Below are 58788 nucleotides of genomic sequence, written 5' to 3' on the forward strand. Positions count from 1 at the left end.
TCTCACAGTCTTTCCCTTTGCACAGATGCATGATATTTCCTGGTTTATATCAGGAAATCTATTTCCTGGTTTTAATTCAGTCCCTCGGTAGACAGGGAGTGAATCACTATGTGCAGATCGCGGCACAACCGCCTGGGGGTGGAGCTGTGGCGGGGTATGCAGAGGGCAAGCACAGGCACAGGTTTGCTCTTGTCTCTGTTGCAACGCAAATGAAGGAGTGATACTGACTACTTCAAGAAACCTAGAGTGTCACGTCACTGATTTAAGAAAGAAGGGGTGAGTATGTTTTAAGGGTTATACGGCCTATAATTGATTTACAGAAGATCTAGTGACTTGTTGGTATCTTGCTTGTCCTTTGGCCTTCATATCTATTCTGTATCTTGTTTGCTCTTATGCTTCTGTTTAACATTTTGCTTTAAAAAACAGGCATTGCAACAAAAAATAGAATATTCATTAGTTCCTGAAGCATCTGTAGCATTCTAAACTTTTGAATCCGTAAGCCTATTTAAAAAACCATGAGGTTTTGTTTCCTGTGATTTGCAAGCTTTAAACTGAAAACTGGAAGATCTGAATGATCACTGAAGCTAAACAGTGACATATCAAGAAACAGCTATGGAAGGCCACTGATTAACTCATAACTAAGTAAAAGCTGAGCCAGCTGGGCTGTCAACTGAAATTTTAATGTTGGTGTACCAAGGGGTGGTGATTCATGTCCTCTTTGAGTCTAAAGCCTTTCAAAGAAGCTAGGGGAATAACTGAAGTTTCATGTTGTTGATGACATTAAAAAAAATGACATTTACATTCCATCAGAACATGCTGCAATGCACAAACAGCTCCACTAAAACTACAGAAGACACATCAGTCTTTTGAGATCATATGAAGTCCTTAAGCCCAAAATGTCTGCTTAACAGTCCAGTGTGCTAGAGGCTTTACCCCTGTAGCCTGTAGTACTGTATAAATTAGGGAAAATTACAGTTATTCTGGTACAACAACATTATAAAAAAATTAGCTGACACTAACTTCCATGGGCAGGTTTCTTAATGGAGACCAGTGTTTATTCATGTCAAATCTAGGGAATTCCACTATCAATGGAAATTTTATCATTGGAACTGTGCATAAAATACCAGGCCAAGTAAGTGTGACTATGTATGTTTCCACTTTGACTTTGGACCATGGCTTGCTACCCTGAGAGACACAGGTTACAGTCTTGGCATCAAGGACAGGAGAGGCAGGTAAAATTTCTTAGGGGGTAACAGGGTCCTTGATGAAATGCTACCTCATGGCCAAGAATAGCTGCTATATTTGCTTCAGCTGAAATTGGCTGCATCTGTCTTGACAAAGCATTTCTATTTTTCCAGCAAGCAAAATTCTGCTGGAACAAGAGAAGTCTCTGCTGCCAGGATTACACGTAGACCCTGCAATGGTTGAGTGCAAATCAAATTTAAAAGAAAAAGCCTTTTAGGACTTGGACTGTGGAAATAAGGGAAGACTGTGTTACTTGCTGTCAGGACTGCCATTAGAAAAGGGTGCTAAAAATAGCAGACACAAGAAATCGGCAGGAGAGTGGCAGTCTATGAACAAAGCAACAGCACTGTAGCACAAAGCTGCTGAAGCTGTAACCAAACTCATTGTCAATGCTGCATTAGGTTTGGGAGCTGAAACAGGGACTTTCCTCCAAATTTCATAAACTGCCTATGACTCAACCTAGAATCGTGTTAATCAAGCAGCTGTTCTGCTTCAGTAAGGAGCTGGTGCATAATTCAAATCACTGTATTTCCTTTGGATTGTTTCTTCCCAAAAGTGGAAGAGCCCTGAGCAAGAAGTAGTATAGTAGTAAAATTTATTTTCTGTGGTTCTAGAAACACTTCCACTTACTATTCCACTTCCTTTCAGCATCATATGTTTTATTCCAGCCTTTCAGCATATTTTCTGTCTTTGCTGTTTGACTTGAAGTTTCAAACCTGCTTTGAGGTTGCAGTCTAGTACTGACAATTGAATGTATTTTGTGTACTTATGTCAGTCTGGTTTTATTAAAGTTCTACACTTTCAAATAGAGTGCCTGGAAAAATAGCTTCAAAGAAAAAACTAAGTTCAGGCTCAGGATCTTTTATTTGTTCTCTTTTTAAGAAGTGTTGTGGAATGAAGTAGAACAGTTGAATAGCACGGTTTTTGCTAGCACCTGACTACACACAATAGTTGTCAGTCCTCTCTCACAACCATGCATGACTCTAAGGTACCTTTCCCCAGGCAATCTGCTTTTATGCCCTTTTATCTGAGTACTTCATTTGTGCAGTTTTCCTCAAAAGAAGTGTTATCATACCTTTCTGTGAATGAATCCTTCAAATCTGATTCAGCTAACCTGAGGTACCCATTAAAGCAGCAATCCTACAACTATCAGCAGAACTCTAGCAAGTAGATATGATTTGAGATGGGGCTTTTGTGTTGATTAATTGCGGAATAGAAGACTGGATATTATCTAGCTAAGATACTGTAGTGGTCTTTGTGACAAGTGGCTGAATGCCATTCTAAATTCACTATAGTCACATACACTGCTTTTTGCAGGGCAAAGAAATACTGATTGCCTTTAATTGAATAGGAGATGGTGATTTAAGCTTGTGAGCCTTTTATATTGCACTTTTTATTTTTGTACTCATCTCTTCCCCATCCAGCGTATTAACAGGGGGAACCTGAAGTAGTGCTTCTCTGAGCAGACTATTATTACACATCAGGAGCTGTAAACTGCAAGGGACTTCATTGGCCTTCCTGCTTACTAGACCAAAACTGCCAAAATCACTCTTAGGAACAGGAGGATGGAAGCACAGCCTTGGGGTGGTAGTTTCAAGATTAGGTTGGGTATGATTTCCAGGTCTGAGAAACACGAAGGTCCTGGGGCAGTAAATGACCCAGTGTGAGCTTTGAAACTGTGTTTGGATCTGGTCACAGAAATGACCAAAGTCATTTTGGGTCACTGGAGAGCATGGAAAACTGAGCGGAGAGAAACCTAATGAGGTTCAACAAGGGCCAGTGCAGGGTCCTGCACCTGGGGAGGAATATTCCCAAGTACCAGCACAGGCTGAGGGCCAATCTACTAGAGAGCAGCTTGGCAGAGAAGGGCCTGGGAGTGTTGGTGGGTGAAAGCTGACCACAAGCTGGCAGTGCCCTTGCAGCCAGGAGGGCCAGTGATATCCTGGGGTACATTGGGAAGAGTGTGGCCAGCAGGCTGAGGGAGGTGATCCTGCTCCTCTACTCCACCCTACAGAGGCCACATCAGGAGTGCGGTGTCCAGTTCTGGGCTCCTCAGTACAAGAGAGACAAGGAGCTCCTGGAGAGGGTCCAGTGGAGGCCACAAAGATGATTTGGGGTCTGGAGAATCTTTTAGGAGGTGCGACTGTGGGAGCTGGGCATGCTTAGTCTGGAGAAGGCTGAGAGGGGATCTCATTAATGCACAGAAGTATCTCACAGGTGAGTTCAAGAGGATGGTGTCAAACTCTCTTCAGTGATGCCCAGTGACAGCGTGAGGAGCAATGGCCATAAGCTAAAACCCAAGAACGTAAGGGAGAACTTCTTTCCATGGCAGAACACTGGAACAGGCTGCCCAGGCAGGTCGTGGAGCCTCCTTGTCTGGAGACCTTCAAAACCCACCTGGACGCATTCTTGTGTCACCTGCTCGAGGTGACCCTGCCTTCGCAGGGTGTTGGACTTGATCACCAGAGAGTTGGAAAGGACCTAACAATTCTGTGACTCTGTGTGAGATGTGCCTCGTCAGGAGATGGGGCTGCGGTGTGACCCGGAACCTTCAGAAGAAGCCCAACACACACAGGAAGCGAAAGGCTCGCAGGGGAAGGAGCGCGATTAACCTCATGAAACATTAATTACGAGGTGCGAGCGCAGCCCGCGTGCCGCCATAGGCGCCGCCTCAGCCCCACCCCGCCCGCTGCAGGGGGAGGCGCCTGCGCGCGCCGGGGCCAGCGGCCTGCGCCGGGCACGCGCCACAGCGCCCGCGCGGGCGGCGCCGCGGTGACGTCACCGCAGCGTGGGGCGGGCGCGCGGCCGGCGGCGATGGCGGCGGCGCCGGGCGGGCGCGTCCCGCGGGTGTGCGGGCGGTGCTGATCGCCGCGGTGCGTCCGGTAGGTAAGGGACGGAGCGGAGAATGCAGTGACGCGATCCCTTCCCGCGCCCGTGCGTGTCGGGGAGAGGGACTGCTCCCGGCGGGGCTGTGGGGAGCCGGGACTGCCTCGGTTCGCTGTAAAGCTGAAGTGGCCGAGGTTGCTTGGTCCTGTGTCCTTCCAGTGTTCGGGAGTGTTGGGTTTATAGCGGGGGACGGGGGGACACCGCCCGTGTTTTGTACTTTAATTACTTGCAGATGTCCAGAAAGTATCTCGGTAATTCTCTTTGCAGAAGCCTTGTTCGCACGGGTGCAGAATCTCGCTTTAATTGTGAGGGCTGACCGGAGTTACCCTCATGAAGGTAACTCATGAAGGACACGTTCTCTCTGTGTCACAGTGGGAAGCATAATAGCTCATATTGGCCTCTACGGTTTTCTCTTTTTTTCTGTGGAAGATATTTCCAGCCACTTGCAATGTGTGAGAGAAAAGGACAGCCTGTGTATCTCAGTTCTCAAAGCAGAGTCAGGGAGCCTTAACTTGCCGTGTGGCAGATTTGGTGTAACACGTACCCTGGTAGTGGTTCCTCGGACAGAAGGATACAGGAGAGCTTTGCAGTTGCATGTCCTGCTTTTGACAAACAGAGCCTGGGTTGTATCTTTCCTTATTATTGCGACCTTATTATTGTAAACAAGAAAATCCTTAACTCATCACTTTGTCATGGTGCCACCTGCTCTGCCAAGATCCTGTGCCAGGATCCTCTCCTAGCAGGATCTGGATTGCTGTTGCACACACAGGAAGTTCACATGGCAGTCTGCTGGATTGTAGGTTTCATTTTCGTTGGACTGTACAATAGTAAATGCAAAATGATTGTTCCATTTGGTCTTTATTTTCTCCTTTTAAAAATGAAATCAATAAAATTTGCCTGCACAGGCAAAAGTGAATTTATGGTGGTATCCCTTGAGAAGGTCAAAGGGCAAAATAGTTACGCAGTGTTGGCACGTGATGTACTCGGAATTGTGTTTTAGATACTGGTCTTAGGTGGGTCAGTTAATACCCATCTAGTCCAAATCTCCAAAAGATAAGCCAGATGTTGCAAAATGGACCACGCTATTGTTTAATCATTGCACAAGATAAACCCTTTGGGAACAGGCCACAGATCTCGGGGTTTTGGTTTTGTGTTGCTTTGGAGTTTTTTCTGGTGGTGGGTTTTTTTTTTTTTTAAGTCATAACGTTGCTTGCTGTTGTCACACAATAATGTGGCTAGACCCCTCATCCTTGACTTTTTCCCTGTCTGCTTGTCATCACCACACAGCTTGCATGCCACCTTGTTTCTCCAGAATATGCCAGAAATATTACTTAGTAGTTTCAGTTGGGCCCTGAATTTTGGTCCCTTTGTTAAAGGATTGATTTGCTAAAGAAGTTGCAGTGTAGCTGAGTATACTCACAAGCTTTATTTCTTATTAATGTTGTGCTTTTAATTCTAGTTTTGCAAAATCCTGTAATTACTTGTGGAGTTCACGGTCTGTATGTGTTGGAGGAAGAAATGTCTTAACTTTATGTAAGATAAAGGTAGAAAGGGCAAGGTCACCCACTGTAGCTTGTCTGCCATGGGGATAGCATGCTGCTGCTGGCATTGTTTACCAGTGTGGCATCTCAGTGCTTTAAGCAAGCCTTTTAATTTCATGTTTCAAAACTCCAGCAGATTTATTGGAAAGATGTTTGCATCATTTCTTGTGCTATTTATAGTTGTACCTTGGAGGGTTTCAGTCCATGTTGTGTCACTTTGTTTCACTTTATTAAAATTTTTGGGTTTTTTTTTTCCGAAGGGATCCCTCCTTTGGAGTTGCCTGATCAGTAAGTTCTTTACAAACACTCCAGCTGTGGGCACACAGAGCTGACAGACTTCAGCTGGAGGAGGGAAGATGACATCCTTGGCTGCAACTCAGAAGGAAATGCGTAAACTGACCTTGGACACACCACAAAAAGAAATCTGTGAGCTGCCCTTGGATACATCCCAGCAGACAATCAGTAACCCGGTAACTCCTCTGTCATGTCAGCAGTGTCTCCCTTGGGAAATGGGACTTGCCTGTTTTATGTCAGTGGTGCTGTTTTGCACAGTGAGGGATGGTACTGAGAGCTCTGCATCACTCAGGTGTTTGAGGGAGAATGGCACATGTGACATGAAGTGTTTAGAAGATGTTTAGAAATTGTGCTGTAAAGAAGTGGACAGGACTTGCACAAGAGGCCAGATGTTCTGTCAGCCTTGGAGGATAATCCTGTTTCATGTACAGCTTATGTAGATGTCTGACATTTTAGCAGAATGTGCTGGAAAGTGAAAGTATGATAAGAAGTGTTTTCACTCCTAATTCCCTGTAAACACTGGTGGTGCCTGGCAGCTCTCATGAAATGTCTGTTTTGTGGTGCCTGAACAACTAAACTTGGAATCTTTTTTCATAGTTCATATCTCAGTTCATAATGAATTATGTTTTCTACAGAAGACTTGAGCTGACATGATTCAGCAGTTGCAAAGACTGGATTTGACAGAATTTTGTTTGCCTAGCTCAGAGTCTGGAAACTTTCTCTGGAAAAGCATTCTTATGGTCTGTGACAGCAGCCTGAGTTTGGCTTAGCCTAAAGGCATAACCTGAAGCTGTGTTTTCTGTTGTGTCTTAGAAAATGTAGTTCATTTGAACCTGCAGGAAATAGTTTTTTTACCATTCTGTGCTAGACCCCTTTAAAAATACTAAAATCTGTGAAGTATTTATGGGGAATGTCAGTAACACAGACCTGCACAGGACTTCCTTATCTATTGAAACTTTGCACTGTCACACTCTTGGGCCCTCAGTGAGTCTGATTGTTTATTCCCAGTGTGTGGTCACTGCTTGCAAAGTGAATAGAGTTAGGGGTGAGGGGGGGAATAGTTTCAACCTCCTTCACAAGAACCCAGCTGGAACAGGAAGGAAAGCTCTGTGATTTACTAGAAGCAGGAAGGACTGAAGTGCAAAAGGAAAGGGAGGATGAAAGTTGGTCGATGGAGATCTTGGTGGGAGAGAAGATGTGAAGAGGATTAGGAGATGTTTAGGACAAAGGAGTAGTGTCAGAGAGAGACTAAGCGTCCAGCAAAATTGGGTGTCTGCAGGGGGACTGATCAGTATGATGGGTGAGAGACTTAGCAGGTGAATTCAACTAGAGCTAGGGGTCAAGAGCCTGTTGTGAGAAAAAGAATGAGTACTTGGGGTTGGGATATGGAAGCAGAGTTGGGAAGGATTGTGCTGATGACTTGGGGGCAGCCTCCAGACAAGGCAGTGAGCAACCTGCTCTATGTGACCTTGCTTTGAGCAAGGCGTTTCATTAGAGAGACCAGAGGTGTCTTCCAACCTCAGCCCTTCTGTAGCAGGGCAGGCTATGAAAATGTCATTGTTTCAGTACATTGTTCCATTAGCAGCAAAACTTCATAGCCTTTATTACAGGTTTGAGTCTGAGATGTATTTCTTCATTACTGTACTGTTCTCAAGCATGCAGAAAATCTCCTTTCCTCCTTTATGCCCTTTATTCCACCCATCTGACAAGAAATGATATAATTTCCCATCTGGTGGGGCAGCAGGCTGGATAAAAGCTTTTATGACAGTCCTTTCCTCTGTAAGTCAGTAATATTTCCTCTTGTTTTATGAAAACTGGCATTTTGTTTTAGGAGGAACATCACCTTTGAGACCTCTCAAACTCAGTTGACATTGACCAGTTGGCTTTAGAGCTAAGTTTTGGAGGTCTGGAAGAAAAACAGGATGATGGTAGATCATGTCATATGACAAGCACTATTTTTAATAAATGAGGAAAAAACAGCAGAAGAGGATCTTGAGACATGAGGAAATCATAGGCACATTCTGTGATTACAAAGTCTTGTTAAGTCTGTAGTATTGCACCCAGAAAATGCTCTCTTGTGGTCTTTTAGGCATCTGAGCTGCTGAAGTGTTGATGGGCCACCTTTTCTTTTAAATAAATGCATTCTTCTGAATATAAAGAAGTGCTTTTGCACAGTTCCTTTTCAGGAGTGTAGAACTTTGCTTCACTAAAGTGGCCAAGAACCAGTATCCCTGACCTGTGTGTGCTTCTTTGGTTTATCTTTGGAGACTAAACCAGTAATTTACTACTTTATTGCAATAGAGCTACTGCCCCTCAGGAGCAGAGTGTAAAAATGAGAACAATCAAGATACACTTTTTCTTTTTTATTATTATTGATCTTACTGTTTGAATAAAAATTATCTTCTGGTGTGCAGCTTGTATTTTAAGGAACCAAGACACTACCAGTAAGCAAAGAGATTTCACTTTTCTTTCACTTTTAACACCTTATTTCACATTTTGGTCCTCTTCTACTGCACCTGCTAAAACCAATAAAAATGATGAGACTTAAAACAACCTGACAATTTGCTTTAGAAGCAAGTTCTATTTTTTTTCCCAATGCAGAAGATGACTCTGAATTAGGTTTTATGCAGTGGGTGGGCAGCTGAGAAGAAAAGTGGAGAGTGAGCAGAAAAGGATGTGTATCTACTGGCAGAAATAATCAACATTGGATTTAGACAGTATCTGTTGTTCCTTTCTCCTCACAGATTAACAAAAATAAGTGTTAGCAAACATATCCTTTTCATATCTGCCTGTTTCATGGAATGATCTATATATTTTAAAAATAAAAATCTCAACTTATCATTTTATGGTCCAATATTGCATTCAGGAGTAGTAATTCCAATGTGTTTGTTATTTTTGTTGTTAAATTACTGGAACTCTTGTTTGCAATTGATATTTAATTTCAAAGGTATCCTAAAATCTTAAAAACTACCAACACCAACCTTGTCAAAATTTCCAGTCTTTTAACCAGAGTAAAAGCAACATTTTCTACCATTTACTTCCTTTTTCAGTCTGAAGCATATCACACATGTGATGAGATGTAGACTTAGTGCTTTGCTTTTGGGCCAAGCAGCTGGGAACTTCAGTTTAATATTAAGGTGCTTCTCATCCCTTCCTGAAACGCTGGGTGATCAGGGTAGGCCTTCTGTGAGCATGTCTGAGTCTTTGCCAATGAGCTGTGCGGGGGTATTTGGGGCTTTTATCGTAATTGACATATCTCTCCCTATGGCTTAACAGCTCTCACCGTGCTGCCATTTCAGTTCGGTGTAACATCCATATGTTGCCTTCTCCAGCTGTTGATAAGGAAGAGAAGATAGTGAGGCTTTGATCCAGACTCCATACTGTAGACACCATAAAATCCAAGACTCCTGAACAGGCCTGTTTCAGTGCACTGTGCAGTTCTTAGGATGAGGTATTTTGTTGTGTTTGTGTGGGTTTTACTAAGAAGACACTCTGTGACATAGTCTCTTCTTAGCACTGTTTTCCCTAATGGAGCTAGAACAAGCAAAAAGGCAGCTCCTGTAGTCTGGGGAGTTGTGGAAGTTGCTCCTGGTACCAGCAAGGATCTGATAGTAGTCAGCCCTTGGGAATGACCTAATTTGAAATGAATTCTCTTTATGCACTATGAATAGCAAGGCAGTAAAATATTATGACTCTTCATTTGAGAGCTAAGAATGGAGGAGGGAAATTTTAGTTTTAATTTTATTTGAAAACTTGGGTTTGGTAGGGGAAAGTATGCCAGATTTTCTCTTTCTGTTGTGCTTTCTTTTATTTTAAAAAACTAGTTGTGTTTCTTTTAATGTTGTAGAGCATCATATAATTAAGAATTAGAATGCTAATTTTTAAACTATTTTGGGGTTATTTGCCTCCATCACAAAATGATATTGGAATATCTTTTTCTTCCCTCGTCTAGATCATTCCATATGTTGGGACAATACATGGTGGCCTTGTTCCTGGAGAGCTGATTGTGATACATGGGATTGTTCCTGATGATGCAGACAGGTAGAGGCTGTGTTGTCATGTTTTGCAGGGTCACCATGTGATCCAGAATGTAATGGATGAAATGTTTCCAGGCCTCCTGCTTAGGATGGCACACAAAGGCTTGATCTAAATCTCTGTGAGGGCATCAGATTGAATCAGTCTTAAAGGGTAATCTGAGACTTAACAGAATTGATAACTGAATGTGTTGTGGGTAGGAATTAAGTTAAACTGCGATAAGGAGGTATGGGCTAGTGCTTGTGCCCAGTAAGGGGGTTCTGTTCCCTGACCTGATCCAAGGTTTATTTCATATATTCTGCTGCAGGTGATGGGAGGGAAGGTGGTGAACACAGTAAGTGAGGAGTTTACATGATGTGATGATGACCATTAAATAAACTTAAACATTTATATTCACTGCAGTAGATCATGGGAGAACCTTTCACAGCTATGTAGGAAGAGAGGAGGACAAATGTTTGGGGATTTTTTCTTATCCAATAACATTCATTGTGTCTGTCTGTTCTGAGGCTCCACAGTAAAACACAAATGTACTGAGCCTTTGGGTGAGTTCTTGAGAGACTGAGCTGAGTGTGGTTTGTGTTATTTTTCTGATCAGGTTCCAGGTGGATTTACAGTGTGGCAGCAGCATAAAGCCTCGAGCTGATGTGGCGTTCCATTTCAACCCGCGCTTCAGAAGGTCTGGCTGCATTGTTTGCAACACACTGGAGAGGGAGAAGTGGGGCTGGGAGGAGATCACTTATGAGATGCCCTTTGAAAAAGGAAAGTCATTTGAGATTGTCATCATGATTTTAAAGGATAAATTCCAGGTGAGTCTGGGTTGATTCTTTATCTGCAGCCATTGCCAGGCCGATAAAGTAGATTGAAATAATTGAAATAATTTGCATAATTGAAATAAATATTGGAGGTCTGGGTGTCTCTGTTACCTAGGTATAGTCTAACTACAGAAAAGTTTAGAGCTTTTCTTTAAAGAGGTGATAATTAAGTCAGACCTTTAATTTTGTATTGCTTCCCTCCAAATTGGATGAGTAGGCAAGGAACTTCCTGCCATAGCTAATGGCTACTCCACCCTTCCCTGTGTATGTGCAAAGGGCTAATCTTGGGATAAACCTGTTCTGTGACTAGTGTAGGACAGTCCTCTTGGAGGGGGCATGTGAGGTGTATTTGTCTTGCTTTGTCAGACTGCAGTAATAGATTCTGCTGCATTGTTGGTAATACCACATTGGTAATTGATCAGGTGTGAGAAACAGAGGTGTGAAATGTAAATTTTAGTGTAGGCAAATGAATCTCCCTCATAGGGATGGAAAGAGAGACTGAATCATGGATGACCTAAACCTAGTTGATCTGATATTTCTAGGACACTCCTAGGAGTGTTTTGTACCAAATTGTTTGTGTAACAAACCAGTGTAAACCAGAGATGTGTGCATTTGATACAATTTGATACATGGCTGGTGTAATGTGTGTTTAATACAGTCTTTCTGTTGTGTTTCCTGTCTCTTTAGGTGACTGTAAACAAAAAGCATTTGCTGCTCTACAACCACAGAATTAGCCTTGAAAAAATAGATACTCTTGGAATATATGGCAAAGTGCAGATCAAAACCATAGAGTTTGTTTCTAAGGTAAGTTGTGTACATAGCTGACTTGTTTGATTCATTTCCTCTGTTCTGCAAAACTGCATAGTGGGTTTTATGGTGCAAGGGAAGGAAGGAGAAGCAGCTACACAGTCCAGTGTTAGTAGGGAGATTTTGGTTTCCCCACATTTCAGCATGTGACTCTCATGAGGATTTCTGTCTTCCTGTTTTAGTCTTGCAGTTAGGGGCAAGAAAGTGACCAAAGTTTGCAGCTTACAAAGTTAACAGGACAGATGGTATAAGAATTGATTGGATACTTAGTCTTGGAGTGGATTAGACTTTTCAGATATTGCAGGGGGTCCAGAAGGAACTCGTGCGTATTCAGTGCCTCTAAGTGACAAGTTTAGCCATGGCTGTAACTTGTATTTTGGCTTTGAAGTGCCAAGGTCAGCCACAGCTGGAACTCCTTGCGCACAGCCCTGTTTTTCCTGCTTAACTGACTAATTTGTTGAATGAAGTCAGAAGTATTTATCTATAGGGATGAAAAGAGGTATTCTTTCTCAGACTTTGTAGCTTGACTTGCACGAGGACCAAAGTGCAGTGAATTCCGAGTGAAGGCTGTGCTGTGCCTCCTCTCAGCTGCCACCTCTGCTACTGATAGGGAATTAACAGGGAGTTTTTCCCTGTGCAGAAGGAGAGATCATTTTGTTCTGGAGGAGTTAGACTTTTAGAACAGAAACTGAAGGTGATAAATTCCAGGAAGATACATGAGGTCAATGCCTTTTCCCTTTTCTGCCGCTCACTAAGGTAGCCTGCCTCCTCCTGTGAAATATTCCTTGTCACTTCGGTGCAATCTTCACTACATTGTGAGCTAAGCTTTTGACTCATGATGCCAAATATCAGGTCTAACTCAGGGCAGCAGTCTAATAATTGTTTTGGTAGGAGGCGAAGCTAAACATAATGAAGTCTAAGCTTTAAACATAGGTCTGCTATGTTTAAAGATCATGTGCAGAGCTGGTAAGCAGATTTTTTTGAGTCCCATCACTTGGTCTTGGGCATGTTGCCATAACAATATTCCTGCAAAAGCTCTCTGTATCCTGATCTTGGAGGACTGACTCCAAGAAGAGCTTGAGGGCACAGGCAGGTGCTTTAAGTTGGTTTCTGACCCAAGGAGAAAACATACACTTGGTTTAATCTGTGGCTGCTGATGCTGTATGCTTTGTGGAAGAAAGGAATGGAGAAAGGTGATTCTTTCCTTTTAGTCTTTGCTTTTCATGCACTTTTCTGAAGAGGAGGTTGGAGGTTTGTATTGGAATAAACAACCTGAAGACACGATCTTCTAGAGCTAAGCTGGAACTGTCTCTGCCATGGCCATGTTGCTTGTCTGTCCTTCCCCATGAGAAGGGACAAGGATGCAGAGGGCTGCTTAGAATCCCAAGAACCCCACTGTGTGGACTTGCCATACTGGTATTTCTGCCGCAGTGAGGAAAACTCCACAGGTACCCTGAGATCCTGAGGGCTTGAAAGTGCTCTGACTGTTAAATAAAGATTAAAATTGTAATGAGGTGATTATCAGAAATATTGATTTGGCTTCAGTGGTTGACCCTCAGAACTTTTCTGTAGTTTGTAGGGATTTGGCTAGCTTTGTCAATGACATAGCCCTGGATTTCCATCTTAACAGCTCACCATTCAAAGCATGATGATCCTTATATTGTTCGAAACCAACTTTATGCTAAAGTTCTATGACATTAGCAATGACACCTAAATATCTCTCTTTCTGCAGTCTTTACAAGGCTCTCAGCCATCGTCTCTAGGAGTAACAAAGATAAGTACAGAAAATGTACGTATGTTTGTAAAAGGTTGAGTGAATCTTCCTGTTGTCTGATAAGCTAGATAATGTTCTTTTCTTCTCTTGCAGGGGGAAATGCCAAATGGTTCACAATTGGTAAGTGTTTCCTATAGATTTGTGGCAATTTGGAATTAAAAAAAATCAAAAATCCTTCGGTTATTCATGAAAAGACATGCACAAAAGACAAGAAGGAAGAAAGATCATCAGTGAGGTTTTGTAGAGGGTTATTCTCTTCTCTGTTGCTAGTACAAATGAGACTTTTGTTAAATCATTTACAAATCCCAAAAGATAAACACACCATCCACAACCATAAACAAAGACATTAAAAGAAATGAAAAGTGGAGTATCTGAAGTTTTAAAGGACCAAGTCAGATTTGAATTTTTTTTCACATAGACATGGGTGTTGTTTTCTCTGCCTTATGGAATACCTGCAAAGTGAAAGTATTCTGCAGTCGTGTTAACATGTGTGGAACCTGTCTGCCACATCTTCCTCTTGCTGACAGATCCCTGTGTACACTTTAGGTAGCTGGATGCAAGCATTGCTCCTTAGGGGTAGAACTTGCACCCAGCTAACATGGAGTATAGATGCAATGAGTGCTCATCTTTTTGCAAAAACCTGGGCAGGTGGACTGTATCCACACTGGCACAAGGACTGCACTCAAACTGAAAAGGAGTTGAAGCCAGGAATATATACAAATAGAATTTGTGGAGAAGGTGAAGTTGCATTGAGCGCCATAATTTTAGATTCTTTGTCACTTGACCGCCTGCCTTCTTCAAACAAAACAACATGCAACATTGTAGTTTGCAAATGGTGGACTTCAGCAAAAATGTAAAAGTGAAGCTTCTCCATTCCCTTCTTTTCCCTGTTAAAAATAACTTCTAACACAATGAAAAATGAAACAAAAAAAAAGGACAAATAAAACATTTGCACTGGCTATCATTATGAGCTGCTGCCAGGAGGACAGAACACAGTGACTCTGCTTCTAGTACTTATGTGACCACGGGACAACGACACACCTTAGCATGAGTCTTACTCTTTAAAGCAAAACTGATACTTCCAGAGATGAGAAGTCATGTATAAGTCTGAATAATTATGTGATGTGAATTTAAACTATTACAGGGAGTTTCATGATTACTTTTTTCTTCTTTTTTTTTTTTTTCTTTCCCCTTCTTCCCCTCCTTCCACCATTAGAGGTGGCAGAAGTAGTTGTAAATAACGTTTGTTTTGAACCCAAGGTGGTAGTCTAAATTAAAACTCAATACATTGATGCATTTATCTCAATCTAAGTTTCCACTATAGTATTAGGATCTCGCAATATGCTGGTAGGAACAACTTTAGCTGTAAGTGCAGATTTGCAATTTTAGGCCAAAATTTCTTCCTTTCATAGTAAAGCTCAGCTTGTATAAAAAAAAGTGAAAAAAGTAAATCACAGTCAAAATTTTTACTGGGGGTGTGCTTCCAGGGTGTTCCTTATGTTGGGAAACTTGATACTGCACTTCGTCCAGGATGCACAATTGCCATTAAAGGAGAAGTGAATAAAACCCCGAAGAGGTATGTGTTACTGATGGTTTTTTTCTGTTATTTAACTGAGGTGCTCTTGAGAATGAGTAGGCTTTTCCATTGCCTCTGTATATCCTTACTCACTTGCAACTTTGCATCTGGAATCATCTGAAACTACAGTGCAGTTTCCTCAGGAACCAGCAGGATTACGGCTTTAGAGAGGACTTAAAAGAGCAGCTCCATTGTGAATAGTAAAGGTAAAACCTGAGTGTGTTACCTACTCAATCTGTGTCATTCACAAATTTGTGTGTTTGTTTAGGACTCTCCATTCTGCAGGAGGTGTGAGCAAATGTACTGTACAGAGACAGCTTTTATTCTAGAGAGATCCAAGAGTAAGGATCTGGCAGAAATAGGTGAAACACAAGTGAGGCGAGTTGCTGGTGTGCTCAAATGCTGCATGTTAAAATAATTTCTCTGGCAAACCTCCTTGGTATAAACATGAGGGTGCCTGACAATAGCTGAGTGATTAAGAAGGATGGAGCACCTCTCCTAAGAGGAAAGGCTAAGATAATTGGGATTGTTCAGCCTGGGAAAAAAAAGTGCTTCAAGAAGACCTAATTCCGGCTTTCCAGTACATGAAAAGTGCCTATAAGAAACATGGAGAGAGACTATTTAGAAGAGCATGTAGTGACAGACAAGGGGGAATGAAAGAGAGTAGGTTTAGCTTAGACATGAGGAAGAAATACATTACTGTGAGGGTGGTGAGACATTGGAACAGGGTTTGCAGAGAAATTGTGGATGTCCCATGTCTGGCAGTGTTCAAGGCCAGGTTGGATGAGGCCCTGAGCAACCAGATCTGATGAAAAGTGTCCCTGCTCACGGCAGGGGGGTTGGAATGAGATGAGATTTAAGGTCCCTCCCAACCCAGGCCATTCTGTGATTCCATGGAAGCTGTTAGGGGAGTATGAGCAATAATTTTGATAGCAAATTAGGAACAAGGGGTTGCAAAGAAAACATTTTCCAAACATGAAATAAAGCTTGGGGAGGAGGGGAGCACAACACAGTCAAAATGGAGCTCAGCAAATGTCTGAACAAATGCCCTTTACTTCAAGGGTGGTTTTGGCTCTGCAGAAACATGCCTAAAAATGAAGCAATTAATAAGAAATGAAAATGATGAGAAGCATGTTTTCACGTTTTGTGTGTGTGTGTGTGCTGCACTCCCGCTTCCTCGGGGCATGTTTCTTCCCTCCAGTTGAACAGCATTCAGAGTTCATACTAGAATCTGAGGTCTGGAATCCTTATCCACAAAGTTTGGATGGACTTCAGATTTAATAGGATAATTAATACTTAGGGAGTAGCATTTCTTTTCCTTGTTTTGGCTTGAAAAATTGATTAGCACTTTTCAAGTGCTAAATGTGCTCAGATGCATATAAGCACAAAGAGGCTTTTGGCTGTTAAAGCATGCAGGCTGTCTGCTTTTTATGTTTATGCTTTTCAGCCTATATATTTATGTAGAGTTTATAAGTTATTTCATTTCTCTTGCTCACTTCACATAGCTGTAGATGTTTCTTTTTCTTGGTGAAAAAGAGAACTTCACAGCTTGGAAATGTTGCAATATTTCCTATCTGGAAAGAATAATTCTCCAAAGAGGGCAACAGTCTGACAGCTGGAGCTAATTTGGGTGGGGAGGAAATACTTCTTTTTTCAAATGCACTAAGGTCTTTGCCATAGGTTGAAGCATTCATTTGAATTTGAATGACTGTTCCCTCTGATCACCCTTCTCCAGAGCTCCCCTTTAGGAACCCTGTTAGGTGGGCATGTCTGTGATGGCAGCGTAATTCACTCAGCCTGGGCAGAGCTTTGCTGCCTACAAAATAACATTTTGTATGCATGGTGTCCCAGCAGTCTTAAATGTATGGAGACAATCCTTGAACTTTTCCTTAGAGTCCAACCAGTTTGTTGGCAGGAAGAATGTGATGTCTTTTGGTAAAACAAAGCCTTGCACTCTCCGTTGCCTGAGTGAAAGAGGGGGGGGAGCAGGCAGTTCCGTGTGTTCCAGTGAGAATGCTGCTTCCTAGTGCAGCAGGGGAGCAGCTCTTGGCTCAATAGCTTCTTGCTGAGACATGTACAGAAAGCTGTGAGTGAGGAAGTGGATCTAGGAGGGTCATGTCCCACATTTGCTGCCTCCAGCAAAGGTTTCTGTGCAGAGGAGACAAGTGCATGCTGGCTGGCTGCCTGCTTGGTTCTTCAGGTGAATCACAGCCCTGGCTCCCAAACAGCCTGAGTATTGGCTAAGGACTTGGTAAGTGGCATTGACTGCTGTTGTCATGTCTGTAAACCCTTGGTGCAGTAAACTTTAAAAAATATCTTCCAGCTTTGCAATAAATCTGAGACCAAGTGACTCAAAGGACATTGCTTTACATCTGAATCCCCGAATGAAAAATAAAGTTTTTGTAAGAAACTCCTACCTTCATGACAGCTGGGGAGAAGAAGAAAAGGAAGTTGCTAACTTCCCTTTCAGTCCAGGGATGTACTTTGAGGTAAGATTAACTGAAAGAGCATCAAACTGAAAAATCTGCCAAATGGATTAACATTGGTGCTTAAATGTCCTATTACTGATACAGATTTAAATAAAATTGCTATTCCTGCATTTCATGTCTTGAAAATACGTAGGATTAAATGGGACCACAGAGAGCAGAGGTTTGTCTTTATTTAGTAACAGTTTTCTTTTTAAGTAGTTGCAAAAATTCAACCTGTGCTAAGAGCAGATTTAAATTATATTGAGTTGGACTTGATGGTCCTTATGGGTCCCTTTGCAATTTAAGTTATGCTGTGATTCTGTGGATTTTATTGATGCCCCATTTTTGTTTTTAAATGTTGCTTTTGCATGAAACAGTCTCTGTAACAGATACACATCTTGACCAAGTCTGTGCTAGGTCATCCGATTGTTTTTCACTTCTTACCTGAGCTTAAATCTTAACTGTTTCTCTTTTTGCTTTCCAGCTGATTATTTTCTGTGATGCCTACCAGTTCAAAGTTGCTATTAATGGTGTTCACACTCTGGAGTACAAGCATCGTTTTAAACAGCTTGAAAAGATCAACATAGTGGAAATCACAGGAGATGTTCACTTGTTGGATGTGAGGAGCTGGTAGTTCTTTTCAATCCCTACTAAAAGAATTTAACCTCTTCTGATGACAGTGCCTCCTTGTCAAGTACAAACAGGTGCTGACTCATGCTGAGCCTGCCTTTAATCTATCTAGGCTTTTGCATTTGCCTCTCTGAGTTAGGCAAGTACCAGAAATGCTAACTGCAAATTGAAATCCTTCTCTAGTTTCCTGGCAAGCTAAGTTAGTGTTTGCTCAGATAAATCTCCTGTGTTATTGAACCTAGCAATATGAAAATGCTGCATCATACTGTGTCTAACAATTGCACTCTGTATATTTAAGTTAAACTACCATTTGGCATTCCTTGATACCATCCGTTCAATATTGTGAAGTAGAAATGAGACTGGAATAGGGTCCAAAGATACAGTTATCCACCTCCAAAGGGATGTTTATAATTTATTTAAGAGAGAACTGTAGATTGTAATTTTTTTTTTGTGTGTCTTAATTTATCTTAGCACCTATAACCTTTACAGTGAGACTGAATTAAGCAAACAGTTGACCCCTTACTTCTGGCAAAGGGCAGGAAGTTTGATCTTACCTCTTAGCCTGCTGCTGCAATAGCACCATCTCTCACACCTATGGTTATGTCACCTCTTGCTTACAAGGACCCAAGATTTCTAGCTTTTAGTTTTCCAAAGTGAAACATGGGAAGGTGATTTAGCTGGTTTCAATTACAAGAACTTTTGGAAACTTGTTTGATCTGAAATGGCTCCTAACTGGGTTAAGAATCCTTAGGGTCTGAAGTAGATGTTTGTGGGTTTCATTTTTAAGACAGGTCTGAATCCAGGTAGTCTAGGTAGGGTTTCAGCTGAGATGGCATTCAACTACTCAGTAGTAGACTAGAAAATGAATCCTTTTTCAGTCTTGTTAAAATACTGTCTATGTGAAATGAACTGTCCCAATTCAGTTTTCTGTACAAATGTCCGTCTTTTTATAATCTTTTTAAAAATAAGTTACTACTGGTTGTCACTACATGCCTGAAGGATGCCCCTGTATATCTTAAGACTGCTAATACTGAAGCAATTTCAGGAATAAGATGTACACTAAAAGACTTTAAATGAGCAGATTTAATGTATAAAAAGCATCAATAAAAACATGTGAACTCTGCTTTTCTCCAAGTGTCGCTAAGTAGCTGTGATCCCTTTTTGGCCTATTGTCTTGTTTTATTATTGTCTTACCAGTATTTCCAAGTTGGCAGTGACCCTGATTGGAGAACCATTTCCACATCAAGGAATTAGTGATCCACAGAGCAGTTAACCTGAGCAGGCACTGGGGCTGGGCTGGCCTTCAGGACAGTGCTGTGCTGTGCTGTAACAAACTTCTTGGCTGCAGGATAAACTCACTGGAAAAGAGGAGCTGGCAGGCAGCTCCTCATGGCAATAACACCACTTATGTGTCCCTGCCTTTAAGTAACAGTTCAGCAGCTGTTCCCATGGGAATGTTCTTTTGTTTGACAGCAGACACAATTAACAGTTTTAAGAAAATCCTGTAAGAGCTTGATGTGGTAATCTTTCCATATATGGGATCTACATGGCATGCTGCACCCTGGACAGAGGCTCATTCCCAGCACCCAGTGGGATGTAAGATTATCCTCTGTATAGTGTCAGTTCTACCCCATTGCATTTTAAATCCTATTTTACAGATTCTACCCCACTGCATTTTAAATCCTATTTTACAGAGTCTGAGTGCCTTTCTTAGTACCAGTGTAATGAACCAGCACCTCGTGGTGCAAAAGTAGTAGTAATTTTTTGGTAAATTCATTATCATAGCAAGCAATTTATTCTTGAACTTCAGCTAATCCGTAGCAGTCTTTAAAGACTCTGAGATGGATTTAGTTCCTACCTGAATCACAGTTTCTTGGAGAGAACTTCTTCTTCAGTATCTTCAGTGGGTATACTTTTCACTTCCCTACAGCTGACAGAAAAAAACCAGATTCTCAGGATTGCAGTGCCTTGGTTCAGGAGGACCATGCCTGGAGCATGACAGCCCCTCCACTGGGACAGTAACTGTGTATCCCAAGGACAGCGGAATTCAGTGAGTCTCATATGTTGTCACTCAGGATTTGTTTAGAGCCTGTTCCACTTTCCCACTGTTAAGAAAAGAGCAGTTAAGGAAAAGTCATAAGGAAAGTCCCCAGTCCATCCAGAAATGATAAAGCCAGATTATTAAAATATTTTATTAAAAACTTAAAATCTTGTCTCTGATAAAAACTGTTATGACAGTTTGCCTGTAACACGTGGATGTGTACAGCTAACATAATTCAGACAAAATTTGAAAACAAAGGGCATAAACTTAGAAGTAGCTTTGGAGTGGTTCTCCCAAAATGACTTCCAGTTGTTGAATTGTCTTCTGACACTGCTGTTCAACTTCTTCGCATTCATCTAGAAAAAGAAATAAGCAAGAATTAAGTAGAGCAATGATTACAAGGCTACCTGAGGAAGGCTTCATCCCTTATCAAGGCTAGAACCATCCTCAAACACCATATATGAAATTATTATTCAGAAATATTTTGTCACTGACCTTCATCACTTATCAAGGCTAGAACCATCCTCAAACACCATATATGAAATTATTATTCAGAAATATTTTGTCACGACCTAGGCAAACTCTTTCTACGAACACTGATCTAAAACTTGCACGTGGGGGAGATGTGCACAGGCTACAACACTGAAGAAACCACTGTACTTTAACCAAATTTCATGAGTGTGTTTGACATAATCCATTTTAGTTTGCATTTTGCACAGTATAAGCTACCATATACAAATTCATAAGATTTATAGCAGTTATAAAAATGAGCCAGTCTGAATCTTTGAAATAAGTCACCCTTCACTAATGCCAGTTGAGAACATTACCTTCCATAAGCTCAGCTAAGAATGGAATAGATTCTGGTAGCAGGACCAGGTAGTTCTCCTTCAGTTTTTGTGCAACTTCTATCAGAGCAAGCAGGGCAGCAAATCGGACCTAAACCAAAACAATTACATAAGGAAACAAACATTACAGTATAGTTCCCTGTTTTCCCCCATCCCTGCCTTCTTTCCATTCACTATAAGGTTATAAGCTTTCATTACTGAAGGGAACTAGTTTTAAACTAATTTAAATACCAACATCTGGGTTAACATAATAAAAATAAAAACCAGGTTGCAAGACGCAGTTAATGCTGCTACAAGTTATTTGATATTATGGACTTTAACTTCCCGTCACAATGCCACTTCCACTTATCAAGGCTTAGCTCAGCACTATGAAAAACCAAGTACACTCCCTTAATATCCATAAGCTGTCAAGAGGAGAATCTTGACAAAACTCTGTATATGAAACAGGTCTGAAAGCTGCTAACTGTCTTCCAGTTACTCCTCTAAAGTGGCCCTGCCTTCATACACAAACAATTATCTCATTCCAGCAGATATCAAATCTTCAAAAAGCCCAAACCTCACATTATGAAAGACATGGAATATTTACTGCTTACACTGAGTGCAGAAGAGCATGTTGCACCCATCTCTACAAGTTGGGAGTACTGAGGTACAGCACCAGTATTTTAATTTAGGCAAGTATTTCAGCAATGACTTGGTTAATTAACTTCTGATTTTGGGGACACTGTTCCCATTTTCTAGCACGACAAAGAAAACCAGTTCGAATTCTGATAGCTTCCAACCTTAGGAGAACTGTGCCTTGTTTTCAGCAGGATCTGGTAGTTCAGTGGTTTCCAAAGAGAATCATCTGCCATTGCCACCGAAAACTGAGCTATGCAGGGTATCAGGTGTGCTGTCACTCTTTCCTGGAACTTCTCATCTCCTCCAAGCACATTTTCTAGCTGTGGAAGTAAAACAGATCCAGGCTCAGATAAACCCATCCAAAAACACCTCTAGCTTTGGTTTTCATGTACTGAAGAATTAAGTCAAAGCTCATCAGTGGGAGTGCACTGGTCTGCAAGAGCTCCTTAACATGCATGAACCTTATAGAATGAAGATATTAAAAATAAGGATAAAAAATAATCAGTAATTCAGAGCCTTAGGCAAAGAAATCAGTACTGTCTGTGACCCAAAGACAATGAACTAACCCCCTCTTTTTTTCTGTTAAGGGGGAGGACTGATGCCTGATTTTTTTTTTTTTTTAACTATGGAAAAAAACCCCAGCTGTGAATTGTTTTTATGGATTTGTCAATACCTGATCAACCAGAGGCTGCATCAAGGTCTCTGCTCTTTCTTTACTCAGGAACTTCTGGGTGTCAAACAGGAAGAGCTTGTGCAGACAGTCCATGGTGAACTGCAACAATAGACAGCTCTTTTCTGTGTTATTGTCAGAGTCAAAGAAAGCTTCATCTACACACCAGCCAAGGAGAAAAAAAAATATCATCAATAGAATGAAAATACAAAACTTCCCCTTGCAGGACCAGAAACATTGCTAGTCTGTTAATGTAGCTAAGGAATGCACTACATAGCAATTAATGTACTCATCACTCAGAACAATAAAGTGGATGTGATACATTATCTGGCTTTACGCTACTGCCCCAGCAGGTCTGCTACTGATGGAAATAGAATAGCCACCGGCTACAGGAGAGGTGCTTAGCCACACCTGTGGACATGGAGAATTTCTTCAGGTTACTACAATTGGGATGGGCAAATAGTTTCCTATAGAAAATAATAACACCTATTTTTGCCCAAGAAAGCAAATATACTCTCTTATGTGCTACCTGGTGTATTCAGAAGAGTCTGAATACGCCAGGTAGCATGAAAGAGAAGTCAATGAATGAAAAAGAAAAAAGTAAAAAGAGAAACATGTCTCCCTCTTTCTACTCAATTTCATCCTCAGGGAACTCACTGGGACTGCCACTGAAAATTTTCACGTGTTCTCAATGTTGTAATAGCAGCCCCATGCCCATGGATGAAAAATGTCCTTTGGTTCCATCAGAGAAAGATTTCTCATTTACCAGAGGAAGAAAAAAGAGAGAAATTAATTACGTGTGCTGTGAAATAAATCCTGTAAGACTAAAATTTCCGCAATTAAAATTAACCTCTCAGCAGTCAAGACTCAGCCTCTGTGTAGCCAGTATCTGACAACTCACCAGTTTTAGAAATGTTGACCTGGTTCAGTGTCTCAGCAAATGGCTTCACTAAATGCCCAGCAAAGAGGGTGAAGAGGCCCTTGAGCTTGTCTGCAATGCAGTCTGCTATTCGGTGGAATGTCAGCAGCCTGTCTCTTAGGGCAGCCTCTGTTTTGGACCAATCAAAAAGCTGAAAGTGAAAGGCAGATGAGCTGTTTCCTGTGTCTGTGCACTGGAAAACACAAACATGCTGATGCAGATGAATTACATTTAGACTTCTTACCTTGAAGAAGAGGGGCCTGAAAGAAGCCTCAGAGAGTTTCATAACCATACTGATTAGACAGTCAATAATGTAAGCCTCGATCTTACCAACTTCCTCTAAATCATCCTAAAAAAATCAGAAAACATTCTTAGTTTGAAATTTGAGCTTTCAAAGCACATTTTAATTTTGTCTAGTTCAGACTAAATACTTAACTGCCATGTTTTCTACCACAAAACCAGTTTGGAACAGAATATCTGATACCCAGAATTTCAGAGCACGTATAAAATGGAAGCTACTAATCTTTTTCTAAACAAGTGATAGAACTGGCCTGTAGAGAGGTGCAGCTGCTGCTCACCCTCCCAAATCAAGCTACCTCAGCATGCTCCATTCGGAAGTCCAAGACTTTCATGAAAAATGCTGTCAGTTCAGGCTGATGGGAGACCAGGTGCTCCTTCTCCATGCCAGCAATGTGCTCCTTCAAAATGTTCATAAGGGGACCCAGGCAGTTCTGCCAAAACAAAAGCAAAGCAATGGTACTCACAGTACCTGAGAAACATAACTAGGGAACTGGATTTATGTACTTCATGCACTTACTCATGGAAATACTGTTGATAAAATAAATAAGCTTTTTCCCAGTACTTTTGGGGGCTTAAGTTAGTAGGATTCCTGAAAAGCATTTTGTCTACCCTCTGCCATACTGGAGAGAATTCTGACTCACTCATGTTCCTAGCACATAAATGAAGTCCTTTATGAATGGGATGATCTCCCAAACATTCATCACGTAACACACAAAGGACATTAAACTGCTGGACCTCTTCCAGATCTACCTTTCCTGAATCACTGCAGCAGTACAAAAACCCCAGAGATTTTAATATAAAGACTACGGTAGATTTGGCTGGGATGGAGTTAATTTTTTTCAGAGCAGCTCACACAGTGCTGTGTTTTAGATCTGTGACCAAAACAATGCTGATTACACACTGGTGTTTTAGCTATTGCCAAACAGTCCTTGTGAGACTTCCTTTGTTTCTCACTCTGCTGCCACAGTGAGTGGGCTTGGTGGTGGCCTTGCCAAGGCGCTGGGAGAGGACACAGCTGAACCAAACTTTGGCCTGCTTGTTTCTTTTTTTCTTCTCCTTCTTTATCAGAGCACTGAAGGATGAAAAAAGCCATTACCTTGCGGGTGTGCAGCACTTCACTGTAACACTTGGTCACTGCAGGCAGGAGTATTCGGGGGGCCAGCCTTGTTGCTAGGATGGTTTTCAGTGCTGCTACACGGACACTTATCTGGGAAGAAGGACCGAACTCGGCCACAATCTTTTCCAAGCGGACAACCTGTGAGGAATTCCAACAAAAGTCAGGCTTGCTTAGCAACTTAAGAACTTATTTTATAGCAGTTGTCTGCTGCAAATGTCCGACAGAATTGTTGCTGTTTGCACCACTTGGAACACCTTATGTTAAGCTGTCTGTGTACAAAGCCTCGCTGTCTTCAGGAGACAAACACTGATAAATGCCCATGTCAGCAGCGGAAGGTTAGAATGACTCCAAGAGTGTCAGATACACACTTGAAGAGACTGTGGATTTACAGAATGATCTTTCATGACTCATCTCCCTTTCCAAAGAGGCAAAATACAACCTATCTGAGGGAGGAGAAGGAGATGCTCTTAGGTTCTGTATCTGAGTTACCTGCATAAGAAAGTGAGCAGAAGAGTAGTGTTATGAGCTTTCACATAGTTGGCACACACTCCTACTTCAGTTTCAGAGAAAAAAAGTAAGCTCTACAGCTTATTCTGTGATCTGGGCAGGTCCTGTCCCCCCCTTATACACCTGAAAGAGTCACAGAGCTCACCTGCAACAAGCACTCCAAAAGGTAAGGACTAAGGAAGTGTGGCAGTGTTTCTGCAACCTTTAGCAGAGCAGTGACCGCACTCAGCAGGTAAATCTCATTGGAGACCAGCTCCTTCTTACTTTTTAAAGTCTTCAAGACTGCTGGCATCAGCCTGTGAATAACAAACATAAACAGAGAAAGGTGAAGTAACTGACCACTTGGAGGTACGTTTCCAATCAAATAAATCCATCTGTTAAACCTGCAGGGACAATTTTCACAAGAATTTTTACATGTGTACTTGAGAAAACTCAGTATTCTGGGCTCATTGCCGTATTTTATTTTGAAGCTAATGGAGGATATTAGATTTAGAATCACAGAATGGGTTGGTCAGAAGAAATCTTTTAAAGATCATCTAGATCAACGCTTTTCACTTTATCATGTTACTCAAAGTCCTGTCTTTAGTTTAAAAATTTAATGGCAATAAGAGACTTACATTTGTAAAGAAATGAAACAGTCTAACAAGGAACAAGTTAGATACTTGGATTCTTCTTGAATAGGGAGAATAAAATAATGTAGCATGAAGGGTTTTCAACTGTACTCCTTCTCATGTTTTTAAATGCAATCTGTTCTACAGAAAAAATACAGACTATGGTCTGATTTTTCTAAAGCCGTAAAGATTGCCTCTCTAGTGACAGCAGCTGACTCCTTAAAGAATTCTACTGTGCATTATAAAAGTCTTGCAATTTCCCCCACTAGTTTCTTAGTTCTTAGACCACAAAGCACCTTCAAGCACAAGAAATACTTTAAATTTTGTCTACACAATACACACACACAGCGGCAGACTGCCATCTGGCCTTCATCAGCATTTTGGCAACGCACTTTGGTATAACTAATTCCCGGTGCAGTTGCTTCTGTTAAGAAGAACCCAACAGTACCTTGGAAGCTGAGGTATCGCTTGGGCTTTCAGTGTACAGGTGACCTCAGCTATACAGAGCAAAGCACTTCCCATCACATTTTTTTCCTCCTTCTCTGAAGAAATGAGATCAATGGCAGTTTTCAGTACGGGCACAAATGGCGCTGGATTTTCTGTGCCAAAACCTTTGCAGAGCAGCTTGAGGCTGAACAAAGCAGTCTGCCTGTTGATGGCTTGCTCCTCCTCTTCCTCCTTTCTTCTACACTTGACAATGGCAATAAGCTCCGGAACCAGCTCTAAGAGCTGCAGGATCTGAGAGGACAGGAGAACACACACATCAGACATACAGTTGGAAACTCAGGACCTGCAAGGTAGCTGTGGGCAGGTAGCCTTCGTGTCGCTGCTCAAGAGCCCTTGCCTTGAGGCTTGGCACCGGTACTTGGCATCTTTGGCATCTTGGCATTGTTGGCATCTTTACACGGGGTCAAGCACTTGCACATCAATCCCTCTCTGGGCACTTTTGCTAAAGGACCTGGGTTTAACCCTTTGGCTCACCTGGCTCTTCTGCCACTTGGTGCGCTGCTGCACCTTGTTGTTCAGCAGGTCCATGGCCTTGCGCCTCACCGACGGCAGCTGGTTCACCATCAGGCCCCCAATTACAGGGATGAAGGTTTCTGTGGGCAGTAAGGCATTGACCTACAAGAAAACAAACAAAGCAACACCACAGATGCTTTTGCATGCACTGTGACATGGTAGCCTCCTGATAAGACTCTCTGCAACTTCCCTCATGGGTTTCAGGATCAAAGAAGAGAGGACAAGCCACCAATGCTGTATCTGAGGCATGCAAAACAACAAAGCAGGTTTCAGCTTGTCTGTGTTCACTGGCTGCCAAGCAGCCATTGTCCCCTAGCTCTGAGATTTCCTCAGCACATCCTTTTGTCTGCTCTCCTGAGCTATCCCTCTTTACCCAAAATAATTCTGCCAATGTCCTCTGCATGTACATCATAAAAACTGGAATATGCTTTACAAGTTAAAAAAAAAAAATCCAAGCTGTAAAAAGAAGAATGTTCTGACTTATGCAACAAGATAGCCACTTAAATTCTACAAAAAGTATTTCTAATCAGAAAAGAATAGTAAGATGAAAAGTGTAAGGATTTAATTTCATGTAGAAATACGCGACAGCATTAGTTAAGTCATATTATGAGTTAACAGAAATGCTGCCAAGAGTCATTTTTCCCCACCAGACATAGTGAAATGACTGCTTACAGCCAGCAGAACATTAAACTAAAGGAAACAAGCATTCCTGATTTTTGTTCTGCTTGTTTTAAGAAGCTGTTAGCTGTACGTATTCAAGTTGTTAGCTGAGTTTAAACACTGACGTACCAGGCTGCAGACCATCCAATGAAATATATAGTACTGATGCAACAAGAAACCCTACAAAGTTTATAATCATATGAACAAACAAGAGCAGCAATGTCCCAGTGCTGACATGGGGGCTAGTGAGACAAACCTTATCCAGCATATCATAGCACTTGCTAAGCAGAACCCTCCAGAATTTGGCAGTTGGCTTGTCCACATTTCCTTCCACTGAAGATGCCACAGTGTTTATATATTGAAGAACATCTTCTAACAGCCTAGACAGAAATGAAGTAACTTTTAGTAAGTAACAAGGGGACTAAAGAAGTCCATTGTTATTACTGGAAAGCATTAAATTTCACAAGACAACAAAAATACAAGGAAATGAAAAAGAAAAAAGTTAATAATGAGCATTCATGGAACACAGCATTTAAAATACATCTTACACTCTTTTTCTCTTGGAACAAACATAAACGTTAGGCCTCTGCAAAAGAAACCCTCAATTTCATATCACTGGCTTTTATACCACAACGGCTACAACCGTGATCTTTGATCGTTGGTACTTATACCAATACAGAGGCACCTGTGAACCATGATTATTTTTTTTTCTACTAATAAACCAGTATATTTTGCTAAAAATCTGGAATTCCTTTAGTGATTCAGACACGAATAGCATGACAGCTAAGGCCAAGCATGTAAATAACCTCTACCAAAACACAGGAAAAGAGTGGATATTGAATAGAGGAATCTTTCAGAAATGAAAATCTCCACATTCAATTAAAAGAAAAAAGCAAAACAAAACCAAAATCAAGAAACTTGCACATAATAAATACTGCTTGTTGCAGAGGACATTAAAAAAGTATCATAAGAGTAAAAGATATTCTAATGGCAGTACACTTAAAGATATTCCTGGGTTGCAGTAAAAGCTAAAAATAGGAGTAGGGCATATTTAAAGCATACCTCTGTTCCAACTCCTGCAGCTCTTCTGTTTCTTCATATTCAACTATCTGGTTTAAAAAGCAAGAATGAAAATATGAAACTTACCTCCCCTCATTAACCTAAAATGCCAGAATACACAAATTTGGTGTTTTTTTTAATCAAATGTACACTAACATGGTAATTATGGGTCCCCTACATTTGTACTTAAGCCATAATTCTAGAAGGAAATCTGAGAACCTTGGGCAATGCAGTCACATTAGCAAATACATTTCATGCTGGTGGATGATTTTCGGCTGAAAAACTGGGATTACCAGATAGAGTCAGAGCTTGAAATTCGTAACATTTTGTCTTTTCAGTTAACAGCATGAATCCCCCACTGAATTTGGAGTTACAAAAGCTGGGAGTGAAATGCCAAGCTCCATAAAGCCAGTGGGAATTCACTGGGACCAGAATTTTACTTGGGTACCTATGCATCAGTCACATAAATGAAGTCTATCTGGAAAGGCCTTATTAAAAAATAAATAACATTACTAAGAGGTTTCAAAACTGTGTCAATAAAGGTGTCAGCAAGATACACTGGACAGTGCCACTCCTTTGAATACAAGGTTATACTAAAAAGTAGATTACACCTCAGCTATTACGGTATGGCCCAGTCATTTACTGTGATCAGTCTAGAAGCAAACTGCCATTATTACCTTTTTCACAAAACTCTGAGAGGACAGAAGTTGTGACATGAAGGAGACGGACAAGAACTTAAAATGCCGGAGTTGTTTGTCAGAGTGAGACTCCACGTTAAAGAGCTGCCCTTCCTGATTTTTTGGCTTTGTCTTGCATGTTCTCAACTTTTTTGTCCCAGGATCATCTGTTGAAAACATTGACAAAACAAATTTGCATCCAAGAAAAAAAAAAAGACCCTTCATTTCTGATCAAAGAAACAAAGTAAAATTACAGCTGTTCAAAGCCCCATCCAGCCTGGCCTTGAACATTGCCAGGGATGGGGCATCCACCACCTTTCTGCGAAACCTGGTCCAGTGCTTCACCACTCTCAAAGTAAGAAGTTTCTTCATTTTATCTAGTCTTAATCTATCCTCTTTTAGTTTAAAACCACTACCCCTAGCCTCTTCTGTTAGGAAGGTTTACATGCATTTGCTGGTTCTGTTTTGTGGTTACCTTCTTTGTTCTCTGGCAGCTCTGTCAGGTACTGGATTATTTTCATCACACTGTGGAACTGTGAACGTACATTAAACTCGCAGCAGATGGAAATCCAAAATTCAGTGTCTGCTTCCAGAACAGCATCCTGTCAATGGTTCAGAAAAAGCAAAGAAATATTTCAAGGATTAAGAAAAAATATTTCTATCAATGATAATAAAAATACTCAAAAACTCCTCAGTGAGCTTGTGAAAATGCTGTGCTGAGCTGGACACTGCCAGGATTAACACCAGTGGTAAAAGCAGCAAGCTCTTGGAGAGAACATAGCTCCAGAGGGTGTAGGGAGAGAGAAGAGAATTAACTGGTGCAGCAAAGACTAAACGTTCCTTTAATAATTCTTTCTGTTTTTCTCATAAACTATGTTTTCACGTAGTCTCAGGGTCTGCCTACCCAAAAAACTTAATAGGGTTTTCATCTTGGTCTGTAGAGAAAGACCAGTATCATGTTTCACAAACACAACTGAAGAAAAAAATCCCAACTTCATTACTATTGAAGCACTACATAAGTAGATTATCAGCTCTTCAGATCAAAGATTGCTGTACAATATGATCTGATTTATTGTTCAAGCTCCAGGACATAACACGGTTAAATGTACAGTACAAGTCATAGTCAACATCACTGTCAGGTTCTGCTGTAGCAAAATCCAGAGCTCACTACCTTTTCCATCATAAGCTGGGGCTTACTGAGACCCTTCTTGAAGGCAAGACCATGAACAAGGGATCAGGCTCTCAAGGAAAAAGCTGACCCCCTCAGCCTGCTAACCTTGTCTGTGCTTGATGTTGCTGTCACAGTTTTGGTGACATACTGCTCAAAGAGCAGCACCAGGAGAACCCAGAGGAATTTGTCTCCTCCCACTGTAGTGATGAGCTGGGACAGGATGGGCAGGCGCCGGTGCTCCGGCACGTGGGGCAGGGCATCCACAAACACACGAATGATCTTGATCACCACCTCCTGCACGCTCCCCGAGGACTCTGACAGGTCACTGTCCTCAGCCTGGGCACACAGACAGCAGTTGAGACAGGTTAATGCACAGGGGTACAAGGTCTTTCTGGCAACTTCAGAAAATAAAGAGAAAGCACTACGTGCCAGACCAACTGGATTGCCAAAAGCATAATCTCAAGGAAAATGTAAGTGTTCCCAAAAAAAGTTTTTAATCATATAGTTCCTTTTCAGTGTTAAAAGAAGATGCTTCAAATAAAATTTAAAAAAGGGAAAAAATAGAAAAAAAAAAGAGAGAAACTCTACTTAGCATCAGCTGAAACAAACAGGACATTTTCAAGGAAAAGCAAAGCCACATCCTTCAGAAAACGTCGCCTGAGTTAGGGTCTTAGATTCAAGGGCCTAGGAAAATCAACATGCATGGGCTACATTGTCTCAAGTAACACTAGTCTCTTCCCACATGTAGTAATTGTCACAGAAACTTGTGTGGGCTGCTAGGAAAGGTTTTAAAGAAAAAAACTGAGAAATCAATTTGTCTCTCTTTTTATATAACAGGGAACTACAAGAGGCCGAAAAATGTGTAGACATAAAATTAAAAATAGTCTGGGAAACCCTCAGCCCACTATTGAAGACATTCTTTTCCCCAGTTCATTTTTATATGACATTTATACCTCATGTTTCATGTTTAAGTCTAATTATGATCAAGAATTAAGATTTCTTAGGTGCAAGTGAAATCTGAAAGAAGATTTCATTGATCTTCAACAAAAGATCATTTTGTTGATTTGAAAAACGAAGATCTATTTTTGTTTTGGTTTAGAGCCATTTACCTAAGAGGTCCAGACAAAACCAAGAAAAGTCCCACAAACACCAGCTGGAAGAATAAATGCACTTCCACTTCTTTAGGACCATGTCTACTATTCCTATGACCATGACATATAATAGGACTAATAACCAGATTCTTCCTTCCAGTGGTTCCTCTATTGAACTTGTCTGCTATTTTTATGATGAAAAACTTTAACTTAAAGTATGTTTCAGGTCGTCTCCACATTTAGTTGTGATAATTTTGGCTAAACCATTTATAAAGTGCAGGAACTCAAAAGACTGAAAAGAAGCAGCAGTCCGATGAACTTGGTCAGAGACAGAGAAGTCTGAATTAAATTATATTACATACAATTTAATGTCTATCAAAATAATCCTAGAGTAGGTGACAACTTATTCCACCACCAATATTCTAAATAATATACTTAATTAATAGTCTTTCCATTAAATAGACAAATGTACCTGTATAAGAGCAGGAATAACCATCTGCACCGTCTTGTTAATTACTTGGAAAGTGTAGGTATCATCCAGACGCAAGACGTTTGCTCCCATGAATGTAAAAATGGGCATAATGTTGTGAAGAACTTTATCCTGGAAAAGAACAGATGAAATTAGTTCATACTGCTGTGCATATTATACCTTAAGGCGTTTTTCATTCCCACAAATGACACTAGATTCCTATAGAAACACCCCAAAAAAGCAAAGGAGAATCATGATTATCTTTCAAAACCTCCCTGAGCGAGTTCTAAATGCATATTGTCCCTTAATGCTACTTACTGTGTGATTGGTAGAGTTCTAAACATTATTTAGAAACCAAGACACACATCTGAGCAAGTAATTAGAGAGTGGAAATTGAAAGTTTAGTGTGATAAAGCACTTTGTATCCTTCCACTCAGTGCCAGGTGAATACAAGTAAAAGCAGCTATGAGGAGATCTGCAGAAGCACAAATGTGGTTGTGGCACAGATTCCAGTGATTTTCCCACCCACCTCTTCTTGTATCTGTAAAACACCCGCAATATCCACAGTCAGGCAGTATAAACCAACCATGCTCATTTCAAGTTTTGGCTTTTTGGGGGCCTATACTATAATCATGTAACCAATTTTATGAAGGCTGGATTAGAGGTGTCACATAGCTCAAAAGTTAGTTTCCTAGATTTTGCAAGGACTTAGAGGAATAAATTATGGGCATATTTTTCATTTAGTTTTAGTGACTGGAAGAAGTGTTTTAGAATTTAAAAGTGAGATGAGGTGAATAGTAAAAATGTTTCTTTCTATTCTGACTTTGAAAATTTTGTAAGAGCCAATAATAATGTAAATTAAATGCCTGGTTCTATAGCACGTGATGGTAGTAAGACGGCAACAAAAAACCCCAAACAATAAAAACACAAAATCCTCCAAAAATTTATCAAAAACATCACAGTTTTGTCTTTCAGAAAACATTCATGCTATCATTCCAAACATGTGGAGAAAATATTGAGGTGAATATAAAGATGCAAACTGAGTTTGACACACCTGGATACATTTTGCTGGTTTAGAGTTTGAAAGCAAAAGAATCTTAAAACATTGTCCAGTCAAATTTCAGTCCATACAAGAAAAGGCCTGTTTCTTGGCCAATTAAAATCAGAACAACCCAGTTTTATCATCAACTACAATGCCATTTTTCAGTGTTGTACAAGATACGAACTTGTAAGAATGCATGTGCTATCAGGCCAGATGTTTTCCCTTTTGATATAAAAAAGCAGGAGAAAGAAGAAACAAGGCATGAGAACTGTGAGCACAGTGGGAAGGTGAGGCAGGACTGCTGCCAGAAAGCTTCTTCCATTTCTACTGCACTCCACTGTGAGCCATAAATGGTGGTGACCAAACATCAAGACAGAGGTTTGTTTTCAACTACAATGGAACAGAAAGCCCTGAAAGAGTAGGGAACCTGTCCATTTTGCCTCTGGCTCCTTTTGAGGAAATTTCTCCCCACAGAACAGATGTGTGTGTTCTTCACTCTACCCAATATTTGAAAACCGAAGAGTGGATGCCTATATTCCAGGTGTTACTTACAGGAAACATTCCAGCAACAGCACCAAGGAGCAGCAGAGCATGGTGGTGTGTCTGGGGCATTTTAGAAATCCTGATGCACTGAACTATCAGTTCCACATTGAATTTTTCTTTGTCCAGGATATCTGTAGGTAAAAATATTCACTGATTAGCACATTAATGGTCAGCCACATAGGAAGGAATAAACAGTACACCCAAGCACTGTTTTCAGTTTGCAAACCATACCTAATGCATCTACAAAAAATGATTAGGAAGGCAAACTTGTATACCCTTATAGAGGAATCTCTCCTCAACAAAACAGTGTAGACCAAAGAAAAAAACCAAGTTAGAGGCCACTGTTTTAATGCTGACTTGGTGAAAGAATTACCAAGAGGTGAGTCTGACGATTTTTACCTGCTGGGACCTTGCTACCATCTGATGACAATCTCTGACAGATGTTCAGCAGGCAGCTGAGGATCAGCTGCTTTGTATACTCCATATTTTCTTCTTCTGATGCCATGGGTTCCAGACATCTATACATTCATGAAAAAAATCAGACGGAAAAATAAGTGATCAAACTTCATCATATGATACACATAAGAAACTGTAATTTTAATTCCACGTAGGTTCTAAACTGAGGCTTCCAAAATGTCTTTGCCAAAAGTTTTTTTGTTTTGTTTTCAAATGCATCAACTGGTCTAATGGAAGACATTTATCAAAGCACTACCAAAAACATGAGTATAATCTGGACTATAATTGCCAGTCTATGTACAAGCAAGTCATAAGGAAAAAACAGACAAACACCCAATCTATATATAAACTTTCCTAAGTGCCTGGATATAAGGCTGGCAGGAAAAACAATAGTTTCCTTAGGCTGCACTGGACTAAGACTGTTCCACAATGTGTTGGGAGGAATTTCAAAGTTTAGAGAATTATAATAGCTCTGCTGAAGACACGAGTCCTGCAAATTATCCCAGTTTTAGGACAGGTGCCATCCTTCTTGGCAATCCCAAGCCCTCTGCCGGATAAAGTTTTCACACAAGAGAAACTATGAATCAGGTAAAAATCTCACTGTTTCAAAGGGAAACAAATTGTAACAACTTCCCATTTCCCTCCTCTGATTAACAAGTTCAATTGAAAAAGGCAAGCTAAGCTACAAGACAGGGCAACAAAGCAGAGACACAGTAGCCCATATTTCAGGGCTTTACAGAGTCTGCTCTGAGTTCTGCAGAAGAGAAGGCTCCAGGGCTCTGTTGTGGGGGCACCGTTACCTGCTCAGAAGGTTGAAAAGTGCAGGTACCAATGCCTGTGGACGCCGAAGCTTCTTCTTATGCTGCAGCAACTCCAGAATAAGCATCACCCTCTGCCAGCTGAACTGCCTTGTTTCTGCTGACAATTCAGCACACTGAGGCTTTCTAAAAAGACAAGACAATCAGAGATTTGATCAGCAAAGGAAATGCTGCAGTGCTTCAGGAAACACACTCACACAACCAAGTAAAAAAAGAGACTTTTTCTTTCACACAGTAATGTATGTCCTTTACTGCTGCTCCCTGGGGAGGTGAGCAATGTGTGGGCTTTTGATTGAAGCAGCAACACATTTTCAAACAACACAAAAATTCAGACTGAACTTGAAAAAAACAAGTGTTTCTTGGAAACACTTCTGGAAGTGGGAAAAAAAAATCTGCTACTAGGTAACTGTCCAAATGATGATCTGCTTGCCATCCAGGAAACTTGCTTCTCTGGAACTACTAATGGTTAACACACTGACTGTGCAGGTAATGGGGGTTATGTGAGCCTGTGTGTTTGTAAACTGTGATAGGCACAGTTTACAGATGGGTCAGTCTAATAGGTGATGATTATTCAAAATGGTCAAGTGAAGGAGAATTAGAAAAGCTATTCTAGGTCAAACCAGGAAAATTAACTCAATATCCTGTTTCAATAGGGCTGAAAGAATGTTTAAAGAGAGTAAGTACAGTGAACAAAACAGTTCCTTATGAGAATGAAGAGAAGAAACAGGACAAAGATCTAAAAATTAGTGATTAATTACCATCTTATTGGAAAGAAAATACTGTTTTTCAGTCAACTAACGAATATTTTGATGAACATCTGCTAGGTTTCAGCCAAGTGTATGTAATTTGTCCGTGCATCTATATTTAAAACTAACCTTCCTATTAACAAAAAAGAATCTTGTTCAACTGTGTCAAGATTCTAAAACAGCAACTGTCAACATTAAATATACTGGATTTTTAAATATATTTTGACTGTATTTCCATCAGTTTTCAAACAGTAACATGAGTTGGCTTTCTCATGCCAGAAGTAGCTCAGATTTATTTACTGTGGACAGGAAAAAAAGAAATAGTTGCTTGCATTTTCAGTACAAACTGTGCAATGACATGTGGTGTTTTCAAACTGCACGGTTAATACTTGTGGGTTTCTAGTTATTTTACCTCTGTTGCTGCATTTTCTGCCTTCTAGTCTGTTGAACAGTGGCCAGACTTTTGGTTTTCTCAGGAGGCTCCAGTTCTCTGACAATCTGCTCAGCACACACGGTAATCTGAAACAAAACATAACAAGGCAAGCACCAATGAACAATTTGTCACATCACATACCTATGCCCTGCCTTTTTTTAAAGAACACATCCCTTTCATGCACATATGGGTATATAATCCACATATTCCTGTCATATCGCAGAAAATGAAAATCAGTGCAGCAGAAAAGAAGTGACTTCTGCTGAATTCATTCACTCAGTGTAGTAAATGACTGATAGGTCAACAAAAGCAACATCTGTTTATTATTTAATTAATTAAAACAACATATTTAACATGTTGTTTAAAGCAACATCTTTTAAAAGCAGTCATTTAACAAACTTTTCATGCCATTAACACTGTTCTATTATTTGACAAAAAGCTTCCCATTCATTTCCTGCTATAAATGATATAAAGAACAAGTGTTACTGAATGCAGGTGACACAAAATCACACTGCAACAGGTTGGAACATATTTCTGTGTCCTGGAGGTTGCCACTTACCCCTTTGAACACACTGCTGATTGTCTGGGCACAAAGTGGGTTCTTACAATTCAAGAGTAAGTCAAACAGTACTTTTAGTAGCTTCCTTTGCACCATCCCATCTGACAGAGCTCCAAAGAATGGCTTAGTAATCTGCAAAAGGGGGAAAAAAAGGACGCAGAGAGGTTTACTTAAAGAGGTTTACTTTACTGTAACTGTTTAAGAGGGTAACAAAATTGCAAGGTGTGGAATTAATATGTATTGGATTCTGCATGACACACCCCATCATGCAGTATTGCAAAAATTTAAATATTAACTACGTATTTGTATATATCCGGGCATCTTAAAGATGTAAATCACGTACATCTGAAATATCCAACAGACAAACTGATTTCTGAATTTTTTTACACAATTTGACTGGTGTGGGGAACAAACTTGCTGTTGCCAGCCTTTGGGAAGTACATGCCAACACCTGGCCAATACAGGCCCGAATTTGTAGCTTCCTTCAAATGAAACTATTTCTCCCCTACTGTATTTTCTTGACAATTTTTCCTCAGATCAAAAACATTAAATAAAGCTCTTGTCTGACCAACAAAAAACTGGAACCTGTGGAACAGTAGCATCAGTAACAATACAGGAATTCATCTGTGTGCAAATACAGTATTGCTATTTTGTGCCTCTCAAAATGCAAAAAAACAGCGCAAGCAGCAATATTTCCTGATAATTTTAAGAGTTCAAATTTTGCAGCCTATTCAGATGTTTCAAAGACACTGTGGAGACATCAAAATCTTGTAGTAAAAAAAAGACAGGTCGAAAGCTATGGACTCCTCCACACAGAAAGAACCCTTGTAAATCCAATCTCAAACACTGCTAGCCGCTTTAAGCATAAAAACAAATAAAATGTATTTCATGAAGCCATACCTGCCCAAGTGCTGTGATCTGAAATGGTGGAATTTCTTCATATATTTTCTTGGCAGCATGAAGACTTTTGATAAATAAATCCAGACTCTGCTGATTCTTGCACAGAAGGGCTGCTGAATATTCATTAAACTTTCCAAGGATTAGATGCAGGAGAATGACTTCATCTTTTAACATTGCCTCAGGTTTGTTAAAGACCTTCTCTAGCAAACGGTCTAGTGCAGGCAAGAGGTGAGAGAGAACCATCTGCAAGCAAAGAAAATGTGTAACGAAAGTTTTTATCCATTCTCAATTTAACAACTTCCCAGTAGCACAGCTTCATTTTACTGCAGCATCTCCTCTCTCAGACCACACTGCACACAGTATTTTAGGTAACAGCTGTTCAACTGGAAAAATACAAGACATAATATGAGATTATTCCAAGTACCTGCTCATCTACTCCTTAGCTAGTCTCCTTTGCAGAGCAGTATTTCATAATTTCGAAGTACAGAAACAAGGCAATTTTCCCACCCATTTATGACTGCTGTTTTCCACAAAACCCAAATGTGAAGCAAAACCACTCACTCCCTCTATGCAGTTCACAATCTTTTTAAGACACATACAACTGAACAGAACATAAAAATTCTAATTTAATTCAGTTTTTGAACTCTGAAGTCATGTATTTTCCAGCACTTGGAGAATTCTGAATATGCTAGATAAGTGTAGGTTAATATATATAAAAGAAATTCACAGTACTACTTAATACCTTGCAATTCTGTACAGAAAACTCTATGTTCACTAACCAAGGTAATACATTTCTTCTGTAACAACATCAAGTAATATCAAGGGAGTTTCCTTAAGAATTCCAATGCAAAATTCTGCAGCCATTACATTTCTGGAAGCAGCAGGAAAACACTTTATGTTTCATTAAACCATACTTTGCAGCTTCACTGCGTATTATTGGAGGTGTCAACTTAATGCCTAATAGTCCAATACATTATGGAATTATTTAACAGCATTATTACTAAATGAAATGTGATTTCAGCATTTCACTCAAGTGCAGAACCCATAAAAAAACTCAAAAGCAGCACTTACTTCACCATGGATTTCATGAAGAATTTTCATTAAGTTTCTTGCAATATATGATGGGAAAATAGGGCTCTGTACACAATCAAGTATGTTTTCCAAAGCTTCCAACAATTTTTTCTTCTGGGATTTCTGTTTTGGCTGTGTCTCAAGCTCCTCAAATAGAGTTCCCATAATCTAGTTCATTAGCAAAGTGAAAATTAAGTTCTTCTCTTGCAATAAAAATGTCTTAAAACAACAATTGTTTGATGCTTTCATAACACCACAATCTAGATCAAAGCAGAGTTCTTCATGTGGAAATAAACCATCATTAATGCCTCTTAGGTTCTCAGCTCTCTGCATGTAATAAATCACTCGAATGTTTTCATAGTTTCTAAAAAAATTATAAATCAGTCCACTGTAGGATACAATTAACTTCCCTGGTTAACTTGATTTCTTTTCTGTAAGACACAAGCTCACAGCAGCAGACAAAGCTTGTATTAATGTACCTCTTAATTAAACAAATACCTGTGCTATGTATGTAGGGTCAGATATAATCTCTTCTGTCTTTTGCTCCAAATGCTGAAGGACAGGATGGAATAGAGACTCCTTTATTCCTCTCAAGGAATGGAGGCAGTTGAGGGCAGCCCTTCGAACTTCACTCACAGGACTACCCAAGTTAATTAGCAAAGATATCACCACTGCAAGGAGAAGGAGGGAAAGAGGAAAACAACAGAGTAAAGCGAGTGGTGAAAATTTTACTGTAGCTGTCCCTGAAAAGGCATCAACATTATTTTGGAATTAAGAAGTCTTTTCATTGTAAACCTCTAGGATACATAAAACCAACATGAGTCTCAGATTCATGACTCTGAATTTCATCACAGCCCCTATATTCATGTTTAAGCTCAGAGTTCATATATTGCTACTGACTGTCACACCCTGACACTGCACAGGCAGTAATGTCCTGTAACTGACTCCTCCAGCACAGCACTGTGTCCCTTTAACACTTTTAAAGTTTAAAAAAAAAAAAAAAAAAAAAAAAGAAGTGGCTTCTCTTACTTCAAGCTTGGACTTACAACTGCACCAGTGAATCAGCAAGAGGACTGTCTCAGCCCAGTGCAGCTAAACAGAAATAACTCCAGATACCCCTCATGGTACAGAATATAGTAAAACTGCACAAAATTAAAAAGTACTGTGACTGAGTTCTAGGATGAGAGAGAGAGAGAGGGAGAGAATGAGTGTTTTACTTTACCGGGAGATGATGGTGATAACAGTTGTTTCTTTTTCTGGTTGGTTTGTGATTCAAGCAGTGCATAGCCAATATACAGAGCCTGAGTCTGTAGCATTGCACTGACTTCATAGTTCAGCTGATTTGAAAGGTTGTAACTGTAAGTCCATAAAATGGAAAGGAATTTGAAGAGAACCTCTGAATCTTTTAGATGTACCTTAGATTTAACACAGTGGAAAAGGAAAAAAAAAGAAAAAAGCACTTGTTAAATTTATTTGGCAAACTACTACTGAAAACATAGATAAACCACCCCACCCACTTCAAAGGAGTATGCCAAAAGACAACTTTGTCTCAGGAAAACAGAGAAACAGTATCTTTTGGGAAGAAAAAGGTTTTGAGTAAATGCTGCATGTATATACAAGTCAAGACATTATTTACATATCCATGTGAAAAAACATGAGATGATGTAATAAGGAAACACAAAATTTCTCCTAGAGGTTTTCCTTTCAGTCTGTGTATTTAAACACTACCGACTTTCACAGAGCAACCCTTTATCATGCTACCGGATAGAACCAAAACTTTTTTCTCAAACTTTAGGATCTTGATCTTGTCCTGCAAATCAGTGTTATGTTTTCATCTTTGACTCAACTAGCACATTTGTGTTTTGTTTTGGTTTTTTCTTAACTTTAGTTTTCCATTATTACATTTAATTAGGTTTAAGTAACTTCCATCTCCTCAGCGTTTGAATGCCACAAGCAGCATTGCATGACCTGTTGACCATTTTTTCCAGTTTTCCTTAAAATTAATACAACCACGTAATAGTTGATGATTCATAATTCAGAGCAAGATAATACCTTGAATAAGAGATTCATCAATGCTCTGTACTGAAAAGCATTGTTTCTCTCACTAGCTCCACTGACAAGCAGGTCAAACAGCCCCAAAAGGAGGTGCAGGTAGTCTTTGCTATCTTGATGCAGAGATTCAGGATTCCACCAAGATTCCTCTAAAAAATGCAGATTATAGTTTAGACACAGCAGGTGCATAGAACACCCTCAGAAACCAGGAGATAACAGACATCTCTAGTTAAAAGAGGACAATACATTTGGTTGATTTCATGTTCACAAGCAAGTAATCTTTACAGATGTCAATAACAAAGGAGAAGGTTAGGAAAGCAACATCTTGATTCCAGCAACTTCTGAAGGAAAAAAAAAATTAACTTTCCTTTTTCACTGATATAAAGGACAGGCAAAATCTTAACACCTACCTTCTGAAAAGGACAGGGGAGGTTTTAGGCCATTAATGAAGTTTTTCAGTAAGAACAGGATCATAGCTGACTCCTCTGCATGAGCAGTCTCATCACTATCAAGCTTTTCTATATATGCACTTAACAAGTCCTTAGGCACCAAAGTTTCCTCTGCTGCTTCAACAGACCAATTTAAGGGAGTTCCCTGTGAATGAAAATCAATTTTAATGTATTCTGTCTCAATTCCATGCAACAGAAACTAGAAATTTAGCATTGTAATTCAGCAACATTTAATTACCAACCTCCAAAGAGGTATCCTTATGGAGTGAATTACATTTCTGATTTTACATTGAAACTTGCATCTGCAGTTGTAAAACCTATTCCAGCTCTTTCTACCATAATTACAGTGTACATAAATGAGGTAACAGAAGAGTAAAGTATGAGTCTTTCTAAAATATCTCCTCAAAGGAATTGGGAATTGCAGCATTTTTGACAGTTAGTTTAACACTTTCATCCATCTCTGTTCCAGAAAAATAATTCGTATCTTTCAGATACTTGCACATGCAAAAAATCACTAATAGAATAACCTAAGGTCAGAATAAAAAATTACCATGTGCCACTATGTGTGTATATGTGAGGGGATGTACACACAGAAACACAGCCCTGCTCACGTGGGTTTCTTTTCTTATACACAATAAAAACCTAGAGCTGTTCCTCAACAAAATAAGTCAAGAAAATTCCAATGGAAACACACATAAAATACTAGAGTAATTCTTAATGGCACTATTGCCAAGTGTGTGTTTTTGCTCTTAGAAGAAATGAAGGTGAGATTTTTCAGTCCTTGAAGTTTCTGAACGGGCCTTCAGTAAAAACCATTTAAAAAACCTTTTTAATACTGTTTTCAGTACAAAGAAAATGCCCTCTCCACACTGCTAACATCTTACCTGTGCAGGTTCACAAGTTCTGAGATTTTGAATTTTTTTATCCAAGAAGCGGAAGACTCTGATAGCCACTGAAAAATAATTTTCCTTCATCTGTGTATTGCAGCAGCACTGAACAAGCACTGAACCAATTATGAGAGTAGCTACTTTCTGTCTCACACTGTCAGATTCTGTTTCAGCAACGAGTATCAGGTCATCAACCTTAGAAAAAAGAGTGGAGGACAACAAAAATCAGTATGACAGTGGGACTTCACTATGACTAAACTGAACATGTAAATGAAAACTGGGGTAATACTGTTTGCTTTCTATCACAGATAAAAAGTTACTGTCCACTGTAATTGTACTCTTTGAAACCTTGCAATGCACAAACATCAGTTTCTATGAACTCCCACTTGCTTAGTCTTTAGAAATTATTTTTAAAGAAACTAAAAATTCCTCCAATTTAGTTACACTAATCATCTGCTAAAAAAGGTAAACACTTCTTTTCCTTATGTAAAGGAAGAAATCGGTTTTATATGGATGGTATTGTGGTATGCTATTTAATATATATATATGTATATACACCTATATATATTTATTTATAATTATACACACACACACACACATATATATATATTTGCCTAGTAGCTTGATGATAGCATACTAGTGCCTAGAGCAGCCATTCAAAGTTTTTCTATATTACATTTGTTTGATTCCAGTTACCACCTGAAAAATAAAACCTCTTTAAGGTTCAGTTGACATGGTACACTTACCATTTGCAACAGCAAGGAAGGATCCCCTGAAGTCAAGTTTCCAGAAAGTAGCAGAATAATTTTCTCATTGGCCACTCCAACCAACTCTGCAGACTTGGTAGATTTAATTGCTTCTTCAAGAGCTACTCCAAGGGAAAAAAAAAAATCTAGGTATAAAATTCACTTATTAACATACTGGTTCCTCAATAATATTTAGAATCAGTCAGAAACATATTAAACAATTTCTACCTCTTTTCAAAGCGTTTTTTTAAAGAAATCCATTTCTTAAAAAGTTACAGTTACAGCATGACAGCCTGATAGTAACAGCCTGTCTCCTTCAACATGTGTTTAGGTTCAATAAGGATGAGGTCCTAACTTGCCACAGGTTTTCTCTTATCAAATTAGTTACAAGAAATGCTTTACCTTCTGGCCAGCCTTTCAGTAAAGGATGTAAGGAGCAGAGGTCAGACTCTGACAAACAAACAGCCATTTTCCAATCTGAAGATTTTGAATTTGCATTAGTGATTATCATAAAAGGTAACAACTGCATTACTGCTGCATCTAGCAGTTCTTTCTTCTCTTTCAGAATCTCCTCTTTGACTAAAATTTTTACTGCTTGCTCCAAAACCTTGTACCTAAAAGAGAACAAATCATGTTGAAAATACATTACTCAATCACATCAGCAACATTTCTTTGATTTGTTCTCTATTCTCCATGGTGATTTTCTGTATCTAAACAGCAGCAAGAAAAAATAAGAAATTAATGGGAAATGGTATGAAAATAATTGAACATCTCTCCTGTAACTCAACATAGAAATAGCATAACAAAAAGCACTTGCAGAGAAACACAGTTTTTAAAGCATTCTTTATAGTTACTTAAAAAAAAATTGATACAGAAAGCATGTAGACTGGAAAAAAAACAAAACACGAACATACCACTTTCCGTCCTTTGAAAGATCAGCTTTCTGGAAAATGTTCAAAAGACTTGATACAATTACTTCTGGATTGACTTGTTCCCTGAAAGTCTGAACCATAATCAAGAAAAATTAATGAAAATACAATATACAAACAGTTTACACATCATTATGGAAAATGCATCCTCAATACCAAGTGGAAACAGAAATCAAATATGACTAACTGATTCCTGCTGATGTCATGTAATGAAAATACTATCAGGTATCAAAATACTTGAAAAGAAGTAATAAGGCTGCCCAGTATGCCCTGTTGATATGCTAAAGTATGGAGAATTTATTGAATGTGGAAATGTTTGGTAAAATTGATAAACTATATGCAAACTGTGTTATAATTAAGTAAGAACTGCTTTCACTTCACATTGCATCTGGATCACAGAAATATAAGGCAATTAATAAAAGACACTAAAGTTTAAAGGACCACTTAGGTGCTTCTATTCCTATTTACTGGTGATCAAGAATGAATGAACACACAAGACCAATTCCACTACTGCTAATAATATTCTCCACTACTACCAGCAGAAGCCATAAAGACAGACTGTTACTCTAGCTGGAAACAATCAGTACAATGCATACCAGAGCCCTATCCAGTAAACCTGAGCTGGAGCTCAGGACTTTGCCACTATCAACTGACCAAATGACTCGCATATGGAAAAACTCAACTGAGCACCTCTCACTAGAGTAATGTCTTGTGACTGCACCACTTTCCATCCAAAAGACAGATAGTGTGGCCTGCCTTTTTATAGAAAAACGTACAGAATAAGCAGGAAGCATGCCTCAAATAATAATCAAAGTTTTAAGCATGCTTCAGTAGCTACATAAAAAAAAAAAAAAAAAAAAAAAAAAAAGAAAACCAAAATTGATAAATCCACTTTAACTGCCAACGCCTTGGATCAGGTAGCAGAGATTTTGGGGGGAATTAGTGAAATGGCAAACAACACAAGCCTCCTAAATTTGTGCTGCTGCTTTATCCTGTTAAAGGATAAAAGTCATGCAATAAGGACACAAGGACAAGAAAGACAACCACACAGAATACATTCCAGACACACACACATTCAAGACCAGGCAAAATCTCACATGCCAAAAGACATGCACTTACTTCCAAAGAACTGAGAGCAGACATCACGACATCTCTGTTGTCATCCTTGAGCCGTTCAAAAATTGCTTCTTCTATGAAAGCCTGATCAAAGCCTTCCTGAAAAAATAAAGGAAAACGGAGTTAAAGAGAAAATCAATCATTTGTCTGTAAAATATTTTACAGGCTTTTAATAAAATATCTGAATTCTAGTGTAAGAGAAGTGGTAATATCATCTAAATTAAACCTCACAGGCAGACTAACTTTCAATAACAAAAGAAAGAAAACTAGAAATATTCATTAACTTGGATTTTACGAAAATGCAAGGTGCTTAGTCAACAAGAACTATATCCAGGCTCCAGAATATGGAGAAATGGTGACAGAAGCCTACTGAAAACACTATGATAAGCAGTAAGAATGACACAAGCAGTTTCACATACCACTCATCTTCAACTGGTAAGTCTGGCAAACAGCTTTTTGAAGACACTCTATGTTAAGTCAGTACTGTAAGTGAGAGTTTCAGACACAAACCTTTGAAGTTTCAATAACATCTTTCAAATGCTGAAGAGCCAGGACCCGCACAGCAGGCTGAGGATGATTCAAACTAAGCAGAAGGGAGGTGTCAGAGTCTTCCAGAAACTGAAATACAGAATTCACAGTGACCCCATTGCATGTTAAAAATACTTTAAATATACATAAGGAAAATGGGAGACCTTCTTATGGCAGTTTTTTGTACCAGAAGAAAACCTGCATAATCAATGCCTAGAAAGTTAAATTATAGTACAATGATATTGTATAACTGTTTTAGATTATTAAATTTCTTCACTATTGCAGACAGTTTTTGGAAGATAGCTTGAAAAGTACAGTAAGCCACAGACACCATTATGTCCTAGGAAAGCATTACACTTATCTAAGGATTCTGAGAAAGCTCTAGTGATAATGTCAGTGTGACACAGCACAGATAGAAACTGTTAAAAAGGCATCCCTGCTAGTCCAATTGCGTGCACTTTATCTCAGGAACCTTAAAAGCTGGAAGAGTGTCATATGCCTCTGTTGTGCATGCCTTGTTTTTCTGTTAATCCACTTGTTATTCAGACACAGAATCTACGCCTTTTTTAAATCGGTGCAAAAATTCAGGAAGCGCTTCTTTATGTAGTTCATCATATTTTCCCAAGTGCTTTCAGTCTTTCAATCATTGCAAACAACAGCCATAATACTAACCAGCTTTTATAATAAATTCCTTGGCCAGATCTGTTGTAATGGTTATTCTGTGTTATGCTGAGTTTCAACTGCTCTTCAGAAATGGCACAGGAAGAAATCTGTGGTCACTCTATTCTTCCCTGTTACCGACTGTAAACATTCATAAAATCAGTGCAAGGAAAAGGACCAAGCCATCTTCTCTCAACAGTTCTTTCTCAGCTTTCCCAAAACAGATACCTCTGCCACTGAAAACATCCTTAAGTAAGATGAAGCCTTGCTGGGCACCAGTGTGTCATCACTACTGACCACTACAGTGTATGTAGTGGCCATGTTTCTAAGGAAAAGAATTATTGGTGGCAATTGGAGCAGGTGGAAATGTATACATTTTAACCAGGGAAAAAAAGCCCAAACTCATGATTCCTTCTGATAAAAAAATAACTAAAAAAACCTGATAGCTTTTGTTTTCCCACAGTTTTGACCAAGCTCCCCCCTCCAAAATATTTAATAAAATTAGGGTTCTTTTTTGTTGTTGTTGTTTTGGGTTTTTGTTGTTGTTTTTTGGTGGGTTTTTTGTTGTTGTTGTTGTTGGGGTTTTTTGTTGGGGTTTTTTGTTTGTTTTGGTTTTGTTTTTTTTTCGTGGGAATGGTAGACATTTTGTTTATAAGGAGGAATAGAGAGCAGAATTCTGTCAAAAATCAGCCTTCTGACAGTATAATCATATAAGAGCTAGGATCACAATCCTACCTACCTTGTACTTGCCACAGCTTAATGAAAGAGAAATAAATTGATGAAAAAGATTTTGGGCAGCCTCATCTGTGCAATCTTCCAGGTGCTTCTCCAACACAGAGTGTAAGGCTTTAGGATACCTGCCCAAAAAAAAAACCACCTATATTTTCTGCAGAGGATTATAGAAAAACATGTACTTACAAGAGAAATACAGGGAAAACCAAAGAAACTGAATGCACACACATTCATCCGGACAAGATATTTTAAGTGGCCTTGCAAAGGCAATAAACCATTATGTCTTAACACAGATGAATGACAGGCAGACCACCAGGATACACAATGAATAGAGAAGGTCATGCTACAAAGTAAAGAGCTGTACAAAGCCAGTAGGTCTGTGTCCATTTATTACAGTGATAACAAAATATGTAAGGACAGATCAGTAAAACAAAATTTGGACAGAGACTAGGAGTCAGTTATTTCTTTTGTATCTATTTCAGCAAGACTATTGTGCTCACTACACCAAATAATACCAGATCATAGCTGATATCACCACTCTACAGACTGTGGGTCTGTCATAGAAAAATGGAACTTACTTTCTCTCAAGAAGTCTGATAAGAGGAAGGATCTTTTGATTGAGTGCAGCCATTTTGGTGGGATTAGATTGAGTCTCTGTACCATGGGAGATAAACTCTTCAAGGAACTTGCTAGAATTACAAACAAAAGAAAAAGCCACCATGTTTTGCAGAGTATCTTTTTCATTACTGTTATAAAGCACAGTGCTTAACAGATTAGGATTAATATACATTATTTACTGCAAGTACAGATTTGCTGCTGGCCTGAAGTTTCACTCTGTCCTACAACTACTCCCACAAACACTAAATTAATGGCTCTTCTGGGTTACTGAATGTTTAAATATCAAAATCCATGTCTGGACTTAACTTATGAACTCAGAAAAAGATGCTGATATAATGCTAATGCCATTGTCAGGAATTATTTATTATTAAACCAGGAATGACCGTACTACTACATAAGAAAAAGAACTGAAGTCAACTCACGCAGCCAATAGGGAATCTAAATCCTTTTCCAGTGGTATACTCTCAAGGATAGCTTGAAGATGCTGGATGTAAATGTCATTTTCTGTCTCCTCAGATTCTTCTTGCTCCTCTAAAGACAATCATAAAATATGAACAACAGTTAGAGAACAGCCCCTTCCTACTGATTAAAGCAAACAGCCTGTACAGGCATCATCCTCTGGTGAACCAAGCACACAACTTGAACACCACAGTGCTCATTGATTCACAGCAGCAACTCTCTATGATCGATTAGCAATGCTTTATACCAGCGTTGTTAAAATGCCTAAGCCTGGATTGCTGCCAGTAAATTCAAGGACACTTTGGCATGTTCCAGACCTGCTGTTAAAAGCTGTGCCAGCAACTTCCCTAGAGCATTCCTTGGTGTCAATCTGGAACTTTTTAACAAAAGAGCTTTCCCAGTTGTGATTCAGCACTACAATGCCACAATGCAAACAGACTCAGGCTACAGCTGTATGCCAGCCAGCCCTCACTGCCCCAGACTGTTCCCAGGCACATTTAATTCACTGGGTAAACACAGTTATCCCCTAATGAAACCTCATATGCAATCTACCCAAGATTTCACAGTACTACAGTACACCTCTAAGAGAAGAAAAAAAAAAAAAAAAAAAAAAGCAAACATGCAAAAACTCAAAACTCAATCAGGTCTTCACAGGTATTGGCAGTTTCAATGGAAGAAGCAATTACACAGCTGTGACATTTACCACAGTTATCTGTCCTTAAGGCTGATCCATGTTTTACAAAGAACCTGTGCTAACTTACCAGCATCACTTTTCACAATGGTGTGAACAAGGTGGGGCAACAGGTAGCGGAGGAGAGGAGAGATGTCATAGCCTGCTGACAGGCCTTGCAAAAGTGTTACCAGTTCTGGGCTTTTACACAGATAATTGAACGGCCTGCATAATTGAAAGGGGGAGAAAAGAAAATATGTAGGCTCATCTGGGTTACAAACACTTTAAAAACCACACAGACTTCACTAGGATTCAATTTTCAGCATTAGGTAACAGCCCCCTTGTAAACAAACACTGAAAAGATTCAAAGGGCTCCACATCCTTAATGCCAGATGTTTCCTGGCACATTTAATATCGAAGAAGATAAGAAGGTACTGCCAGTCATGTTGAGCACACCTGCTGCAATGGCACAGTGAACCTACCTACGTTTTCTGCAAAGCTGGTAGTAAAAGGAAAATATTTGTATGAATTACAGGAAGAGATATCCTCACACTGCAAGGAGCATACCTATCCCCCAGTGGCAGTAAAGGGGGTGAGAAGTAATTGTGCAATGACAGATCCTCTGAGGAGAAGCCATTTCCCTGTTGGATAACACAAAGCTTCATCTTGTCTCCTTTTACACCCACCTGGGTGGATGATGCATATCAACCCCACACCTGTGCTTTTTAACCTACGACAGTGTTCAAGTACCTGGCAGGTAATCACTCTATACATCCCTCATAAGATTTTTCCTATTGGAATACTCCTCTCTGCCAGCAAGCCAATTCCCTGTAGCATATGGGACTATGTTCAAATGCACGTTACCAGCACAAGCCAACTGTGCCAGTGCAGGGCAAGACAGATGGATGGCAATCTACCACACGAACCTCCAGGAGAACACCTCACCTGAAGCGAGACCAAACAAGTGGTGGTATAGAAGCACATGTTTAACTTCAGGTGTTAAACTACACCAACTCAAAGCCCTTCCAGCAAAGGGGCAGAACTTCTTTGGTATTTGACAGGATTCAGTTTTGGACATTGACATCAATCTTTTACTAGGAGAAGTAGCAGAGAGCATACAAATTTTCAAAGTTAGCCAAAGGAACTTGTGAGCCCTTTGAAATGTCAACGACCAAACTTCTGACAGGGAAGTATCCCTTTAATGATGAGGATATAAAAAATTCAAATTATCAAAGCGCAGTTTGGAATTTTAGAAAGTGGGAAAATGTGTTCATGTAGACTTACTTTTTCCCAAGTTTATCTCCGTTCTGAGTTTGCAGAAGTAGGTTCAAGCAAGCCAGCCCATCCCTGATTAATGAGGGGACTTTAAATAATGTCTTGCTTATCTGTACCATCAAGGAATGCACCAAGGAAGTCTCCACTGTCACTTTTACTGTCATTTGGCAGATTATCATGTATGTTGCAGCTCTGTAATCCTGTACAGAGGATTTCAAGCCCTAGAAAAAGAGATAAAGGTGAATTTTTAACACAGAATAACACAAAAGAGTACATTAACATAAAAATAATTTTTATTCTGACATCCATGGAATCCCACTATGTTCTTTTCCATGTGTTAATGTTTAAGGTATCTGTAAACTCAACCTTCAAGAAGAAAAAGCTGTCATGCAGGGTCCACAGATAAAGAAGACACATTTATTAACTACTGCTCTGTTTGTTGACAAAGCAATAATCGTGGGAGAGGACATTAAAGCAGGCTGTCTACCCTGACACCCATTTCCTCATTGTTTAGCATGATAACTCTCAAAGCAAAGACATTCTTCAAACCATGTCTCCATTTCTCACAGCTCCATTCCTCATGCAGAGTAGAAAACAGTTCTTAAAGAGCTCATCTGAGGTGTGAAAAAGCATTGTTTCCCATGAACCCTCACCTGCCTGAGGTTTCAAATCAGGCTGAGTGGTACAGTATGTGTCACACAGGATGTCTTTCTTGGACATCATCTGCAGATGCACATCTGCAGAACATGGTACATCACACAGGAGGGACACAGAGCTTCACCTACCTTTTGGACATAAGGGAGCAGCAGAGAGACCATAGTGTCTGTTATCTTCTCTGCAGCTCCAAGAGCAGACACAATGGTGGAAGCATAAAAAACAAGGAGAACTCTCAATTGAGCTGAGTTGCCGGGACACTCCGAAAAGACCTGGATCACAAAAAAATTGGTTGTTCAGACATGAGGGCAAGTGGAAATGCACATATGGCTTCCCTCAAATCACCAAAATCTCCAAACTCCAGCCTTCAAGCTCCAGCAGCTCCTGCTGGCACAACTGAAGTCATCACCTCTCACAGCAGCAACCCTCGCCAGAGGTTACTGCTCTTCCTCACAGACACGGCAGATGGAAATGGGTGCTGATGGGGGCGATCAGAATAAGGCAGTCAAAATCACTTGTGATCTTGGTGTACTGCTCAAGACTCAGAGATGGACAGCCAAGAAGCTAACTGGTGTTATGTTTAACACCTCCTTCTACACCTCTGAATAAACTCTGTTACTGTGTCTGCTTTGCTTAGTTTGACAGCAGATGCATCCCAGTTCTCTAAACAACTGGATCTGTCATACATCTTACCCTTCTGAGACTACAGAACTAGCCCTCTAGGAGATGTTAGCTTAAAAAAACAAAAAAAAAAAATTTGCCCACCTTCTAACATTCTCAATTTCAAATTCTCATTAATATTTGAAGATGTGTATTTAAAACACCCATGACAACTCCCAGAAGTGACATGGAAATTCAGAGCACGGTTAAAAACTAATAGCAGGAATGAGTTTATGAAAAAATAATACAATTAAGTACCCTGAGGCAACATGGTAAATAATACAGTATGGCCATTGTTTAGTCATGGCTCCTTGGTTCTCAGGCACTTCCTTATAAGAACTTCTGACAGACTGTCATCTTCACAAATTATAATAAAAGAAATCCTCATATTGTTTACTGATAAATGATTCATTTTACTCTTTGCTACGCAGTTCAAAATATTAAGAAATAGCATGCCACTATAAAAACATGGGGAAGACAAAGTGATAACAAGCAATGTTCTAGAATAAAAGAACAACCTTCACAGATTTTGCCACCAGCCTGCAGATAAAATCCATGAAATCCAGGTCTTTGTAGCAGTGCGTAATGACAGTACCCCTCGCCAGTGGGACTCCAGGTTTCTTTACACAGTGAAAAAAGGGTAAAATTAGAACACTCAGAGTAAAGCGAAGCACAATAAGTAGAAATTACTATAATCTCCAAATTAATCCTACTGATCAGTTAACACCATTTAAACTGAAATAAATAATGGATTTCAACACCTTGCTCTAGAATGTTTTGTGTCTGCATTAAGACAGATGATGAAGTGAATTACATTTAACCTACGAGCACATAAACATAAATTTTAGTAATTGATGTATCTTCCTAACAGTAGCAAATACTTACACCTTAAAAGCATGCTTTAAGTTAGCCAAAACAAAGAGTATTTACAGTCAAAGCTTTTTAATATCAACTTCACCTTTAAAGCAAGATAGCAGAAACAACACATGGGCATCCAGGCTCCATTCCTGTAATTAAACCTTTCAGTACATTTCTACAACTAACCACATAAATTGGTGGACCATATTCATAAGCAGAGTAGAAGAGTCAGGATACTATTAAATAAAGTCCCTCAAGTTCCTTCCATCTTGCATTTGTTAAATACTTTACCCGTATTGGATCCATCCAATGCCACTTATGAGTTGGGCTTTTTATATCTAAAAGTTGAATAACTCTCACAAATAGATTAGTCTCATGATATGGCAGAACACAACCGATCAAACTGTCTTGATTGTAGAGATGAATGTGAAATCTAGGGAAAAGAACATATATATATATATATATATATATATAGTTTAAAAGTATCTGGAAGCCAAAAAGGAAAAGAGACCCATCCACATTCTTCTCAGAATACTTGCTTTTAAGCAAGACCTGACATCGTTGTCATACTGACTCAGACCTATGGTCTACCTACAGTCCAGAAATTCAAGGTGGCCACAAGCCTGTATGTGCTTGAATAAAGAAACAGTGCTAGCATATTTTTTCCCTCACTATCAACAATTTTAGGTCCCTGTACGACTAAAAATTACCTGAATTTCTTCTGCATAGATGTCAGTATTAAACCAGACATTACAATAATCTAATATGAATCTCTCAATATAATACATGTATAGAAAAATTGTGATTCAAAGAAGTATGTTTCAGGAAAATCACATGCTCATTCATGATAAGAAGTATTGCACTTTCTGCATGTGGATGGGTTACTTTATACAAATAAATAGAACATCCTAAAATACTTCATTGTTATTTTTATCACATCTTCTTACAAAACCTTGGAATAAGAATAATTATGGTTCATGGTTCACAGTTCATATTAAAAAATTGCTATTTTACAAAGCCCACTTCTACAAGCACAATATAGAAGTGCCTCTCTATGTGCTCTGTAAGATGCCTAGGGCTGGGCTAGTTTGGTGAAAGCCAGGCAAGGAAGTAATTGCTTTTATACAGAGTACCGTGACAGATCAAAATAGTCACAGAAATTTAACAAAAGATAAAAGTCTAATTGGCAAAGAAGAGCATCTGGCCCCATAAGGACGAAGTCCAAAGGCACATTATTAACATTTTAACCTGTATTTTCAGAAAGATAAAGTAAAATTATTCAAAATCTTTCTCACTGGGGAAAAATAAATCCTGCATTTCTAGCCTCATCTATTGACATGTAGGATATTCAGTGGATTACCTGTGAATTAGCCATTCAAGGCACTTCTGGGCTGGCTTAAGCATAAAGTAAGGGGACAGGTGAATAAGGAACAATGAAATATTCTTATTCAGCTGCAGATTTACTGCTTTAGTCTGAACACTGCGTTCAAGAGCTTTGGATGTAGAACTAAACAAGCTGGACTGGAACTCTTCAAATGAAGGATCAATCCCCATCAGCTCTTCTAAGCCAGTGCATCCTGTGGGGAAAAAAAAAAGAAAAAAATGGAGGAATACTTTAAACACAACAGTTTTTGTTCTCCAGTCCTACCCACTTACCTCCTCACTGGCATATCCGATTTTTTTGCTATACTGGTAAATGTCATCCTCACCAAGCAAACCCAAACAAGGAGTAAAGAGGCCTAAGACCAAAACCTTTGATATACTTGAACTATTTCTCAACTGACAAAGAAAAACAACATAAGCAACTAACAGCAGAGTGCTCTTGCAGTGAAGGCCAGCAGCATCCTGGGTTGTGCTGTTCGTGAGAGACAGCTTTCTTATTCAAGAGTATCATATTCCTGGATAAAATTTTATACAAAAATGGGAAGGGATGCAGCATAAAGAATCTGAAGTGTGCCAACACGGCAAAGGCTACTCCCACTTCACATTATTGTGACCCTAACTTTACCCAAGAGCAGGGCATCAGCATGTTTCCACGAAACACAGAATTCATGTCAGAAGGCACACTGGGAGATTTCCAGTCCCAGGCTCTGCTCAAAGTAGGGTTAAAAGGATCTCCAAAATTGGACCAGGTTGCTCAGGGCATTATCCTGTCAGTTTTCAAAAAAGTCAATTTCTTTTTTTTCCAAGACACAATCTCCCCAGACAATCTTGTTAACTGCTTGACTGTCCTCACACTGAAAAAGCTTTTCCTACTATCCAGTTTTAACTCCTACTCCTTCAGCTTATGCCCACTGTCTCCTGTCCTCCAGCCATACACTCCTGTGAATAGCCTGGTGCATCTTCTGGGAACCTCCTCAAAGGTAATGGCAAGCTCCTAAGAGATCCATCCAAAGCCTTCTCTTCTCCAGACAGAATGAGACCAGAGACATTCCTCTCATCAACTTTCCCTTGCCGGGCAAATTCTACAGTCTCTGAGCATCTTGGGGATCCCTGACTCTTCCCCATCACCTTTACCCTTGCGTGCCCAGAAACGTGCTCGTAGAGGCACTGCTGCATGGTTTTCCCAAGGGCTGGAGTGATGCTGACTAGCCGGCAGCTTTTTGAACTTCTCTTTTGGCCTTGCTTGAATACGGGTGTGCCTTTCCTATTTATTATCTTTCTCCAGCTGTTTTTGGGTTTGTTGTTTTTTTTTTGTTTTTTTGTTTTTTGGTTTTTTTTGAGTGTTTTGAACACCGGTGACATCTAAGCAGCCAAACTCACCGATGGCAAAAAAGGTGTCCCTGTCAATAGTCGCGGCTTCCTTGCAGGTGAAGAGCAGCGATGCCACCTCGCTGCGGTCCAGGAGGCTGGGATCGTTCTGGGGAAGCGCCAGCCGCTTCAGCTGCTCCGCCAGGGACGTCATGGCTCCGCGCTTCGGGGACAGGAGGCTCCGGAGAAAACTGGGGGACGAGACCCGCAGCAGGCCCGCCGATGTGGCAGCCGCACGCACTCAGCCGCCTCTCTCGGCCCCGGCGCGGCCCGGCTGCCGCTCGGGGCGGGCACGTGTGGCCGGGCCGGGCCCAGCCGGGGAGGAAGGGGGATAGCGCCCGGCGGTGACGCGCGTCCCTGTCCCGATCCCGGCCCCCGTCACTGACCTGGCTCCCGCCGCTCCCCGCCGGGCCGCACGTGGGCTGCGCGCGCCGCTCACCCGGAAGCGGCCGCTCCAGAGGCTCGGGAAGTTCCCGCCCCGGCGGAGACAGCCGGGCCCGGCACGGCCCCGCTCCGCCCAGCCCCGCTCCGCCCCCGGCAGCGGCCGGCGGGAAAGGGGCCGCGCCTGCTGGGCCGGAGCCGCGCAACGGGAGCCTGCAGCGTGTGCAGGGGGCCGTGGCACCCTGGCCTGTGTCAGGAATAGCGTGGGCAGGAGGACCGGGGAAAGGATGGTCAGATCCTGTGTCCAGTTCTGTGCCCTTCAGTACTAGAGGGGTATTGAGTTGATGGAGCGAATTCCTAGAATGGCAGCAAAGCTGGTGAAGGGTCTGGAGCACAAGTCTCGTGAGGAACAGCTGAGGGAGCTGGAGGTGTTCAGCCTGGAGGAAAGGAGGCTCAGGGGGATGTTGTCCTTCTCTGCAACTTCTTGAACGGAGACGGAGCCAGGTGGGAACTGGCCTATTCCTCCAAGGAACAAGTGGCAGGAGTAGAGGAAATGGCCTAGAGTTGTGCTTGTTTAGATTGGAAGTTAAGAAACATTGTTTCACCGTAAGGGTTGTCAGGCTTTAGAGCTGAAGGGAACTGCCCAGGGAAGTGATGGAGTCACCATCCCTGGAGGTAGGTAGAGGGCTTGTAGATGTGGGATTTAGGGACACGGTTTAGTGGTGGGCTTGGCAGTGCTGGGTTAGTGGCTGGACACAATGATCTTAGAGGTCTTTTCCAACCCAAATGATTCTGTGACCCAGCTGAGTATATGCCACCTCCAGGAGCGGCCGTGCCGGCGTGTGGCTGGTGTCCCTGAGGGAGCAGCTGTTGTGGATAGTGTCACCCCTCCAGGCAGGTGCCTCCGAGGGCAGTGTCCCTGTGGAGGCATCGTGCAGGTGTGGGGCAGGGCCCAGCCCGCCTCCACTGGGGCAGCCACCAGCCCAGGCACCAGCCAGGGTGTGAAGGCAGCAGCAGCGGAGACATCTCAGCGAGGTGCCTGCGGCAGGGCTGCTGCTGGCTCCGTGCTGAGCCCAGCAAGGCAACAGCCTGGGCTGGGAGCGGGGATCCACCGAACATCTCTTCACCAGACAAGAGATGGAACAACTGGAGCCACGAGACTTGTTCCACCTTAGGATTTTTCTTTACGTGGAGTGAGTGATGTTAGGGAAATTGCATGAGCAGAAGGTATTGTAAGCTGCAGTAATGTGTGTGGGCTAGATCCCAGCTGCAGAACCACAGAACGATGTAGACTGGAAGGGTGCTCTAAAAGCCATCTGATTCAGCCCCAGAGTAGGACCAGCTCAGAGCATTTTGCTCATGGTTTTGCCCTGGTGTGTTTGGAATACCTTCAGGGGTGGAAATTCCATGGCTTCACTGAACCTCTCATCTGACATTTGGTTAACCTGAGATTAAAAATAAATTTCTGATGCTAAAACCTGTGATGTCTCCAGTCAGTTTGCATTCAAGGCTGCAGTGTTCTGTCCCTGGAAGTTGGTGCACAAAGCCATAAAGGGAATGTGGCTTGTGACAAACCAAGAAAAGCCTGGCACAAAAATCAGAAATAAAATTTATCCCAACTGATGTCAGCAGATGGACAAAATGATACCAAAGATAATAATTCCAGCACCAGTTCTGTAAGACTATTTCCATATATTGTTGAAAAGCTTCAAAGCTATGACAGAAATAACAGATTTGTTTGTAAGGCTGCTGTATTTGGCAATCATTTAACATGCAGTAGAAATACAAAATGCTGATAAAAGTATGGGATTGCAGAGAATTATCTAAATGCTTAATTTTATCCATTGTGAGTGTCCCCTGACTTCAACAGTTTGTTATTCCTCTCTGCTTTTTCTTTGCTTGGGTTAAGTTAAACCATTGTAGGTGTGGCAGCAGAGGGAGGAAATGCAGCTGGATATCCGACTGTGCCTGATGATATTTACCAGTGCCTTGTTAGAGAGTTTGTGTTAACTCTGTGTCACGTTCCTTCTGACATGGTATGATCTGGATGCAATGACAGCAATTGCTGAGCTGGTAAGAGTTGCTACCACTGCAGTCATAACAATGTCAAAGTGTTTGGAGGATATAACTGATTTAGCAGGAATTGATATTATTTTTCTGATGGTTCTAGCACTTGAGATTCTGATCACCTAGCAAAGGAGCTGGCTGAGAATGGTTTTATTGCCCTTTTTTGCATTCCCTGTGGCTTCTGTACATCCTTTTCTTTCATGAAACTTTCATGTGACCTTACTTTTAGCATAACTTAAAACCTGCAGAAATATTCATGTTTCCATGCCTAAAAATACCAAACATTAAAATATCTAGAAAATAGGCAAGGGGTGGAAATTTGGTTCTATAACAAGAAAACTAGTCTTGTTTGTTTGTTTGTTTTTAGCAATGTGGTTCATTATTCAAATACTCTAGCCAGAAAGATAGACTGAAAGTTGTAAATGCTGGAATGTGGTCAAGTTTTGCTGTGCTCCTATCCCACTCTGTTTTTTCCCCATGGGGAGCTGCAAGATAAAAGTTTTATACCTTTGTGCTTTCCGTTCTATCCATGTTTGGTTCCAGAGTAAAGCTGGGGTTTCCTTTGGAAGTTAATTGGAGGAGCAGAGAGACCTTCTGCCGAAAAAAAAGAAAAAGTTCTGATTTGATTATAAACAAGTGTTTTGTGGAAAAATATTAGCTCAGAAAGTCTATTAGGAAATACACTTAGTTGGCATTGCAATTATCTAGTGTTGAAGCTGAGCCTCGTGGAGATTTGCTCCACGCTGGAGTCCAGAGAGGTGCTTTTTTGAACTGGAATCCAAACCTATTTCAAGTAGTCCCTACATTTTCTTATCACACAGATGCTCTGTGAAGGCGAAATTCTCATAGCCACACTGCAGCTGAGATCACCTCTGCTGATGGCTACTGTTAAACTGCATTTAAGAGAATATATTGCCTGTTAAAATTCTAACAGTCTAAGAATATAAAGTGTCATATGCTTATTTTTAATTGGGAAAAAGGTGATCTGTTTTAAGCATTTTCTCTGTTATTCACTTGTAAACATTGGTGTGTTTGAACAGGTTTGGTTGAGAAAGGCAAACACTGTGAAACTTCTAATGTTCTTTACTTTTGTAAAAGTACCACACTAAGTTTGTGGTACTCGTGGAGAAAATATGGATATCTTTATATAGACAGAGGTCTAGTGTTTATATTCCATTTCTTCCTACTCACCTCACCAGCTGTGCATTGAGCAGGGCTTCTTCTACCTTGGTAAGTGATGCAACCCAGCAGGAAGAGATTTGTAGAATGAAGTGGTGCTAAGGAGCCCTTATCACACTGTGTGCATTTCAGAGGTTTTATGCAGACCAGATACTGTTCTGTCTGATCAAACTCCTGTGAGTTGCATTCCTGGAATGCATCTTTCTGGTTTGGTTTCATTTGTAAGCAAGAGGTGGGAGCAATTTCATGTAGAGAGGAAAAAGGAATCTCTTCTGATTGAAAGAAAGGGAATTCAGTAGTGTTTGATTGTAATATGCCAGAATGAATGTGAAGGAATTGAGTGCTACCTATGGAATTTACATAACAAATTACAGCGTTTGTATTAAATGCTCTTAAGCATTTTCAAATTGTTATCAATTAATTTACAAATACGATGCTTCTTTTTTCCTTCTTGCACCACCTTCTGTAATCTAGTGAGCCACCATGATAAACAATTCTGAAGGAGATAGAAGAAAACCACCTTCCCTGTCCTTCCCATCACTTGCTAGTAATCTTGGTATGTTCCCAGACATTTCCCCATGCCATTTCTAATTGGGAATGTGACAGTGCCTGGCATCTAAAATACAATCTGATTGCACCATAATGAAGTAATAGTGAAACCTTTCTAGGATATGCAAAGAATGTTACTTTTTCAGAGTGTATGAAG

The 58788-nt window shown here is 40.4% G+C and overlaps 2 protein-coding genes across 5 annotated transcripts; one reads left to right on the forward strand and one right to left on the reverse strand.

The window, feature by feature from the left end:
- Window positions 1-202: 202 nt before the first annotated feature.
- Window positions 203-19196, forward strand: LGALS8 (galectin 8). 4 transcript variants are annotated; one of them, XM_066178829.1, is made up of 11 exons: window positions 4106-4127; window positions 4399-4467; window positions 5933-6142; window positions 9919-10007; window positions 10597-10807; window positions 11501-11617; window positions 13353-13409; window positions 13488-13514; window positions 14882-14970; window positions 17294-17459; window positions 17923-19196. In XM_066178829.1, the coding sequence occupies exons 3-11, from the start codon at window positions 6029-6031 to the stop codon at window positions 18070-18072; spliced, it is 1020 nt and encodes a 339-aa protein (XP_066034926.1). In that variant the 5' UTR covers window positions 4106-4127; window positions 4399-4467; window positions 5933-6028; the 3' UTR covers window positions 18073-19196. The 4 variants fall into 4 exon arrangements, with proteins under 4 accessions (XP_066034927.1, XP_066034925.1, XP_066034928.1 ...); XM_066178830.1 differs by lacking the exons at window positions 4106-4127; window positions 4399-4467 and adding an exon at window positions 203-276; XM_066178828.1 differs by lacking the exon at window positions 4399-4467 and having other exon boundaries at window positions 4048-4127.
- Window positions 19197-20208: 1012 nt separating this feature from the next.
- HEATR1 (HEAT repeat containing 1) lies at window positions 20209-54860 on the reverse strand. The gene is made up of 44 exons (XM_066178833.1): window positions 54468-54860; window positions 53065-53281; window positions 51996-52137; window positions 51365-51466; window positions 50318-50458; window positions 49542-49753; window positions 48349-48482; window positions 47551-47659; window positions 47089-47199; window positions 46518-46635; window positions 45101-45208; window positions 44594-44689; window positions 43460-43548; window positions 42948-43159; window positions 42546-42667; window positions 41797-41994; window positions 40874-41057; window positions 40464-40612; window positions 39634-39826; window positions 38910-39082; window positions 38412-38579; window positions 37341-37583; window positions 36441-36572; window positions 35861-35967; window positions 34685-34828; window positions 33828-33946; window positions 33438-33559; window positions 31847-31975; window positions 30389-30619; window positions 29588-29714; window positions 29113-29279; window positions 28439-28485; window positions 27633-27756; window positions 26678-26818; window positions 26145-26434; window positions 25231-25381; window positions 24558-24716; window positions 23758-23892; window positions 23406-23510; window positions 23144-23312; window positions 22246-22400; window positions 21734-21892; window positions 20937-21045; window positions 20209-20465 (listed from the first exon to the last, which is right to left on the reverse strand). The coding sequence occupies exons 1-44, from the start codon at window positions 54607-54609 to the stop codon at window positions 20377-20379; spliced, it is 6474 nt and encodes a 2157-aa protein (XP_066034930.1). The 5' UTR covers window positions 54610-54860; the 3' UTR covers window positions 20209-20376.
- Window positions 54861-58788: the final 3928 nt, after the last annotated feature.

Source organism: Chamaea fasciata, unplaced genomic scaffold, assembly GCF_029207755.1.
Source record: "Chamaea fasciata isolate MVZ Bird 193981 ecotype frontalis unplaced genomic scaffold, bChaFas1.0.hap1 SCAF_3, whole genome shotgun sequence".
Lineage (NCBI taxonomy): Eukaryota > Metazoa > Chordata > Aves > Passeriformes > Sylviidae > Chamaea > Chamaea fasciata.

Bases quoted from the DNA above. Each gene is read 5' to 3' on its own strand.
- LGALS8 (XM_066178830.1), top strand. From the start codon at position 6,029: ATGACATCCTTGGCTGCAACTCAGAAGGAAATGCGTAAACTGACCTTG. The intron at 6,143-9,918 runs GTAACTCCTCTG...TCCCTCGTCTAG, and splicing joins AGCAGACAATCAGTAACCCG to ATCATTCCATATGTTGGGAC. The intron at 10,808-11,500 runs GTGAGTCTGGGT...CTGTCTCTTTAG, and splicing joins TTTTAAAGGATAAATTCCAG to GTGACTGTAAACAAAAAGCA.
- HEATR1 (XM_066178833.1), bottom strand. From the start codon at position 54,609: ATGACGTCCCTGGCGGAGCAGCTGAAGCGGCTGGCGCTTCCCCAGAAC. The intron at 47,660-48,348 runs GTAAGTTAGCAC...GATTGTCTTTAG, and splicing joins CATTGTGAAAAGTGATGCTG to AGGAGCAAGAAGAATCTGAG. The intron at 46,636-47,088 runs GTAAGTTCCATT...TTTTTTGGGCAG, and splicing joins ATCAGACTTCTTGAGAGAAA to GTATCCTAAAGCCTTACACT.